The sequence below is a fragment of the Abramis brama genome (genome assembly GCF_963993115.1).
Source record: "Abramis brama genome assembly, chromosome: 4".
In the NCBI taxonomy this organism is placed as follows: Eukaryota; Metazoa; Chordata; class Actinopteri; order Cypriniformes; family Leuciscidae; genus Abramis; species Abramis brama.
In genome coordinates this window covers 6,929,796-7,001,884 of record NC_139966.1, presented here as the reverse complement: position 1 = coordinate 7,001,884, position 72,089 = coordinate 6,929,796, and the positions used below count along the sequence as shown (strand labels likewise).

Below are 72,089 nucleotides of genomic sequence, written 5' to 3'. Positions count from 1 at the left end.
GGAAAGGTTATCTCCCCTTTCTCTTCTTTGCCCGCAAAAAAAATGTGGCCGCCCATGAGAATATGAGCAGAGCGAGCGCGATATTGTTTTTTCCCTTCTTATACTGTCTATGGTTTTTCCTCGAGAGACATCATGGCTTGCAAACGAGCGAAGCATGGCAGTTGCTCAGTGATTGGATGTACAAATGAACACAAAAGTATTTTTTTAGTTCCTTCATCCGAGCCTCTGAAGAACCAGTGGGTTATGTGAATTTCACAACAAGAACAAAGAACAATCCCTTTCCAATCGCCCAAGCTGTCAATCACACAGTGCGAGTTTATCTGGACACTTGCCAAAATTTGTTATGAAATCAATGCCGCTGTTACGCTGCACAACGAAGCTCTTACTGTACTTACCTCCTGTTTGCATTGGTGAAATCATTAGTGAGAGTGCAGAAACTGCGTTGCAATGATAAGATCTTCATTCACGCGATCAACAGGCTGTCATCTGCTCAATGCTCATCACTGCAACCTTTAATGTGATGGGAATAGATCTAAATACCTTAAAAACTTCTCACGATTCGTTAATCCCGATAGCTGTAATAGTAAAAACGTGTAATAGCTGTAATAGTAAAAGTATTCGAGAGAGTTCCACATGTAATGCTAAATATTTCATATGCAAGCATGTCAGCCAATCACAGCAGTGGGCGTTTACACTGAAGTCTCACAGCAGCCAATCACAGCAGTGGGCGTTCACACTGAAGTCTCACTGCAGCCAATCACAGCAGTGGGCGTTTACACTGAAGTCTCACAGCAGCCAATCACAGCAGAGGGCGTTTACACTGAAGTCTCACACAGACACGCCCCTTCAAACAGAGCGTTCAAATCAGAGGCTAAAATCAGGCTAGGAAAAATGCCTTTTATTTCTAAATTATAACAACTTTTGATCTAAAAAACATGCTAACATTATAAGGGCACCCCAGGAAACATTCTAAAATAATAAAATAATCCATGCAATGGGACCTTTAAACACATTTGACAAGCTAGTTGATAAAAATCAACAACCGGTCAAGCCTGATCGGCTAACGCTATTTTCCCACTTGTCTGTGCTCTTTTATTCTTTCATGTTAACTGAAGTGAATAATGCACTATTCTAACTTTAATCAACAAGTAGAATTGATCATGACATTCTCACCTTATTCCAAGAAAAAAATCGCTGATCCAATGCTGAGCTAGTGAATCTGAACTAGTTGATGCACAAAATCAATACCCTGATAAAGTGGTTGACTGGCAAAAAGTATTTTATGTATTTTGAAAATACAAAGATACTCATCTTAAATGTATTTAAATACAAATTACATTTGATTTTTTCCAAAGGCTTTAAAATACAAAATACGTATTTTAAATACATGTATCTGAAATACTGCCCATCCCTGTCTGTAGGCCTTTCTGTAGATGTGGAATCCTGCAACTTATATTGCAGCCATAAAGCATACAAGTCAGTGTTGTTGCCAGATTGGAAATATCCAAGTATCGTACCAGAAGCTCAAAATTATCGCATTTGGAAGAAAAGTATCATACATGAGTCAAACCAGTCTCCAACGTTCTCAAACCAGTCTCCAATTCATCATTACTCAAGATTTAACAGTTGAAATGACTGTAGGCCTACGGCCTTAATTTAATGCAGAAAAAATTATTTTACAGGCTACTAAGATCTTTTTTTTTTTTTTCTCAGCCTTTCTCTTGGTTGCTTTTATAAACAGATAACCATTTATTTAACAGTGCCTTTTATAAAAGAGACTATAATATAACTAAAAAATTACCATTATGTAGAATATTTTTGTACTTCACTTTTATTTGTTCCCATGTTCTAGTGTGGTGACTCTGACATTACAATGAACAAAGTAATTATTCTATTATTAAAATACAAAAATATAGGCTAATAAGTGATAAAAACACCTAACATGGCCACTTCTAACGGATTTAAATTGTCTGCTACTTTTTGCCAGCCGTCTCTCCTGGCTTTTGCAGACTTTGAGGTGTTCCCTGGCGTTTTGATTAAACATTAAAATTCCGAATAAACTTCGACTATTAGTTCTTGCTCTGCTGAGGAGAAAAACTGTGCGCGGTCTTTGGCCACGCTGAGCAGCCAATAGCAGCGTTGCTGATCAATGTTTCTACTATTGATACATATCCACTTTTAACCAGCGCATGAACGCGCAACTATCTCACTAACTCAATCCAGCGATACTAATCATATCTGGCAAGTGTGTTCGAAGAACCTAATTAGCCAGTTATTATTCATAACTGTCTAATTCAATTATTCATAGTGCTAGTGAATTTTAGATGTCAGAGAATTTCAACATCACTGATGAAGGTCTCTATAAAGTGTGTTTTTATTAAATATCAGGGAAAAGGAAATACGTACAAATGAGGTTGAATTTTCCACAATAGTCAGTGTCACAGTAGGAACGGTTTCACTAGCAATGTTTTCAGAGTGTTCTTCTATCTCTTCTGTCTGTATGGGAAGAAAATACATTTTTTAATTGCAGTTACAATATACTTTACATAACCAACTAAATAAAAAATAAAAAATATTAATAATTGGACAATACAGCTCCTGTAGATTACCAACCTAACATATGCCTTGCAATTGATTAGTGAACCACACCAAGAATTGGCCTTTTAAAATTATAATAACAAACCTTAAAATTCTAATATATACATATAACCTATGGTAAAGTGTGTTTGTCTAGATGTACAAGAAGCTTCTATTTATAACATGTATTTAATAAAGATGTACTGATAAGGGGGGGAAAGTAAAAGCTTGTACAACTAATTTCATGTAAAAAAAAAAAAAAAAAAAAAAATACTGCCTTAAAAAAGTCTGTAGCGCAAGGGAATGTAGTACAAGTCATCGTCTACATTATATGATTTCACTGCATGCAAGGGCTGGAAATCGTGCAGTGAGTTCACAGAGACAGCCTCGAGAGCTTCATCAGGTGACACCACGTATGCAAAGTAATGGCGGTCAAAACCCACAGTGTGCCATTTTTTTACAAGTTTCACATCAACATTGAGGCCGATAGTTACAATAGCTTTTATCAGCCCAAACTGTGGTACTCCATCCTCTGTGCATCCCCTTGTAATGGTCATGCCTGGTCTGTACTCTGTGCCATTAACTACTACCCAATCAGGAACATAAACCTCAGCAAATGGGGGTTCTTCAAGACCCTTCACAAATTCTCAAAAATTTGACGAACTGTTAATGCCATGAATGGCATTAAGATGTAAGAAATATTCTTTGTGGTTCAGAGTGGATTTTTTACATTTGAAGCATGTAAAAGGCATTGTATGTTTAGTTACTCACAGTGTGCAACTGTTTGAAATAACTGTTAAATTTTATTCTTTGGCCAATTCTTGGTATAAGTGCTGTTATGGTGGTGTCATCAAGAAGTAGAAAGCTTTGCTGGTCAATTTCTTCCTCTGGAAAAGGGAAAATAAGAAGACAAATAAATGACAGACACTGCTTTATTTGACAATATTGGTTAGGACATCTCATAGATCATTGTTTTCTTATAATATTTTCCATCTCCCTTAACCATCATACTCCGTTAACCATCATAATGTCCTCATCATATACTTAAAGGGATAGTCCACCAAATAATTAAATAGTTTCAGGTCCCATTGATTAACCTCATATTCTCCTCATATACACTTTACCCTCTTGGTGTTTGGGTTCCATTAAAGCCCACATATTTACAAAGCAATTGTATAAAAAAAATATACACTTTTAATATTACAAATGATATATCATTTTTATTATTCACTTCTCAATGCATTTATGCTGTGTTTTAGGTGACGTGATAATTTTTGTTAACCCATTTACAGCAAAGATACTCACCTATACCATTAGATTGCATATTATGAAATGTTACATTTTTATGAAAAAAATCACTGTAATGGTGATCTGAATTAAATGTAAATAAATGTCTGAATATTGGTCTAGGTGTTAGAGGCCGAATTTTGTTGTCTGCTGGTTAGAAAAAACCTGGGGAAATTACAGTGTGTGTGTGTGTGTGTGTGTGTGTGTGTGTGTGTGTGTGTGTGTGTCAAATTACTTGAGGTGTTTTAAAATTGTCTGTTTTTGCAATAACACCACAAATTTGCACAAATATAACTTAATAGCCACTAAAAGAAAAGATGTAGAGTTCGATTGTTAAATTATATTTATTTTAATGAACCAAATGTAGAAAAAATTAATTTTAAATAAAATAAATATAAAAAATGTGTATATAAAACCAACACCAATAAGCAGAAATGAAGTTGTGTATGCATTGTGTGTGCACCTGCATTTGTGTTTGTGTGGGTGTTAGACCTCACCCCTTTATATGCATTTGTGGCTGTTCTATACAAATGCACTCTTGCAGTCACACCTGTGTGTGTGTTTGTGTGTATGAGCAAGCATGTTTGTTCCAAAATGCATTTGTGACTCAAGGCTTTCCTTTCTGTGTGAAAATGTTCTGATTTATTCTGGATTTATTGATTTAAAAAAAACCTGCAAAACAAACAAACAAAAAAACTCTTGGGAATTGTGTTCCAAATAAGAAAGAAATTCATACAGGGACATGGTGAGAAAATTATGGCAAATTTAAAAAAAATTGGTGGACTATTCCTTTTAAAGAGAGGTGTCATTTGAATCATTTATTATCCTTTATTACTAGTAAGTTCTGCTTTTCATGAAGTCAAATTAAAAAGGTTTCACTATATTAGTGATGACATTTTTTAATTGTGAGGAGGGTAAGAAACTGAGACAGGGTTTCCTTTTTCAGACTTGCTACATTATCTCTCACCTGCAAATCTGTCGATTAATGTTTCAAGGTTCCACTTCTGAAGCGTTTCTCTTACATATGAATCCATAGCATCCTGTGTAAAAAATGTTTAGTTAATATAAAGTGAATTAACAAAAATAAAGCCTATTGTCACTAACCTACTATAAATTCACTGTAAAATCACAGGAGCTGTAATTTTACAGTGTCAGCTCCTGCAATGGCCATGTATTGTGGTAAATGACCTCCATTTAAAATGTCCTTTTATTGCTATGTGTCATTTAAAAACTAATAAATGTTATTATAAAGGAATACAGTCTCAACCAACCGTCATTTTATTTAATGGGCATGTGGCGATCTGAAAAGTGTTATGTAACTTAACTGGCTATTGTAATAACTTACTATCTTATTGAGTCATAGTTATCTTTTATAACTTTTAATCTTTATAGAGTTTTCTAGATAAAATGTTTAATTAGGGTGACCATATTTCGGGGGCAGGGGGAATGCATTAAAACACTACTTGACAAATGCATTCGCAACCATGCAACTATGTTACTGAACTTTAATACATGAAGTACATTCTTTCCATTCAACTTTTGGCCCGCAACAATAGAACAATAACAAACAAATAATAAAATGGTTTAGCTTTTACACGGGAACATGGGAATTTTTTCTGTAAATGTCCCGGCCGGAAACTTTTACCTCAATAAAGTTAGGCCTACTTATTGTATTGCAGAAAAGAAAAGTAAACTTCCAGTAAACTCCAGTTAACCAGTTCTTGTTTCTTCTTTAGGTGATTCAAGCAGTAACGACTAATTAGACTCAATACTGCTATTACAGGTGGAATTATGAAATAGAAACAGGCCTTAATGCAAGATTTTAATCATGTCAATACACAATAAATAGAACATTTAATTAATAAATTAATCAATAAGTCAGGACAGCCCATTCATGTAGGTAGTGAAATAGTTAAATCAAATACAAATACACAATAGTTCAAGGGCTTCTGTGATTGATCTGGTTGTTTCAGTCTCGCATATGAATTCCGCAACAGGTTTATAACCCACATTTGTTCTCACAACCAAAAAAAAAAGAGGTAAAGAGTATTTTGAAGTTTTATAGGTTGCATCAAGTAAAACCATGTCCCCGTATCGCTGAAGGAGCCTGGCTTGCTTTTGGTTTTGGTGGACAAAGAGGAACTGATTTGATTGTCCATCTTCTCCAGCGGTGCATTTCTGAAGAAAAAGTGATTACCCTGCCCTTCCTCCACACATTGAGCAATCTTTCTTTCTAGGTTTTCCTGGTCAAGTGCGGAGTACCGGCCTGCCACTAAGGCTATGTGTATGTGGCTCTGTATGGTAGTGTTTGAAGGAAAGTAGGCCTGGTCTTCCTCAAAAGGTCTCTGCTGGTCATAATACCCAATCCCACCATCTCATGTATTTTATCCCGCACTTTGGGATGAATTTGCCTCCCAAAACAACACCCTTTGTCGATAATGTGATTCAAATGAGCTTCTACCAGCGGAATCCGGACATGTATGAAGGAAGATGTTGGTGGACTCCCCTGAGCCAAATCCTCTTTTAGCCTTTTCATAGCCTCTTCTTTTGTAGTTCTGGAGGCATCGCCTTTTACACTGTATGTGTCATATCTAAAATATAAAAAACTATGTTAATAACTCTCATCCCTTTGACCATTCTTGTGAAAACACACTTCAAATCATCCTCTGACTCACTACCCTCACAGCTTCTTGCTCCCAAGGATAACATGAGGAAGGGTAAGCACTTATTTCCATCATGGATAGTTAGTTAACTGTGTTTCATAGTAACTTAATACCATTTGTTGAAAGACGTGAGCGTTGCTCTTTTATGGTTTTCCAACAGAGTTGTCAGATCCTCCTCCGACTTTACAATTACGGAAATGTATCCCCCATCTCTCTTGACAACTTCGGAATGTGGAGGCATCCAAGGCAGATCTATAAAACATTAATATTTAGTTAACACAAACCAGGGGTGCAAACCAGATGAGGCTTCTGTAAGACTACAGGTGAAGCAGTGCTAAAAAAAAGTTAAAAAAAAAAGTTTTACAAAAGTCTTAGAATAACTATTTTCACCAAAAGAGGACAGGTTTGCACCACGTAATTTGAAGTTGGTCAAGATTACTCTATCTAGCTAATCTATCTAACTCTATCTAACAGTCGAAATCTTAACTAAACAGGAAAACAATCTAACATGATTAAAAACTTACCCTCCATCGTGCAAAAAGATGTACACAGGGTAACGTTAACGTCCCACTCAACAGACGAGTCCAGAGACGGTTGGAAAAACTATAGAATCTTTGACGGGTCCCCGCTGGTGCGCGCTGACCCTGGTCGACGAGAACCCGCATGAGAGATGTGACGCAGGACGTAACCCCGCCCCCCGGGCGAGATGCCCCAAAATGTATGAATCCCTTTATAACACAGCATACCTTCTTCCTGTAAAAGTGACTGCGACACTGGATGGACCAGGCTTCCGCTGGGTCTTGAAGCCGAGCACGTCGGTTAATAAGCTATCTGAAAATATGAATAACTTCCCAAATAGTATTGGAAAGAACATAGAAAGTTAGGAAGAGTATCACAACCGAGTATTAAGAAATTGGCTGGCTATATTGCCATATTGGTGTTGTTAGTCGCAGATAGCGGACAAAAAGCAGTCAACAGGGGAGATAAACATGGAAATAATAGGCTGAACATTTAGAAAAAAGCGGCAATAATACTATGTAAGAGCTTAAAAAAATAGCATGTATACAATATGCATATACTGTAGTGTAATATTAACTCACCGTGTATCGTGTATCTCACCCGTGTATCTTCTGTCAGTTGCGGCGGTCAACCGTTGAAATTTGAATTTTAACCCAACGGGCTGCGTTGTTATAGAAACGACCCAATAAATGTTCCAAATAACCCAACAGAACGACCCAATATTTTTAACCCAGCTATTGGGTACACAAAATAACCCAACGTTTTTTAGAGTGTAGGGTTAGGGATTACATATTGTCCCAATAAACCGTCATCCAATAAATAAATTTAATAAATATAACTGTATTATTGTATCCTGTTCATGAACAACAATACTGAGGTGCAAATAGTGTCTGCCACTATTTATAAGCATAAAAATCATCAGCTATTTTTAGTGTAAATACAATATATCGCTAAGAAAATATGTTTAGTGCAAACAGCCACTGCCAGTTAAAAAATATAATATATATATATAAAAAAAAAAAAAATATATATATATATATATATATATATATATATATATATATATATATATATATATATATATATATATATATATAATAACCAAAACAGCCAACTCTATGCTGGCCAAACAGTGTAATGTGTGACTGTATTTCACTGTAGACTAGGGATGGAACGGTGTATTCGTATTGAACCGAAATGGTACGGGCATCACGGTTCGGTGTATAAATTTACACGGACAATACACGCTATAAAAATAAATAAAACTTGCATGCAAATTAATTAATGTAATGCGGAACTACTGTTAGATATGCAGGTTCTTTAGGGACACCTAATCTGTAGCTCCGCCTTAGCCCTAAAGCAGGCTGTGATGAAAAGTTTGCAATCATTCAAACTGCAAAGTGTTTAAGTTACTGTTAATTAAAATTTAAAGGAAAACAAATATATTAATCTGAAATGTAGCAAATTAATTTTCAATTCATTCAGGTACAATTACCAAACATATCTCAAGGTCTTTTTGTCTTTTGTACAAGTGCAGATTGGTCAAGTGTTAAATAAAAGTTTTTGTTGAGAAATTTTGTCTATCTTAAGTAATTATTTGTGTTACATTTTATCTTTCAAATAGAGGTTAAAAACAAGCACATAATCAGCCAAATTGTTACGATTGGGTGAGTGCAAAAAGGTGCGAGGACTCAAGTGCGGAAGAATGGTTATTTATTAACAAATAAAGAAAAACAAACACAAAACAAAACCCACGAGGGGGAAAAACATAACTAGAAAATACAACACAAAACCAGAACATGAAACTTACTGCAGGGTCACGACAAGAAACATTTGACAATGAACCGACAAAGACTGCAAACAAGAGGGAATTAATAAAGGGAAACTAATCAGGAGGGAACAGGTGGATGAACTCAAACAATAATCAGATAACAAGGGGGAGGGATCAGACAATAACACGAGCACATGGCCCAAAATAACAAAACACCCATGTGCAGCACAAGACAGGACAAGCATGTGACATTACCCCCTCCCTACGGAGCGGCTACCAGACGCTCCATAAGACCCGGACGGGACGGGAGGGACAGACCAGGGCGGGACGGGAGGGACAGACCAGGGCGGGACAGAGGAAATGGACAGTTCAGGAGGCCAGGGCGGCCCACAGAGTTCGGGAGGCCAGGGCGAAAATGTCAGTCCATCTGGCGGCCAGGGCGGAGAAGATCGTGCAGGCGGCCAGGGCGGAGACGACCCGTCGGGCGGCCATGGCGGAGACGACCCGTCGGGCGGCCATGGCGGAGACGACCCGTCGGGCGGCCAGGGCGGAGACGACCCGTCGGGCGGCCAGGGCGGAGACGACCCGTCGGGCGGCCAGGGCGGAGACGACCCCTCGGGCGGCCAGGGCGGAGACGACCCCTCGGGCGGCCAGGGCGGAGACGACCCCTCGGGCGGCCAGGGCGGAGACGACCCCTCGGGCGGCCAGGGCGTAGACGACCCGTCGGGCGGCCAGGGCGGAGACGACCCGTCGGGCGGCCAGGGCGGAGACGACCCCTCGGGCGGCCAGGGCGGAGACGACCCCTCGGGCGGCCAGGGCGGAGACGACCCCTCGGGCGGCCAGGGCGGAGACGACCCCTCGGGCGGCCAGGGCGGAGACGACCTTTCGGGTGGCCAGGGAACTGGAACTGGCACCACCGACTCGGGAACTGGAACTGGCACCACCGACTCGGGAACTGGAACTGGCACCACCGACTCGGGCACTGGAACTGGCACCACCGACTCGGGCACTGGAACTGGCACCACCGACTCGGGCACTGGAACTGGCACCACCGACTCGGGCACTGGAACTGGCACCACCGACTCGGGCACTGGAACTGGCACCACCGACTCGGGCACTGGAACTGGCACCACCGACTCAGGCACTGGAACTGGCACCACCGACTCAGGCACTGGAACCACCGGCCCAGAAACAGACACCACCGGCCCAGGAACAGGCACTGGAACTGGCACCACCGGCTCAGGCACTGGAACTGGCACCACCGGCTCAGGCACTGGAACCACCGGCTCAGGAACAGACACCACCGGCCCAGAAACAGACACCACCGGCTCAGGCTCAGGAACAGACACCACCGGCTCAGGCTCAGGAACAGACACCACTGGCACCACCGACTCAGGAACAGACACCACCGGCCCAGAAACAGACACCACCGGCTCAGGAACTGGCACTGGAACTGGAACTGGCACCACCGACTCGGGAACTGGAACTGGCACCACCGACTCGGGAACTGGAACTGGCACCACCGACTCGGGAACTGGAACTGGCACCACCGACTCGGGCACTGGAACTGGCACCACCGACTCGGGCACTGGAACTGGCACCACCGACTCGGGCACTGGAACTGGCACCACCGACTCAGGCACTGGAACCACCGGCCCAGAAACAGACACCACCGGCCCAGGAACAGGCACTGGAACTGGCACCACCGGCTCAGGCACTGGAACTGGCACCACCGGCTCAGGCACTGGAACCACCGGCTCAGGAACAGACACCACCGGCCCAGAAACAGACACCACCGGCTCAGGCTCAGGAACAGACACCACCGGCTCAGGCTCAGGAACAGACACCACTGGCACCACCGACTCAGGAACAGACACCACCGGCCCAGAAACAGACACCACCGGCTCAGGAACTGGCACTGGAACTGGAACTGGCACCACCGGCTCAGGCACTGGAACTGGCACCACCGGCTCAGGCACTGGAACAGACACCACCGGCTCAGGCACTGGAACAGACACCACCGGCTCAGGCACTGGAACAGACACCACCGGCTCAGGCTCAGGAACAGACACAGGCTCGACGGCGGCCATCTTGTCCGAAGACACAGGCTCGGCAGATGTGACGTGAACAGGCTCGGCGGCGGCCATCTTGTCTGAAGACACAGGCTCGGCAGACGTGACGTGAACAGTCTCGGTGGCGGCCATCTTGTCTGAAGACACAGGCTCGGCAGACGTGACGTGAACAGTCTCTGTGGCGGCCATCTTGTCCGAAGACACAGGCCGGGCAGGCGTGACGTGAACAGTCTCTGTGGCGGCCATCTTGTCCGAAGACACAGGCCGGGCAGGCGTGACATGAACAGTCTCTGGCTGGGCAGACGTGACGTGAACAGTCTCTGGCTGGGCAGACGTGACGTGTCGCTGGGGTGGTGCAGGCAGTGCGAGCAGCTCGGGCGGGGCCAGTAGAGCATGACGCCTGGGCGGCGCGGGCAGAGCAAGACGCCTGGGCGGCGCGGGCAGTGCAAGACGCCTGGGCAGCGCGGGCAGAGCAAGACGCCTGGGCGGTGCGTCAGGGACGGCAATCACCTCCGGGAGTGTCTCCGTGTTAGGAGCCACCGGACTCGGGACCACCGGACTCGGGACCACCGGAACAGTTACGGAGGGAGCCTTTCTTCTCCTCCTGTGTTTCGGGACCACCGGAACTGGGACCACCGGAACCATCGGACTCGGGACCACCGGAACTGGGATCACTGGACTCGGGACCACCGGACTCGGGACCACCGGAACTGGGAACATCGGACTCGGGACCACCGGACTCGGGACCACCGGAACTGGGACCACCGAAGTCGGGTCTTTTCGGACCACCAGGCTAGGGGCCTCTGAATCAGGAGAAGCAACAGTAGCCCCCCTCCTCCTGCGCTTTCGAGGTTGAGGTGGTGTGAGAATAACCTCCCCTGGAGATGCTGCCACTTCTGGGGAAACTATAACCTCCTTAGCTGGAGAGTTGTCGTGACGATCAAGGAGTCTTACGAACCCCTCAAATGTCAAAAATGTCAGTCCTCTCATAACTTCGAATGATATAGGCTCATCAAGGGCATAACTAAATAAATCCTTCAGAGCCGCATCACCAAGTCTCAGTCCCTCTGCCGCAGCACTGAATCTCTGGGCAAACTCCCTCACGTTGGTCCCCTGTTGGCGAAGAGAAGTCAAGTCTCTGAACTTCAATATGCGTTCATATTGAGGGCATGACACAGGAGAGGCCGGTGGTTTGGGCAAATCCTTCCTCCGCTGAGTCCTCATAATGGTTCGGTTCATTCTGTTACGATTGGGTGAGTGCAAAAAGGTGCGAGGACTCAAGTGCGGAAGAATGGTTATTTATTAACAAATAAAGAAAAACAAACACAAAACAAAACCCACGAGGGGGAAAAACATAACTAGAAAATACAACACAAAACCAGAACATGAAACTTACTGCAGGGTCACGACAAGAAACATTTGACAATGAACCGACAAAGACTGCAAACAAGAGGGAACTAATAAAGGGAAACTAATCAGGAGGGAACAGGTGGATGAACTCAAACAATAATCAGATAACAAGGGGGAGGGATCAGACAATAACACGAGCACATGGCCCAAAATAACAAAACACCCATGTGCAGCACAAGACAGGACAAGCATGTGACATTACCCCCTCCCTACGGAGCGGCTACCAGACGCTCCATAAGACCCGGACGGGACGGGAGGGACAGACCAGGGCGGGACGGGAGGGACAGACCAGGGCGGGACGGGAGGGACAGACCAGGGCGGGACAGAGGAAATGGACAGTTCAGGAGGCCAGGGCGGCCCACAGAGTTCGGGAGGCCAGGGCGAAAATGTCAGTCCATCTGGCGGCCAGGGCGGAGAAGATCGTGCAGGCAGCCAGGGCTGAGACGACCCGTCGGGCTGCCATGGCGGAGACGACCCGTCGGGCTGCCATGGCGGAGACGACCCGTCGGGCTGCCATGGCGGAGACGACCCGTCGGGCGGCCAGGGCGGAGACGACCCGTCGGGCGGAGACGACCCCTCGGGCGGCCAGGGCGGAGACGACCCCTCGGGAGGCCAGGGCGGAGACGACCCCTCGGGCGGCCAGGGCGGAGACGACCCCTCGGGCGGCCAGGGCGGAGACGACCCCTCGGGCGGCCAGGGCGGAGACGACCCCTCGGGCGGCCAGGGCGGAGACGACCCCTCGGGCGGCCAGGGCGGAGACGACCCCTCGGGCGGCCAGGGAACTGGAACTGGCACCACCGACTCGGGAACTGGAACTGGCACCACCGACTCGGGAACTGGAACTGGCACCACCGACTCGGGAACTGGAACTGGCACCACCGACTCGGGCACTGGAACTGGCACCACCGACTCGGGCACTGGAACTGGCACCACCGACTCGGGCACTGGAACTGGCACCACCGACTCGGGCACTGGAACTGGCACCACCGACTCGGGCACTGGAACTGGCACCACCGACTCAGGCACTGGAACTGGCACCACCGACTCAGGCACTGGAACTGGCACCACCGACTCAGGCACTGGAACCACCGGCCCAGAAACAGACACCACCGGCCCAGGAACAGGCACTGGAACTGGCACCACCGGCTCAGGCACTGGAACTGGCACCACCGGCTCAGGCACTGGAACCACCGGCTCAGGAACAGACACCACCGGCCCAGAAACAGACACCACCGGCTCAGGCTCAGGAACAGACACCACCGGCTCAGGCTCAGGAACAGACACCACTGGCACCACCGACTCAGGAACAGACACCACCGGCCCAGAAACAGACACCACCGGCTCAGGAACTGGCACTGGAACTGGAACTGGCACCACCGGCTCAGGCACTGGAACTGGCACCACCGGCTCAGGCACTGGAACAGACACCACCGGCTCAGGCACTGGAACAGACACCACCGGCTCAGGCTCAGGAACAGACACCACCGGCTCAGGCTCAGGAACAGACACAGGCTCGACGGCGGCCATCTTGTCCGAAGACACAGGCTCGGCAGATGTGACGTGAACAGGCTCGGCGGCGGCCATCTTGTCTGAAGACACAGGCTCGGCAGACGTGACGTGAACAGTCTCGGTGGCGGCCATCTTGTCTGAAGACACAGGCTCGGCAGACGTGACGTGAACAGTCTCTGTGGCGGCCATCTTGTCCGAAGACACAGGCCGGGCAGGCGTGACGTGAACAGTCTCTGTGGCGGCCATCTTGTCCGAAGACACAGGCCGGGCAGGCGTGACGTGAACGGTCTCTGGCTGGGCAGACGTGACGTGAACAGTCTCTGGCTGGGCAGACGTGACGTGTCGCTGGGGTGGTGCAGGCAGTGCGAGCAGCTCGGGCGGGGCCAGTAGAGCATGACGCCTGGGCGGCGCGGGCAGAGCAAGACGCCTGGGCGGCGCGGGCAGAGCAAGACGCCTGGGCGGCGCGGGCAGTGCAAGACGCCTGGGCGGCGCGGGCAGAGCAAGACGCCTGGGCGGTGCGTCAGGGACGGCAATCACCTCCGGGATGGTCTCCGTGTTAGGAGCCACCGGACTCGGGACCACCGGAACAGTTACGGAGGGAGCCTTTCTCCTCCTCCTGTGTTTCGGGACTTATCGGCAGCATTTATCGGCCATCGGCCAACCCGGATTTCAAAAGATCGGCATCGGCCTGAAAAAACCCATATCGGTCGACCTCTAATTTAAAGAATTCTTTTATTGAAACACTTAAAACGTCATAACATGACAAAGCCAACAACAATAACAAACTTTCCAATAAAAAAAAAATTACACTATAAGTTACATTTTCAATTATGTCTATATAAAACTTTAACAAGAACATCAGTTGTCTTGCATAAACAAAATTAGCATCTTTCTACACATTTTCAGAACAAATGTAAACAGAAAATGTAAATTAAATACAAGTACAAACAATTTTAAATGAAAAAATAAAAATCAGGCATTACAATTATCACTTAAAATAAAATACAATTATAAACCACAACATAAAAACTTTAACTGTTACAAAATATTTTTCCAAGAAAAAAAATGCTTTTTGAGAAAATAAAACATTTCAGTCACTTCACCTTCGCCGAGCAGATCTTCCTCTTCAGCCACAGGCTTTACAGCGTTCTCCACCTCCCTCAGTGCAAACACAGTGTTGTCCAGCATGTCAAACTGCACAATCCCATCTCAAACAAATGCTCCTCAATGTCCGGTCTATCCGACAGCAGCTCAAGAACTCCCTCTTTCTCCACATGATTTGTCAGGACTGAATTGGGCACTTTTAAATCTTCTTCGCCAAAATCTCCTGGACAAGCAGACTCTGGCTGTTACATTGGCCTGAAAACTGCCAATCCTCTGCAGCATCACACACTTTTCGCAGCGGTTTCCATCAAACTCTCAGTCGACCCCCACCCCACCATCATGCCCTACCGGTGGAGGATGCCGCCGGTGCGTTGGTGGTTTCTCGCGCCAGGGGCGGGATGCTCTGGCGAGCGCTGGCCCGCTGTCGGCGGTCGCTTGGCGGGGCCTGGCCCCGCTGGCTTTGCTGGGCCCCGGTTTTGGGGGTGGGGGGTCCTTGGATCTCCGGGCCCTGGGGCCGGTCATGGCACCCTGGGGCGTCTATATTGTGGCTGACGGAGGTGCCGCCTTCGGGCTCTCCTCTGCCCTTTTCTGGTTGGGGGCCGCGGTTGTCCTTGCGGTGGTTCTCCTGGGGGTCCCGTGCCCTGGGGGGCCTCCGGACGTTTGGGCCCGGGTCTTTTTCATGCCTGCTTCATGCCTCGCGAGATGGAGCAGTTGTTCCCCACACACATTATTAAATATTTACATGGAGGAACCTTATGAACACAAGCACGCTCACACATACAGTTGTACACTCAAGCATTAACATTGGTGTAAAAACAGGTGCTTATAGACATTGCATTGATTTGCTGTTGCTTCAAATCTTATTTTGTAATATTAGTTATGTGTGCTGCTCAAAAACATTTAACAATTAGAATTTATTGTGATTCATACAGATGTCGGTTGTTGCTGCAGTTTCTCTGATGTTGTGTCTTCTGTTGTTTTCTCTTTTTGTCAGCAGGTATCGGAGCAAATTGTCTGTTTTTTGCTTTTTTTTTTTTTTTTTTCTCTCTCTTGTTTTCTCTGTCTCCTGGTCTTGTCTGTCACAGTATGATTAAATAAAAGGGTATATAAAACTACATTAAATTAATTAACTAATTTAAAAATAAAAATAAAAAGAAAGAAAAATAGGCAGTGAATGATGATAGCATAGCTACACATACGTACTGTCATGTGTTATCTGTGCTACTGACAGGCCAAAAAAAAAAAAAAAAAAGAGTGTTCGGCTCTAGAGCCAGGCTCTCTTCTGGAAATATACTCACCCCCCTACAGCAGAGCCTCAGCGTGGGCTTTCCGCCAGCACTGATCTCGCCAGGAGGTCTGGACCTTCTCAAAAACACACAGCCTGCCTGCCCCACAGCAAGTTCAATGCACCCTTATATCTCTGGTTCTCCTGAAGAGGCTGGGCTTGTGCATCATAGTCTTAACTCCAAATTCTCAAAAAAAAAACATTGTTTTTGATCACCGTTCCTGTCAAAAAAGCTGGCAGCCGGTGTGGAGTAACATGAAAGAGCTAATGAGCTTTCTCACTTGCTAGTGGAAAACATTCATGTTCATTGCTACAATCACAAACAGGTGCTTCAGAACTTCTAGGTGTTTGCTGTATTTTTGTTTGCTGCATTTGCAGTGGATGAATACACTTTTCAAAATTCCTCCACAAGAATCATGTGCATGAGAAGGTTTTGTTCACCTGCGCTTTACCAAACAAGCCGGACACCAGTAAACACTGATAAGTGTTCTGGGAAATGCAGTCACTGGTTAGAGAAATGAACTGCTACATGTCTATGATGGTAATTCATCCCCTTTGAACAGTAGTGAGGTACAACAGTGATGCAGCAGAGCAAAGTGCAAAAGTTCTGTCAAGTTTCTCATCTCACGTCTCACCCTATTTCGCTTGATAGGTGGGACTATTTGATCCATCGGCAGCTTTGAAGATTAGAGATGTTGATTTATAAAAGTCATGTGGCAGCTAAAACATTAACTAGAGCCTTTTACTTTTACTGGCATAGACAAAAACACAAAGACAAAGATTACTGATGGCAGATTGTCTAAGAAATCTGACAAACACCCTGCTGTATTACTGAACTAAATACAAGCTTTCATTTTAGCTTTTTGTTAAAAGAAAGTTTTACCCCAAAAATGAAAATTGTGTCATAATTTACATTACATTTGTCATTACAAACTTACAGTTTTGTCCATACAATGAAAGTCAATGGGGTCCAAAACTTTCAAGCGCCTTACAGCTTCAGCGATTTAAACCAAGTCTGAGTCCAAACGAAATATGTTGATGTGTCATTGACAATAAACATCAATATAACTTGCATGTCACCTGACTTATCATAATAGTACAACAACCAATGAGGTTTGATGCCATTGACATGTTACCATATTTGATAAAATAAAAATAAAAAAAAAAGTCCAAAAGTGAAGAATTTATTTATTACATGATTGTTCAAGCTACCTCACAGAAGTGCTCTGTTTGTTAACAGAGTTGTTGAATGTTAAAATAAGGTGAATTAAATAAAAAATAAGGAACATCCTGGATCTGTTTTTTCGCTCTTCTTTATTCTTTTTTATGTATTAAGTATCGGATCGGGACTCGGTATCGGCAGGTACTCAAAATCAAATGACTCAGACTCGGACTCGAGGGCAAAAAAACCTGATCGGGACATCCCTAATGCGCGCGAATCCGGTATTGTTTGTATACAAGAAACCCGTGTATTAAAATGTTAAAATTATAAATCATTTCATATTTAAATATTGAATAGCTTTATTTATGCAATTGTAAATGAAGTGTAAATATAGTAGGCTAATGCCAGTTTTGATGCCGCTTCTGTGTCACCTCTGCACTGCAAGGATGGATTTTAATTTAAAGGGATAGTTCAAAGGGATATTTTTTACCTCTTGTAACACAGCCACGTCCAAGTGATCTGAGGGCGCGGGCGCTTCCTGCTGTGTGACGTGTGCGCAGACTGGTGCATAGATATATATATACACTAGTTGTTGCATTAAAGACATTCGTTCCAATGAACTGCCGTAGCCAAGGCAACATCTAGTGTATATATATCTATGCACCAGTCTGCGCACACGTCACACATCAGGAAGCGCCCGCGCGCTCAGATCACTTGGACGTGGCTGTGTTACAAGAGGTTAAAATTATATAAATACAAACCGCTCGTTTCGTGTCTTAGGCCATCAATGTGTACTTACGATGGGGAATTGTTTAATTTGGACGATGGGGAATTGTTTTAATTTGGACTCTGTGCATGCTCTTTGAGGGGGTGACCATAGACCTGCATTATATGACTGTCAGACAAGAACAGTTTGACCTAAAAATATCAAAATTGAAACTACTGCGGAAAAAAAGACACCTACATCTTGGATGCCCTTGAGGTAAGCTAAAACATACCAAAATTGAATTTCAAAGTGAACTATCTCTTTAATGATTTATTTTGACATTGGTACTGTGTTATTCTAATATAATTTAATTTGAATGTTAGAATTTGACATAAAAGGTGATGCATACCTCTAAATACGTTTAGAAACAATATCCATATATAGGTGAAAATGCCCCTGGAAATCAATTTAAGGTGGAAAATATTGCCCCTTAATAAAAATGTTAATTTCGGTCACTACTGTGAACTGACCACTATAGAATATAACAAATATGAATATCTTCGTGAGTCTGCTGTCAACAACAGGCCTAAACCAGCCGGGATACCAGTACAAAAACACAATCAGTAAAATATCATCTAATTATTATCAACAAAACTTTGAAAATATATAGACATATTTTTGTCAATATTGCGCACACCTAATGTACGGTATTAATTTAGATTTCTTGAGGTCTTAAAAAGCCTTAAATTTGACTTTAAAAATTGTGCAGATACCCTGCATTCATATCCACAGAACTAACACGAGTCACCTTCACTTTTACAGCAGGAACCTGAAACAAACAGAACATATTTGTATTAACCTAACAAAATTGACTTATTTACTTACATGAGACTTAATGTCTAGCCTTGATTTTTATGGATAAATGCATGCAAGTATCTGTATACACACACACACGCGCACAGACACACACTGTGTTGTAACACACCTACATTTCTGCTGATAAATTACTGCTAAAAGTAAAAACACTGCCCCGAAATTATACAGGACACCATAACAAAAGTCGTTTTACCATTTGCTCCAATGGTTAAATAAACCCCCCATATTTCCTTTCTGGGACTTTACGATTAGGGCTGCAACTAACGATTACTTTAATAATCCATTAATCTGTTGATTATTTTTTCCAATAATTGATGAATTGGATAAACAAAACAAAAACATTAATTTCCAATACTTTATTAAAAACAGAACTCACAGTGCAAATTCACAGTCCGAAGTGCACACACAGGTTTTGCTCCTTGAACATCTCTGAGCTGTTAAAGTAATAATAAAAACATGCTTTACATCTGCCAAATATATAGGCTTTATTAAATACAGTGCACAGAAAGATGTATATTTTGTTTAAAGGGACCTGAGCTGTCAGAACAATAAATCATTTATAAAAAATATAGAAAATTACAAATCAGAAAACTTAATAGGATTTATTTGAACATCTAAACTTGTTCTCTACACACATTACATTTACATTTAGTCATTTAGCAGACGCTTTTATCCAAAGCGACTTACAAATTAGGACTAAATTAAGCGAGTCATCATGAAGAGGCAAAAACAACGCAAGAAGTGCTCAAAATACGAAGTTCAGGCATTATTCAGAGTAGCATAAGCCCGATAAGTGAGGTTTTAAAGGGAAAGGGAAGGTTTTTTTTTTTTTTTATGCGGTTAAGTGCTCACGGAAGAGATGGGTTTTCAGCTGTCGTTTGAATGTTGTCAGGGATTCTGCATTCCGGATGAGGGTGGGGAGAGCGTTCCACCAGCATGGAACTGTGAATGAGAATGTTCTGGAAAGTGATTTTGTGGCTCTCTGTGATGGAACCACAAGACGTCGCTCTTTGACCGATCGTAGGCTTCTGGTAGGGATGTAGACTCGTAGGAGTGACTGAAAGTAGGAGGGAGCTGAGCCTGTGATAGATCTGTAAGCAAGCATCAATGCCTTGAGAGGTAGCCAGTGCAGAGAGATGAACAGAGGAGTGACGTGGGCCCTTTTGGGCTCGTTGAAGACAAGACAAGCTGCGGCATTCTGGATAATTTGTAGAGGTTTGGTTGCACATGATGGAAGTCCAGCCAGAAGAGCATTGCAGTAGTCAAGCCTAGAAATGACCAGGGCCTGGACAAGAAGTTGTGTTGCATGCTCAGTAAGGAAAGGCCTGATCTTCCTGATGTTGTGCAGTGCAAACCTGCATGATCGATCTGTCTTTGAAATGTGATCTATAAAGGTCAGCTGGTCATCCAATATTACTACAAGATTTCTGACCGACCTTGATGGGGTGATTGATGATGATTCTAGCTGGATAGTGAAGTCGTGTTGTAGAGATGGATTGGCAGGGAGGACGAGAAGCTCAGTCTTTGCCAGGTTGAGCTGCAGGTGATGTTCCTTCATCCATGTCGAGATGTCTGCCAGACAGCTTGAGACCCGTGGAGCTACTGTGGGATCATCTGGTTGAAATGAGAGGAAGAGCTGTTTGTCATCAGCATAGCAGTGGTGGGAGAAACCATGTGCCTGTATGATGTGTCCCAGTGATGGAGAAGAGGAGGTGTCCAAGAACTGAACCCTGAGGAACCCCTGTGGTCAGTTGATGTGCTTTGGATACCTCGCCTCTCCATGCGACCCTGAAGGACCTACCTGTGAGATAGGACTCAAACCAGTGGAGTAAAGTTCCTGTGATGCCCAGTGATGCGAGGCTGGACATAAGGATCTGATGATTCACAGTGTCGAAGGCAGCAGACAGATCCAGGAGAATGAGGACTGAAGATTTGGAAGCAGCTTTTGCGATCCGCAGGGCTTCTGTGACCGACAGTAATGCAGTCTCAGTTGAATGCCCTTTCTTGAAGCCAGATTGGTTGACATCCAGCTGGTTGTTTAGAGACAAGAAGGATGTTACTTGGTTGAAAACAGCTCTTTCAAGTGTCTTCGCAATGAATGGTAGGAGAGAGATAGGTCTGTAATTCTCTACAAATGATGTGTTTAGTGTTGGTTTTTTAAGCAGTGGAGTTACCCGTGCCTGCTTGAATGCTGTAGGGAAAGTGCCAGTATGGAGGGATGAGTTGATGATGTGTGTAAGTGCTGGAGAGATGGCTTGTAGAAGGTGTGAGGGGATGGGGTCTAGAGGACAGGTGGTAGGATGACTGGAGAGGAGGAGTTTAGATACTTCTTCCTCGGTTAGTGGAGAGAAGGAGGGGAGAGGGTGATTGGCTGTGGAAGGGGTCGGTCTGGGTTCCTGTGTGTGTGGAGCTGAGAACTGACTGCTGATAGATGTTGTTTTGTTGGTGAAGAAGAAGTGTCTTGAAGAGTGATTGTGTGTTGGAGGAGCTGTTGATCTTGTTGTGGAAGTATGAAGATTTTGCAGCATGAACATCAACAGAAAAGGAAGAGAGGAGAGATTTATACATACTCAGGTCAGATGTGTCTTTTGATTTGCGCCATTTCCTCTCCACTGCCCTGAGTCCGGTCCGGTGTTCACGAAGAACCTCAGACAACCAGGGGTTAGAGGGAGTAGCGCGTGCTGGCCTGGAGGAGAGAGGGCAGATATTGTCTAGAGAAGAGGTTAGAGTGGAGCATAAGGTATCCGTTGCGGTATTCACATCCAGAGATGAGAATTGTGAGGGTGGGGGAAGAGAAGATGACACAGCAGAGGAAAGATGGGAGGGAGAAAGTGAGTGCAGGTTTCGCCTGAAAGTGACTGGTGGTGGGGTTGGTGGTGCAGGGGTTGAGAGTTGTAGACTGAAAGTAATGAGGAAATGATCTGAAACATGGAGAGGTCTCACCAAAATGTTGTCTGTGGTGCAGCTGCGTGTGTAAACCAGGTCCAGTTGGTTGCCTGATTTGTGAATACTTGTGGTGATGAGTCATTTGAGATTGAAAGAGGCTAGGAGGGAGATGAAGTCTGTTGCATGCGGCTTTTCGAGGTGAATGTTGAAGTCACCGAAGACTAGAAGTGGGGTGCCGTCCTCAGGGAAAGAGGACAGCAACACATCCAGCTCCTCTACGAAGTTTCCCAGCTGACCTGGGGGGCGATAAATGACTACAATATGGATCTTAATGGGAGTTGTAAGTGTAATAGCATGATATTCAAATGAGTTGTTGTTGCATAGAGAAGAGAGCGCTGAGTATTTCCAGTTGTTAGAAATGAGAAGCCCTGTACCCCCACCTCTCCCAGACTGGCGAGGGGAGTGAGAGAAGGAGAAATTGCTAGAGAGAGCAGCGAGGGTTGCTGAGTCTTCTGGACGAATCCAGGTCTCAGTCAAGCCCAGGATACTAAGAGTAGAATGAGATGCAAAGGCTGGAATAAAGTCAGCTTTATTGACAGCTGACTGACAATTCCATAGACCCACGGAAAGAGAGAGAGGTGTGTGTGAGGATGAGAGAATGGGACGCAGATTAGCAGTATTGCGCTGCCTTTTGCGCGTGATGAAAGGGCGTTGCCGAGAGATAACAGGAATGTATTGAAAGCACATTTTGAGTAAGGTGTAAAATACGATAAAAAGTGGGAAGGGAAATGGAAACGGAGATACTTAAGTGCCTTTCTGGTGTCCTTGCTCAGTGGAGTCGCGCAGGTAGAGTCGCTGGTCTTTACCCGAGTCGACTTCAAACGAGAGCTGAACGCTTCCGCTGACGCTTCCGCGACAGCGCGCAAATTACATAGATATAGATATAATGCTATCACCGCTTGAGTGAGGACAGCTGTCTCGGTCCGGCAATTAAGTCAATAAAGCGAAAATGGTCCAAATCGAAACTGCTAGGAGCCAATACTTAAGTGCAATTAAATAAGTGCAATAATACTTTTCACACGCGGCTGTTTATTAATGTAGCAACGCGTCTAAATAAAATACAGAATTATGTGAAGTTAAAAATTAAAAATAAGCAGAGAATCGAAGATAGGCTTACCTTGAGTCAAATACAACACTGAAATAACAGGAGAACTGAGTATTCTGAAAAACCACTTGCGCGCTCTTGCCGTGCGCCTCTAAGCTGACCGCTGGTCTAGGAAGTGGAATTAAATTCATGGCAATTCAAAGAAATTCCAACACAGTCACACAACAGAAAGAATGTGTTGAATCTCGCATACATTCAGTGTTAGGAAGGTTACTTGGAAATGTAATTGCTTACTGTTATAAGTTACCCATTATAAATGTGGTTTGGATTACTTTATTTGGATTACTTTATCAATGCAAAGCAATTTCCTTTTAATTTTATTAGTAACTGATTGAATTACACATTTTACCTCAGTAATACAACTAAATACAATTACATTCATTTTGTAATATAATAACATAATTTCATTACATGTAAGTCACTCCTCAACCCTGCATACATTTTGCTCTAAAATATACATAATGATCAATCATATCTTACATATACTGTAAAGCTTCATTGTTAAAAACTTCACTTAAAATATGTATATTCATTTCTTTAAATTTTTTATTGAATTGCAGTTCTGATTCCTTTAATTCAAATTCAAGAATGGAATTGTGTGCAAGCCTGCTTAAAGGTAGGGTAGGTAGCATTTTTATAAAAAACTTTTTTTCAAATTTGTTTAAACTGTCTTTATATACCAATACATAATTAAAATGTAAGTGCTCTGAAAAAGAGAGTATAAAAATCGAGTGACTGTAGACCTTTTAATCTGCAATAAACACAGCTCATTATTTCCATTCGGGACGAAACAATTGATTGGTTTGGGCGACTGTAGACCTTTTAATCTGCAATAAACACAGCTCATTATTTCCATTCGGGACGAAACAATTGATTGGTTTGGGCGACTGTCACTCACTCTCGCAACCATGGCTACCACCACTGTTGCTACAAGATCTGCCCATATGCGCGCGCACCCATTTGATTTGAGGAGTGCAAGAGAGGCGCGGAACCTACGAAGAGTAAAATTATGGCAGAGAAAGAACATTCAAAATTCAAAACGACCTCCTCTGCTTCACCCTCGACCCCGGACCTGTCCTCGAACCGACGATGCGGTAGGCTACTTTGTCTCCGGAGTGTAACGTTAGTCCTCATCAGAGTCAACAATGTTTTCATCATGGAAACTCTTACATGCAAAACACCGTATATGTTATTAATCTTACACGAAATTCACCTTCATCACAGTGTAACTGATGGTAATGGAAAAACGTGTATCAATGCAACCTGTTTTTAGCTTTGCCTTATAAATATAGCTCGTTACCGAATCAAACAAAATATATTTTAAACTTCTCCAGTATCGATATGCTAGCTTGATAGTGAGTACTAAAAGAAATCTTATTTGTTTATATCTATAGTGATAAAGTTAGGTATTTTATTACATGTGATTCTGACATGATGTCACTGCATGCACTGCTCCTTCCTCTCCACTCATCTCAGGTAAATAAATGCGTCTTCCAGCTGAGCCTGAGCGTTTGGGCGTCGCGTGTTCATGTGTTTTGGGGGCGTGGCTTTGGAAGGAGCCCAGAAGGGAGGGGGTGGGAATCAATGGAAATAATTAGCTGTGTTTACAACAGTCGTGAGAGGTCTACAGACACTCGATTTTTATACTCTCTTTTTCAGATTACTTACATTTTAATTATGTATTGGTATATAAAGACAGTTTAAACTGGAATGTTTTTTTTTTTTTTTTGAAAATTCCTACCTACCCTGCCTTTAACACGGTATTTTATATTTTTCAACATGTAACAGAGTTAGTTTTATGAGTTAATACGATTTAAAAACATCTAAAAAATAATAATATTTTAGATGTATATGTTGTTTATATTTCAAAAAACAAACAAACTAATTGGTAATATTAAAAATATATTAAATAATGTTTTTACAGATAGGCTATAAGACACACCTGTGAAAAAAGTAGAAATAAAGCTGTATACGGTACACTGCTGAAATATTTAACATATACATCAAGTTTGTATTCCTCTGAATAAATCATGAGACTCTTGAACCTCAGAGTGAGAAACTTTATTGATAAAGGCAAGAAAATACATATGACAAATATACAGCAGTAGTAAAGTGAGATCTGTGTGTCTCTTTATTCATTTTTTTTAATCTGAGAGAAATATAAAAAATAAAGTGACACTGTTAAAGGGGTGATGAACTGAGAAATCAAAATTTCCTTGAGCTTTTGACATATAAGAGATCATCATACTATAATATCCTGTAAGTTTCAGAACTGAAAACTACCTTGTTAGTCCAATAAAAGCTTTTATAGACATCAGGCTCAGCAAACGACTCGTTTTTCAAAGTGGGGAACTATGACGTCAAAGAGGATAAAACACCGCCTCCACAAAAGAAGATAAACGCCTACTTCAACACGGCCTGTTTAGCCCCGCCCACCGATTCGCCCAAACATGCTAAATAACATAGGACGACATGATAATTGCTAAACCGGATCGAGCTACTTCCAAGCAATAAACATGCTGTTTACTAAATATTGTGCAGCACCTGTTTGTGGAAGAAGACAGTCTGCATAAGCTTCCTTCGGATTCCAGCATGGTTAAACTTTATTAAATCAGTCAATCACAATTTCCCGACACGGATCTGCCAGCAACATGCAAGTAACCATGTGTATTCTAATGCCTGATCTGCGATCAGTGATTTCTGTGTAATTATTCAAGTTCAGATATTTGTCTTAAAATCGTTCAATACTGTTTTTGCATCAGTGACTAAACGATCAACTTCACATAATTTCTCGTAGTATTATGAAAATAATCTTTTTTAAACTGTTATTAAATTATATACAGAAAGAGATCAAAGAACTATCCCTTTCCAATCGCCCAAGCTGTCAATCAAACAGCACAGCGCGAGCCGCGAGAGCTTATCTGGACACTTACCAAACTCGTGATGAAATAATGACACTGTTACACTACACAACGAATCTCTTACTGTGTATTCACATCGTGTTTGCATTGTGATTTGGAGTAAGCATTTGTGAGAGTGCAAAAATTGGGTTGCAATGATAAGATCTTTATTCACGCGATCAACAGACTGTCTGTCATCTGCTCAGTCAGTGCTCATCATGCTGCAACCTTTCATGTGATGGAATAGATTTAAATATAATGCTTTAAACGATACTTTTCACGATTTGTTAATCTCGATAGCTGTAATAGTAAAAACGTAGTAAAAGTTTTCGAGAGAGTTCATGTAATACTAGCTATTTCATATGCAAGCATGTCAGCCAATCACAGCAGTGGGCGTTTGCACTGCAGTCTCACAGCAGACACGCCCCTTAAAACAGAGCGTTCAAATCTGAGGCTGAAATCAGGCTTGGAAAAATGGCTTTTATTTATAAATTATGACAATTTTTGATGTAAAAATCATACTAACATTATAAGGGCACCCCAGGCAACATTATAAAATAATAAAACAATCCAGTTCATGACCCCTTTAAAATCTGACACTCAAAGAGAGCACAAACTCAAATAATCATCAGTATTTATTATGAAAAAAAAAAAAAAACACACTTGCAGAACCTTTAAAGTTCAGCGTTCTGCTTTAGATTTCGATACTTCCTGAAAAAGATAAACATAAAAAGCCATAAATTAATAAATCTCACAGATAATTATACATGCAGTTAGGGCTGTCGCGATAACCGCAATATCGCAGTACCGCGCTACTGACAAGCCAACCGCAGAGGAATTCAGGTAACCGCAGCAACCGCGATATTCGCGTGTTTTCTTTTTCATAAGGCTATTCCCTCCTGGTTTTGAACTTCGTGCATGTGTATTGAATGTTAAATAAGTTAATAATGATAATAAGACGCGGCGATCATGGTTTTATCATGGTGATTTGTACAGAGGCTTCGTGGATTTGCTCTTAAGCCTAAACAGACAGTGAATGAGAGAGATCGACTGAGCGCGTGCAATTACCTGCGTCTGTCTTTGAGGTAAAGATATTCGTGAAAAGGTTGCCGTGGCCAAGGAAAGTTAAATATTTGTCCTGTCATCCTTTTAACGTTTAAAATAAAGTGTATTTACCATGAATGGCATCAGTGACAGGACAGCGCTGGTCAGCATCCACAGCGCGAGGAACTCGCGGTCGCGGGAAACAAAACTCAGTGAGTCACGCATTGAATCAATGCCATTTGTCTCTATGAAGCTTCAGCGTTTCCCATGCGACGCATTGCTGGTCAGCTGAGCCTTGAAAAGTGGAGCTCAAAGTTAAAAATAATTAACCTTGTTTCATTACTATACTTTAATGAATCAATCAGCGTTTTTGAACGTGTTGTTGAATGAATGGTTTATGACTCACTCAAAGACAGTCCGTTGCCGTAACAACTGCGCGCTGAGTGACAGGCTTTCAATGCGGAGAGACGCTGTTTAGGTTCGGTTTATTGGTTACTGAAAATGTACTCGTTTTTGTGCATGCTGACCACATCGTGACACTTATTTATATAGCAACAAATAAATATAAATAATTCAAAATAAATGAACAAATGCGGTAAAACCGCATATCGCGCTATTGAGCCACTCAAAATTACCACAAGGGAAAATCCTTCACCGCGACAGCCCTACATGCAGTATCAGTTTGTGAGAAATGACATCATCAATCATGTACCTGATGTGTGAATATGTGCTTGATCTCGTTCAGCTCTTCTGGATCTGATCTCATAAACCACAATAATGACAGTAGCCACGCCCACCAGAGCAGAGAGGACCAATCGGATCACAGCTTCAGTAGGACCACAACAGTGGACAGAGTCTGAGGAATAAACACATCAAACTGAGATCAGATCAGTCAATAAACACTAATATCAGCGCTGACATCAACTAATATTTCTGAATACACAGAAATATGATCAAATCTAATCAACAATCTTATATTCGGTTCCAAGTGAGTTTTTATACGGTCTGTCATCTCAAACTGTAAACAATTCAACAATTCAACATGTAAATAGTAAATAAAATAAGAATATTTGAAGGAAAAGACAAATGATCTTTACTCACCATAGACAGAAACTCTGAATGATTTTGATGAGAATGTTCCTGGAATCATCAGTAGTTTATAATCTCCATCATGTTCAGTTCTGGTGTTTGTGATGGTCAGAGATCCAGTTTGATTGTCCAGCTTCAGTCTGTCTCTGAATCTCCCATCAAGAACATCATCATATACAGTGATTCTGTCGGGCCATTTATTGATTTCAGCTATTAAAGTGTTTTCAAAACTCCACTGAACCCGATAATAACCCTTCATTTCAGTAAGACCAGAGTTTAGAGAGACTGAATCTCCCTCCTTCACTGACACTGACTTCACTTCATCTGTCAAACACACAGAGAACAAACAGAAACAGGGTTTGCAAAGATTAATACTGTTTAACTTTATAATGCTTTACTAAATTTGAATAGTTTAAAATTTACATTAAAAATAAAAAATATAAAATAACAAAAAAATGGTGTATGAATTAATTTTAAAAAATGTCATTAAAAACTTTATGAAAAAAAAAACTTTTTTTAACTCACCAAAGACAGTGAGATAGAATCTCTTGGTCTCACTGTTGATCAGTAGTTCATAAACTCCATCATGTTCAGTTGTGGTGTTTGTGATGGTCAGAGATCCAGTTTGATTGTCCAGCTTCAGTCTGTCTCTGAATCTCCCATCAAGATCATCATCATATACAGCGATTCTGTCGGCCGTTACATTGATTTCAGCTATTAAAGTGTTTTTATTTCCAAAACTCCACTGAATCACATCATTATCCTTCATTTCAGTAAGATTAGAGTTTAGAGAGACTGAATCTCCCTCCATCACTGACACCAGGACTGAATCACCACACACACACACACACACACACACACACACAGAGTTTGTCACAGATTAAGACGATCAGAAGATCAGTTAATGATTTCTAAAAGTAAATAGATTCAAATTTAAATGAATATCATCATTAAACACCAAAAGCAAAATGGATATTGAATTATTAATTGTATCTTTGTGCTGATTAAAATATAAAACAAGTGAAACTGATATTTAACTCACCAAAGACAAAGAGACTGAACCTCTTGATCACACTGTTGATCTGTAGTTTATAATCTCCTTCATGTTCAGTTCTGGTGTTTGTGATGGTCAGAGATCCAGTTTGTTTGTCCAGCTTCAGTCTGTCTCTGAATCTCCCATCAAGAACATCATCATATACAGTGATTCTGTCGGCCGTTACGTTGATTTCAGCTATTAAAGTGTTTTTAAACCTCCACTGAATCACATCATCATCCTTTATTTCAGTAAGATCAGAGTTTAGAGAGAGTGAATCTCCCTCCATCACTAACACCAGGACTGAATCACCACACACACACACACACACACACACACACACACACACACACACACACACAGAAACAGGGTTCGTTACAGATTAAGACGGTCACTTGATGGTTTATACGTAAATAGTTTGAAATTTAAATTTGAAATGAATATCATTATTAAACAACAGAAGCAAAATGGAGTTTGGATTAATAATTGTATCTTTGTGCTGATTAAAATATAAAACAAGTATAAAATAAATACATGTATAAAATACAAATATTTAACTCACAAGGGAGACTTTCAGAGACTGAAATTCCCTCCATCACTGACACTGACCAACCAATTACTCCTGAAGAATAGAGTTTTTCACAGATTAAAGTTTTAAAATCACTTTATGTTTGTTTGATGAAGCTTCACTATGATACTTTTAATCATGTAAATGTGAAGTGATTAATATTCTGCAGCAGTTCAAAGACAAAAGATGAGGAATGAAAATGAGAAATAGTTAAACAGTTTTATATAATCAAGTGACTTTAATCTCAAATAAGAGTGTTTTCTCTCAGCAAAATCACACATTAATTGTTTCTATACGAGAATAACAGTGAATGTTAATCCTTTCTGACTAATTTAACCAGTAATTTATCACATCAGAACAGAAACAACAAACCAGAAAAACACATTTAAAACTCACCATCCAGACGCCACAAACACAAACAGATCAAAACTAATTTGAGAAACATTTTCTTCATCGGTTCACTGAAAAGCCCACAATAGTAACTCTTAATGTCTGAAACACTCAGATTGATCTGAAAGACTGAACTGAGATATTTATCTGGTTGTGTGTGAATCCTCCCCCAACCTCAGTCAGTTTCCGCTCACACATCCGTCTCCTTTAACATCACGAAAATCAACAAGCTTTTGCTGATCTTACATTTTCAAATGAATTCTGGCCCTGAATGAAAACTAATAGCAGAAGAGTGAAATATTGGATTAGATATCTGTATCTACTGGTGTGTTATTTAGTGCTGTGAGCTGTCAATTATATTTGACCTCTGACTCTTATTTGACTGTTGATGGATTCACTTTATATCAGTGTAAAGATGTTTTGTGTGGAGTGGAATGACTCAAAAGCTCTAAATCACATGTATAATGTTTGCTTGTGTTGTTACTACAAAATTCATGAGTGAACATTAATGCAAACATCAGTAACCTGTAAATGTAATCGTTCATTTAGAGAAATATCATTTGGTTACCAGAAAGTTTTGGTCTTTGGAAAATTTTATGATAAAAGCTCGAGTTCATAATCAGATATTTTGCTTTTTATTGCAGACTTTGGTATTTTGGTGAATCTGAGCAAAATAACTCTTTTAAAACTCTAGTTGAAACATGTGCTTAGCTAAGTGCTAAAGCATGCTATTATCGGCATAAAACAGGAAGTTGTTGTAACTCAAGCATGCAATGTGCAATCTCACTCACACTTCACACGTTTAATAAATGCCCTGGCCTGAAGACACATACATGCCTAAATGTAGTTATAGACATAGCGCCACCAGCTGGCCAGTGCTAACTGAAGCGTCACATTGAAATTCTCGCCTAACAGCTTCTGTCAACATAAAGTCCGCCTTCTGGCCCCTATCTTCACACATATCTTCAACAGATCACTAGAGCTGTATGAAGTTTCTTCCTGCTTCAAACACTCCACCATCATCCCCGTCCCAAAGAAACCCAAAATCACTGGACTGAAAGACTACTGGCCTGTTGCGTTAACATCTGTGGTCATGAAGTCATTTGAAAGACTGGTGCTGGCCCACCTGGAAGACCTCACTGGACCCTTGCTGGACAGTTTGCTTATCGAGCAAACAGGTCTGTGGATGATGCAGTCAACTTGGGACTGCATTATATCCTACAACATCTGGACAAACCAGGGACTTATGTGAGGATCCTGTATGTGGACTTCATCTCGGCCTTCAACACCATCATACCAAACATCCTCCTGTTCAAATGAACCCAGCTCCCTGTGCCCGCCTCCATCTGTCAGTGGATCACCAGCTTCCTGACCGACAGGCAAAATCCTCATCCAGCACCTGCATAATCAGCACTGGCGCCCCCCAGGGGTGCGTTCTCTCCACTGCTCTTCTCCCTGTACACCAACGACTGCACCGCAAAAGACCCCTCTGTCAAACTCCTGAAGTTTGCAGACGACACCACACTTATCGGCCTCATCCAGGACGTTGACGAGTCTGCCTACACACTGGAAGTTGAACAGCTGGCGTCTGGTGCAGTTTTGACAACCTTGAGCTTGATGGAGCTCCACGTCCAGGACGAGGGGCAGCTCTGTCCTCAGGCGGGGGGTAGCTCTCCGTCTGCGGGGGACTCACACTATTTCTCCGCGGTCGATGGTGGTGATTCGGGCTCTGGGTCTGGCTGTGTTCTGGATCGGGGAAGGGCGCTCTCCAGACACCGGATGATGGCTTCTTTCCAGTTCTGACCGGTGGTGTCTGGGAGGTTGACGGGATGATGGTAATTTACCCTGATCCAGAACAGTGACTCCAGGGTCTCATCGTCGTAGGGGCTGGTGATGGGTGAGATAAAAAAAAACTTTTTAAAGAAAAAGACAAAAATCTGTGCTCTCAAGAGCCACAGCAGCAAATCGAGCTGCATAATCCATATCTTGATTCGGTCTTCTGTCACGGGTGTGTGCAGGCAGTCGAAGACAATGTCTTTGTTCCAGACAAAATTTAGTAGTAAATCCTAAAAGGCAGACAGACAGATAGTGCAGACTGACAGATTGTAAAGGGAGAACTTAAATAGTGACTGATGATTAACCCCCTGGGGTCGGCGGTATCGCCGGCGATACCAGCTCGCTTTTTTTCTTATCAGTTCAAAAGAGACTCAAAATACTCTGTTGACTTTGATTTTACAAACAAATTTCATACAACAATTGATCCTGTTAAGTGTGTATTATTTTTGTGTATACTCACAATAAAAACAAAGTGTTGTGCTTTTTGAAAAAATTAAGAAAAATAAACATGATGCGAGTTCTGCCTCCTCTCTGTCAGTGTAGTCAATTCTGAAACGCGTCCGAAAATGAACCATAACTCAATGCAATATGTATGAAAAGAGAGAGATGTCAGTCGTTCACATCTCATCCCATTATGTTTTAATGTGACCCCACCCACGGAGAGTGCACGCTATTCAAACGCAAATTATCTGAGGTGATCCATGCAAACCTGTGAAACGCCCACATCAGCTGGATAACACACACCGCAAGTTCACTTTCAGACTCTTTTTACGACGCTCACTTTACGACGCTGTGAGGAATAATACTATCTTAATAATAATCCTGGAAATTTTACCTCAGAAGTGCTGGAAGTTTCATTTCGAGGAGCAACAGATCCAGCTGAGGAATAGGTCAGTTATATATTTGCTTTGTTCTAATCGCAATAGTGTCTGTACACGCAAAAAGACTGTTTAAATATGAATCGCGGTTCTGTGCGTGAATGAATGAACGCACAGATGCGCGCTGTTGTGGAGCTACTACAGCTGGCACAAATACTGTTTCAAAATGAATCGCGTTTCTGTGTGTGAATGAATGAACAGCTTTTACTGAACTCTATTGCTATACTAAGATGAGTAAAAATCGACTAGAAAAATCGGAGAGATTATAAAGTTTTTACTGTAAAATGCTGCCACATCAAATAAGCTTATAATGTTGCCAATTTCTGCTCATATATGTTATATATATATATATATATATATATATACAGTATATATATTATGTTTTGTTAAAAATAAAGTCATCAACTAAGATGTTCTAGTGTTTGTTAATATGATAAAATGTATACTTTAGTTTAGATTACACTGGAAATATTGTTAATTTTAATTGTTGTTGAAATTGTATAACCTTTTTAATAAAATAGCAAAAATATATATATATACAAGGATATATGTAAACAAACTCTTAAAAGGTCAATATAAGCCTTCTCTTTAAATAATTTTTATTGTGTTTTATTAGTGACACATTTGGGTAGAGAATATATTCCAAAACTTTCTGAAAATACAGTATGAGAACAATTAAGTGCACAACTACTAGAAATGTTTACCTAAAAAAACAACAACTGTGTTTCCAACTGTGAACCAATTATATATATATATGTATATATATTTTTTTCCTTGCATTCTTTCTTGTGGCTCAGTGACACACCTGAATGAATGGCTCATTAAGTATGCGGGCCCCATTGTCTTCTCAGGTGTGAACTACTCAATATGCATTATGGTGTTGGATCGTTGACGCCCCTGCACATATTGCCTTTCCAAACAAAAAGTGTCTTACAAAATTTAAATCATTGTATTGTTTTATGTGAATGGTTAGGTAGGATGATTTTCACATCATTTTGAAGAAAAAACTCTAGGCGACAAAATGCATTATTCAGAAGTCTTGTGGACACATATTTAGTATGTGTTTTGTGGCCTTATTTCAGAAATTTACATTTTTAGTTTTTTCAATAACCATGTATAAACATTATTCTCTCAAAAATACAAACATGTACATACATGTTGCTCACATATTATGGTAGCCCTGTTTGTGCTAAATAGAGTGTAATTACACCTTTGCCATTAATATGTGTATAAGCAACTGAAAAAAGCACAAATGTCAGGGCATAACAGAACATCTCAAGGACCCCAAAAACACCTCAGACCCCAGAGGGTTAAAGACACACAGCAGATGCAAACGATCAAGGAACACAGAAGATGAATGAAAACAAACTAAAAGTCCATGAAAACTAAAAACACTGAACATACTGTGACAATAATGTTGATATTGTTTTGAATACAACTTGAAAAATATTAAAACAATAAAAAATAATAAAATTGAATGAATTAATTAATGAATAAGTCACTGAACAATTAAATCAGCCGATTCGTTCAAAACAACCGACTGATTCAGGAACGAAGCAAGTGACTGCATTTAATAATGGGTCTTTGAATCATCTTTGACTCACCCAATTCGTTAAAAAATACAGATTCAAACAAAACACTGCTGTGTGTGAGTTTCTCAGAGACACGTGACTGCTCTTCTGTGGATTTGTTTGTAGCCTATATGATATAACTATATTCTTTGTGAAACAGAGCAAAAACAGACAATATTGTGTCCAAGATGTAATATTGTGTCTAAGACTGTTAACTTTTTGTTTGTTGAACTTTTACATAAAATCAGTATCACATTTACAATCATGCTGATGTTCAAGAAAAACAGCACTCTTTCTCATGTGATATTGCTTAACATGGTCTTACGACATAAGCGTAAAAAGATATGAAAAGTCATCCAGATTTTATCCTCATATCTTGATGTTTGGGGGAATTTACACTGCATTATAAGAGGCTACATCACGCAGTGAAAGCGTGCACTCTTAAAGTGCACATGCAGAAGTTTACTATACTTGGAGAAAAAAAACGTTCCACAAACATCCAGCAGAAGCTGTTTATCCACCCAACAGATCTAACCACATTTCTGTAAATATAAAATTAAGACGAATTGCAGCATCCATTTTGATCCTGAAACCAGTGAATAACATTTATAATGTTTGCCTGCATTGTTACAACAAAATTAATCAGCGAATAATAATGAGAAAACACAATAACCTATATAATTGTTCATTTAGAGAAATTGGCAGAGATTTGGTGCTTGGAAAATTTTATCTAGAAATACTTGAGTTTATAACGAGATCTCTCTTTTTTGCAGACTTTATCACACTTTGGTATTTTAGCAAATCTGAGTAAAATAATTATTTTGAAACTCAAGTTGAAACACATGTTCCCTATCAATACGGTTCAATCGTACTGCGTCGTACATACTGCCATAGGAACTCAGATTCCTATCCCGCTATCAAGCTGACTTATCGGCGCTCTGCAAGGAAGCGGATTGACAGCACTCTGCACTCTGCACTCGAGCTGATTCAGCGATCTCCCCTGTAGCCATCCGGCGTTTCTAAAAGAGCAAATTTCATGTGGCGTTGTTGCAAATGCTGCACCACGAGTGTGGCACGTTCAGGGCACCCCTACACCCATTTGATGAGCACAGTGAGTGTGTAGTAGGTTGAAAAAATGTATGTATATGTAGGTATATAATAAAAAGAGGAAAAAAGGATACCCCTTTTAAAATTTTGTTTTGTTCATAAACATTCACCTATTGATGTGTAAATTCATCAGTATATTCTTTGTTGTGGGTAAATAAAATCTTGATGTTATTATTGTCTCCTGTAGAGGGCGTTTAGCGCTGTTGAATTAAGGTACTGCATCGGGGGCTTTAGAGTTAATTAAACTTTGCCAGAGCTTGCAGCCAGTACTCCTGTCTCACAGCGGTTCTTTTATCATTCTACAGGTGAGCAAAAACGATTCTAAAACTGGTCGAAACTAATGTTAAGAACTGTGTTTCAAACATGTGTATGTTAATTTTTGATAATTTACTGAAACAGACTGTTAGTTTTGTTAATATGCATGCAGTAGTGATGAGTCAAATATCAGATTACACACGAGTGACAAATAATGTGAATTTAAAGCGAAATGAGAGAAAATACTCATGTGAAAAGAGTTTAGGAATGTTTCTGAAGTGTTTTACATGTTGATTGTAATTGGATGATAAAGTTTAAGTGAGTTAAATGTATATTTGCTACTGGAGTTATCTTGAGCCAAAATGGCAGTGCATGTATGTGTGAACTAGAGCCAAAATGGCGTCTTGCATGTAAAACATGAGGTTACTGTGTATGGAAGGCATTTTCTGCCAAATTTAAATAAATAAATTAAATGATTAAAATTAAAACCAGATTAACGATTTCATTACAGAAAACTGTACGCAAAATATGTGACAAAATTGAGAATGAAATTAAATGATTTCATTTTCACGGTGACAGTGCATCATCTCTGAAAAATAAAATGCAATTGGTGATTTCACATTTCATTTTCACTACAGTCTCGAGGCAAGACTGCCAATATTAAAATGAAAAGCAAAACGTGAAAAAGAAACTACAAATACAGTTTTTACAAAGCTCTTTATTTATGCTCACGCAATAATAGTGACACAATTCAAATTCAAATGTAAATTTTCGTTTTCATTTTAATTCCTCTTTTATTTCACAGTTTTCATTTTCGTTTTCATTTTCAAAGCCAACCTGCATGCAAATTCGATGTTAATGAGTGGGTGTGGCTTGTAATGGCGCTAGAGGCACGCCTTCTGTAAAGCGAAGTCACCGACGTCCCTGTTGCATGAGTTGAATGTGTGAAACGAAATTATTTAAATGTGATTATTGTAATCGAGACGACGAGATATGGCGAAATCTGTTAGGGAGCTTTTGCGAGAATCTGCCGCAGCATTAGAACGTGGAAACAACCAGCCTGACCAGCATGCGTCAAACCCTCGGTCCACTGCAGTTCCTCGACCTGAGTCGTGGGCATCTTCAGTTGCCAGAGAAACTGTTCAAAGTATCCGGTAGTAAGGCCATGTAAGTTATGATGTTAGACTAGACCATAATCGATGAGGTTCATTCATGTATTAGGCTGTTTTGGAAATTCAACTATTTGGGTGTACAAAAGTCTTAGTAACACAATTTCTACAACAATTAGCCAGACATTAATACCCACTAGCTTTAACTGAGGACATCGGCCAACAATGTTTCATATTCGCGTCGTGCCTAACAACGCCCTTCAGCCGTGACTTATTCAGATACAGCACTAGCCTGTATCTGTCCGCTGTTTACGTGTATTTTGGTTATTTTACGTTTGTGTACAAAAAGAATCACAATGCTGATTTTCATTTTCAGTAACAACTTCTGGATGAGATGGAGAAAGCGAGTGTACCTGCATTTACAGTAGGCTAGATATATATTAGGCTATAGCATTTTCCTTCAGGTCAATCCTATATTCATAATAAAAAATCCGTTTGAATGTCCAGTGTGATATTTTGTACTTTTAACAGTTAAGGGGTTGTCCGTGCCTATATACATGTTAGTTGCGTCTTTCTTCTCAGTGATCACAAGTTTGAGTCATTTCAAAAGTCTTCTCTACTGACTGACTCACTCATTAAGACAGTCTTTGTCTCCATCTAATGGAGAAATAATGTAACTTCTTCTGTTGCTTTATGGTCAGGGACTATTTTTTTTCTCCAGCGGAAGGAATTGGCTTTTAGTGATTTTACTTCATGAAAGTTGCATAGATACATATTTTTCGGGTTTAATATTTGTATTGTGTGGTAACCGTTTTATATATGCAATAAGGTACTCTAGGCTAGTGCTGTATCTGAATAAGTCACGGCTGAAGGGCGTTGTTAGGCACGACGCGAATATGAAACATTGGCCGAGGTCCTTGTTTAAAGCTAGCGATCAAGACTTGACTTGACTTGACTAACAGTTTCTCTGGCAACTGAAGATGCCCACGACTCAGGTCGAGGAACTGCAGTGGACCGAGGGTTTGACGCATGCTGGTCAGGCTGGTTGTTTCCACGTTCTAATGCTGCGGCAGCTTCTCGCAAAAGCTCCCTAACAGATTTCGCCATATCTCGTCGTCTCGATTACAATAATCACATTTAAATAATTTCGTTTCACACATTCAACTCATGCAACAGGGACGTCGGTGACTTCGCTTTACAGAAGGCGTGCCTCTAGCGCCATTACAAGCCACACCCACTCATTAACATCGAATTTGCATGCAGGTTGGCTTTGAAAATGAAAACTGTGAAATAAAAGAGGAATTAAAATGAAAACGAAAATTTACATTTGAATTTGAATTGTTTCACTATTATTGCGTGAGCATAAATAAAGAGCTTTGTAAAAACTGTATTTGTAGTTTCTTTTTCACGTTTTGCTTTTCATTTTAATATTGGCAGTCTTGCCTCGAGACTGTAGTGAAAATGAAATGTGAAATCACCAATTGCATTTTATTTTTCAGAGATGATGCACTGTCACCGTGAAAATGAAATCATTTAACCCCCTGAGGTCGGCTAAATAAACATGATGTGAGTTCTGCCTACTCTCCGTCAGTGAAGTCAATTCTGAAACGCGTCCGAAAATGAACTGTAACTCAGCGAATACTCAAACAAATATTCACAGTTTATGTAATATGTATGTAAAGAGAGAGATGTCAGTCGTTCTCATCTCAGCTAATTAAGTTTTAATGTGACTCCGCCCACGGAGACCGCGCTATACAAACGCAAATGTGAGGCGATGCATACAAACCTGTGAAACGCCCACATCCGCTGGATAAGGCCGGTGAAACAATGGGCTTCACTTGTCTCAATTGAGTTCCAATGGGGTCGCTGTGTCCATTTCTTTTACTGTCTATGGGTGAAACACTGGATGCGTGGCGTAAGCGTCTCAGCTGCGTGGCGTGTCCGTTTTTATTTCGGCTCCCATGTTAACAGTTTAGAGTTTGCACACTGCCTGCGTGAGACGCGCGTCTCAGGCGCGGCACGAGCCGCGTGGAAAATGCGTACATGCTAGAAATAGAACCGACGCCTATTTTTCACGCGACACGCAAGCGTCTTGGAAGCGTTTCCATGCAAAATTGAATAGGAAAATCTGTTTATATGTCATTTTGACAAGAATACATATTAATAAATGTCATTTTGATGTTTAAAAGTGTCTAGGTTTTGACATAAATGCAAATATAAATGTAATTTTACAAAATATTATCGATTTTCAAATACTGCTGTATTGAATAAACAGCTTTTAGCAAACTCTATTGCTATACTGAGATGAGGAATATATACTGTATGTGTTTTGTCAAAAATAAAGTCATCAACTAACTAATGAATCCTTTACTTTGAAATACGTATGATAAAAATGTATACTTTAGTTTTGAAAGACGTTGACTAGTTTTGAATAGATTATAAAGTTTTTACTGTACAATAGACTGCCACCTCAAATAAGCTTTTGTTTGGCAATTTTGCTCATATGTTAAATATAGTATGTTTTGTCAAAAATAAAGTCATCAAATAATACGTTTTGTATACTTTAGTTTTTACAAAGAAAGATTACACTTGAATTGATGTTGTAATTGTAACCTTTTTAATAAAAAAAATATATTTACAAGGTAGATGTAAACAAACTATTAAAAGGTAAATATAAGCCTTTTCTTTAAATAATTTTTATTGTGTTTTATTAGTGACAAATTTGGGGAGAGGATAAATATTCCAAAACTGAAAATACAATATGAGAATTAACTGCACAATTACTAGACATGTTTTCCTTGGATATTATACAATTTGCAAGCACAATTTGTGGAAAAATAAAAAAAATTGCGATGCTTCCAACTGTGAACCAATTTGGTAGTGTGTATATATATATATATATGTGTATATATGAAGAGTTCAGATGCAAAAGCCTCTAAATGCCATCTGAAATTTTCTTCTAGAATGATCATTTTTATGAAGCTTGTATATTTAAGTTAGCTATAGGTGACACACCTGAATGAATGGCTCATTAAGTATGCAGGGGCACTGTCTCATCAGGTGTGAACTACTAAATATGCATGATCGTTTACGCCCCATCCGCATATTGGCTTTCCAAACTAAAAGTGTTTCACAAAACTAAAATCAATGTATCGTTTTATGTGAATGATTAGGCAGGATGATTTTCACATCATTTTGAAGAAAAAACTCTAGGCGACGACATCCATTAGTCAAAAGTCTTATTGGCACATATTTAGTATGTGTTTTGTGGCCTTATTTCAGAAACTTTAGTTTTTTCAATAACCATGCATAAACATTATTCTCTCAAAAATGAAAACACGTACATACATGTGGCGCTCATATTATGGTAGTCCTGTTTGTGCTAAATAGAGTGTAATTTTTTTTTTGCCATTAATATGTTTATAAGCAACTGAAAAAAGCACAAATGTCAGGGCATGTCAGAACATCTCAAGGACCCCAAAAACACCTTAGACCCCAGAGGGTTAATACACAGATCTGTCTGAAACACTGAGGTGTGTGTCCCAGCTCACTACAGGTTTTACGTGAGAACGAGAGAAAGATTTAAAAAAAATATATAATTCTCCCATCCAAAGTTTTCCCAGCACCACGTCCCTCCATCTGAGCTGGTTTGGGCTGAAAACATGAAATGCGAGAGTTTAATGGGTATAAACCGAATGTCAAACATTAAACTAACTTTACTGCTGTGTCTTACGGCGGACAAGAGGTTCATAAACGCTTCTCATGTTTGGGAAGATGTTTAACGCGTGTTGCTTTTACAAATGCACGTTATAATCGACTCGTACTCAGTGCTTTCAGAGACAGAGCAGCGTTTACTACTGATCACAGAACAGCTCTTCACTGACACGCTGTGCATTAAAAATAACCGCAGACTTCCTGATTTCATAATCGCAATAAACCAAATCATTTAAACACGATTTCCATGTTAATTGCCCAGATATCGCAATATAAAAATGTGGCGGTATTGTTGATGTAAACGATATGATTAGCGATATAGAGTTAGTTTCAGCTTACTGTATAGGCACTGAGCAAAATGATGTCCAAAAGACGTCCACTGAGGAGCCAGAACGAAAGGTTTTATGATGTCTTTTTTTGACGTGTTCTGCACATCCAATATAGACGTTCATGGATCCTCCGTACAAGGTTAAAAACTAGTTCAAATGTGGTCATTGTGGACATATTTACAACATCATATAAGGTCTCATTTAGATATACTGTTTCTGGACCAAATGAACACTCTCGAGATGCATTCAATTAAAACTGTTGTTTATCTCAATGTAATTTCCATTTGTAATTGCAAAGCAACTCACAGACAGTTTGTGTTTGTCCAAAAATCATGAACATAAAAGAAACATCTGTAAATCACATCTTTGGATCATGAGAGAAACCAGATCTGAAGAAAAGACTTTCTTGCTATTCCAATGCAGCTTATAGCTTGTTTCAATAATATATTATAGTTCTAGTTCAATATTATAGTTGTTCAAATGTATTTTACAATTAGTAGTTATTTCATCTGTTAACTCTTACTCATTACTCACTCTTTACATTAGTGGCATTAGTGGATTTAAAGGGATACTCCACTTTAAAATGAAAATTCCGTCATCATATACTCACCCTCATGTTGTTTCAAACCTGTATGAATTTCTTTCTTCTGCTGAACAGAAAGGAAGATATTTAGAAGAATGTCAGTAACCAGACAGTTTCTGGTCTCATTGACTTCCATAGTATTTTTTTTTTTTTTTTTGAAAGAAATTCATACAGGTTTGAAACAACATGAGGGTGAGTATATGATGATGGAATTTTCATTTTAAAGTGGAGTATCCCTTTAAGGAACAGGAGATGGAATACATATTCAAGGGCGTGCAAAGATGGGTGGTGTTTATGATCATATGTAGTGGGCCGATTTTTTGTCCCAGTCCAGCCCTGACAATGACACATTTGAACTAGTGTTGTACGGAGGATCCATGAACGTCTATATTTAGGTATGTTGACATAGCAACCTCGCGCGGTGAACATTCTGTCTCAATAATTTGTGACAAACTGTGGTACTGTTAATATGTGTGTCATGCAATATCCACTCCTCGCCGCCTGGTGGGAGTATATTTTTCCTCAATACGACAGCAAGTACGTCATGTACAACCCCCGGAAGCGTTAGCAGGGTTTTTCCTGCATAGAGAATTATGAGGCGGCCGCCTCCGTCAAATTTCGTGCCGCCTCCAGCTCTCGACAAAACTCGGACAGACAGTTACATGGTCAGATACAGTTTTTCCACCGTGACGGTTCTGTTGCGGTTACCGCTTGTGTCTATTCTCTAACCGTATAGTGCGCGCGGATAATCCGCGGGTCGGGCGGCCCGAGTAATAAAAACATTCCATTCCAGTTAACCGAGGGTGGATGACAGATAAATCATTATAATGTGTTGAGTTTAATAAAGACACAGAACTCTCACGGTAAAACGCAATGAACGAGCGTCTCTTTTACTTTCGTTTTCAACAACGTAATTCTCTTCAAGGAAAACCAATCAAGGAAAACATATCTAGCTAGACAATAACGCTTGTCTGGGACACGTGTGGTTTTTTTACTACTTGCTCAACCGGACAAATGCCCTGATTAAAACAATTTTTTATTTACAAATAAAAAATAACTATCAGCTAACTATTAGATAACTAATCCCTAATCAGCGAAAACGTGAGGATGATTTCATAACAGTTCAATAAACAAACAGTTAAAATTAAGTCACTTACATTTTAGACGCAATGACTGTTTTTGTTCTGTTTCAGCAGCGAAAATAGTTCCAAAGATCACAGAACCATTAGCGCATCTCACAGCAACACTCAGCCGTGTTTCATTACTGAATGATTCAGCATTTTGAACGAATCGGTTGAGTCAAAGATTCAATTACCCATTCATAAACTGCCTCATTCTGAATAAATCAGCCGTTTGAACGAATCGTTTGAATGAATGACTCAATGACTCGCTCATTAAGACGGTCTTCTGCCGCCTCCTACTGGCGGTTTAGTTTCATAAAGTATCATTCTTTTCAACATTCCTTATTTCAAAAAATATTTAAAATAATCTCATTTAATACAGTTATAATTTTTCAATGTAAATTATTTAATTTGATTGGTAACAGCCTAGTGTTTTAATTAAATATATTGATCAAATTTAAGAATTTGAAATGAAAGATGGAGCATACATTTAATAAAATTAGGGAAAAAATGCCTTTTATAAAAGGTACAATTTTTTTTTTAAATGTAAAAAAAGAAATGTAATTTTTTCCAAAAGAAGAACTTTTATTTTAAATAAATGTTCATTTTAAATCAGCCTACTTATGTTACCATATTATCATGCTTAACACTGAGAATTTGAATAATTGTAATGTGATGATCAGATGCAGATTTCTAAATCAAAGAATATGGGCGGTTTGCGGGTGGATTATTTTTAACAGTGGATTCGGGTGACTCAAAGTGCACCAGATTAAAGAATTTCTCTTTAAAATGTACAAAATTTTCTTACGGGGAGACATGCCCCCGGACCCCCCTAGACATACCAAGCTCCACCCACAAAAATAATGTGGGAAACATAGGCTATATGATGATCTACGAAAAATACTAATTTAATTATCTTATTATTAAAATACATTATTAGGATTTTACCACCTCCGCCTCATTTTGAGCCAGGACAAACCCTGCGTTAGACATTTAGAGCTTTCAGCCCTGAGGTGTTTTCAGTTCACCACAACTCTCGGAAAATTTGAGTGGCTTTCAACCACTCAAATTACCTTTTATCTTGGTACTGATGAAATTTAATCGAAATCCATGGAGGAGAATGTAACTAAATCGCAGAAATCTGGTAGTCACATTTGTGGTGGGTAGATTAGCGAACGTCCTGTCAGTGTCAGATGCAGAAGTAAATATTCTCAGTACTTCCAAGTTGGAAATAAATTATTAAATGTTTCCACATACCCCCTGCAATGTGCATTCCCCTGGTTGGGAATCACTGCTCTAGCTGAACACAGCAAATCCTCACAATTCATAACTGTGTGCATAATTTAAAAGTGGCATTTCTTTGAATCTATGAATTTGATCAAAAAGTTATGCTTGCTTTTTGTCTGTATTAATTTAATTTACTATTTTATTCAAAAAATCCTGCAACACATAAGTCATGTTGGTTAGTCCATTTATGTCCAATTTCCAATGTCCAATGTAATATTTGATGTTATGTCTTTACAGCTAATTATGAAAAGAAGAAAGGGGCCCAATACACAGCCAGGTCTAGCCAGACAGCACCTCCTGGACAAGTACAGTGATCCACCATCTCCTCATTTGATCCAGAATGGACACATCTATTTCTTTATGTCACAGCAGAATCCAGCAGAGCTGCAACTGCAAGAGAAATAATAAGATACATACCAGAAATGACTGAAGAGCAGGCAAAAAGTAAAGTGAAGCTACTTGTTGAAAAAACTTTGACAAAATACAGAAAGCTAACTAATGACCGAGAATCCAGTCAGTCTGAAGGGGTGTGTAGCCAAAGATTTAGTGGAATCTCCACTACCACCACAGTTCCCCACGCAAAGTCTCCTTCTGATGAACACCAAGCTCCGAAACTTAGTCCTTTGAAGACAAGACAGGTTGCTAGAGCCAATTGTCCTTCTTGTGCCAGATATAAAGAGGCTCTGAAAAACATGAGGCAGAAGCAGATGCAGAGAAGCAAGTACCTGGCAATCAAGACACTCATAGCACAGCAGAAAAAGAAGGGAGCAATAAGGATACTTAATCAGAAACTGAAAAGGAAAGAAAAGCAAATATCCGACTTGAAAAATCTGTTGAAATCGCATGAGGCTGAAACCATCGCTAAATTAAAAAAACAATACAAAGTGAAAGCAAGAAGTCTCATACGCCTGAATAAATCCCTTGCACACATGAGGCGAGATGATATGGAACAAAGATGCTGCGAGTTCAAAGAAATAATTAATTCAATGAACAGTGAGATTCATGATCTTCAGGTCGAAAACCTTCTTTTGGGAGAAAAATCCAGGATTTGGAAAGTGAAAAAAAGCTTACAAAACAGACGCGAAGTCATACTCAAATGAAATGCGATTGATGGTGTTTGACACGATATCCAATCAGGTGCATCCACAATTTGACTAAAAAGTTTGGGCTGCGCTTCACCATTAGTTAAAGTGATGTGCCAAAAAGGGCTACTGTGGAAGCCATGACCAGAGAATTGGGGTAATAAGTGACCTCCAGACTGCTGAAGCACACACTCTACCCTGGGCTTTGATGCAACCACACAAGAGGGAATCCACTTGAACAGCAGACATTTCACCACCGAAGAGAACTGTTATGTTGTTGCTGTAGATGAACTTCCAGGAGGCTCTGCTGAGGATTACCAGATCCATATTTGTGACTCCATCAGTAACCTTGCAAATGTCTACTGTCATTTTTTTGAGGCAGACTACGAAAACTATGAAAAATGATAGGGAATATATCAAACACACTCACTGACCGCTGTGCTGCCAATCATGCGGCCATTCACTTAGTCTGTGCGTCTTGGACCAAGGCCCCGAATGAGCTGAATTGCAGCCTTCATCCTCTGGAAACAAATCGCTTCAAAGACAAAGAGTGCTCTGAAGGAGATCGAGAAATCCATGGGGATTACTGGGAAAATCAAGGGGAAAGACTGCATTGGGGCCAATATTGTGGTTCAGATGAATAAGATGAGGTACATGGATGGCAAGGGTGGATATTCTCAAGTCATCACGCTGCACTACAGTCATATCTCTGTGGAGGAACAGCCTGTGGAGGCCTAGCATACTGGAAGACTTCGACTCTATAGCTGGACAGGTTGAAATGCAAGATCTGGGTTTGCTTGGGAAATTACTGACTGGACCCTGGATGACCAAATTCTACACTGGTGCAGATGACCAAACTGATTACATTAAATGTATTGAAATTATCAAAGAGACTGTGCAGAACCTGAAAGATCAACTACACACACCTGCTGAACTCCTGACTCGCACAACAGACCTCTTTGGAAATCAGCTGAATGCTTCAGACTAAATCCTTGAGAAATCGCAACAACCACCAAAAGACACAGCCATGTTCACTCAAATGATGGAAAGCTGTCTGAGAGCGGTCATTTCAGCACTTGAAAGGCAGTTTCAACAATACTTTGTTGATACATGGACAGTGACGGAGAAATTAAAACGAGACAACCTCAGCAAGAGCACATAACATGGATGCTGAAGAGCTGATGGGGATGTTTAGTGCGTTGAAGAAGAAGAAAGCTCCAAATGCCACCATCTGCTACTTGTCCTGTAAAATGCGAGCACGGAAAAACAACACTGGACTATTTGGACAGTTTAGACAAGGAGAAACAAGAGCTGGTCATCATGAAAGCAGTGAGGCTGGGGGTAATGCAAAGAAGAAAGAGGAGGAAGAAGCAAGGAGAGCTACAGGAGGAATCACACAAACGTCAAGCCACAAAAGAAAGGAAGAGAAGTGAACAAGACTGTTAGAGAAAAAGATTGAAGAATTAGCTGCAGACAATCAACCAGCACAATCACACAGATAGCCTGTATATTTGTTGTACCAATCATTCATTGTTAGTATGAAAAAAAAAAAAAAACGAATGACTATGAATATTAATGTATATTTGCAATTTCAGCATGTATAAATATGAATTCACAATTAATAGTGGTGTGTAAAGTTGTCTTCGCTTGTATTCTGAAAATAAATGTTTATGAATATGAATGAACGCTTATTAATTAGACTTGTTTTCGGTGCGGTACCATGGGTCTGATGCAGTGTTAATTTCGTTACGACAACGACATTTTTTCACAGACGAAAACGAGACTATAACTAAATAAAAACTAGTTTTGAATGACAAAAACTATGACGAAAATCTATTGACATTTTCGTCAACGAATAAAAACTAGACGAAAATCTTAGATAGTGACGATTTGGGAAGCGATACAGTCTGATGTCCTGCATTTGTGGTAGATGCGCACAATTGTACTGTGATGTTCTGATCTACCCAGCGGCACACGAGTTGGCATGCGCTGCATGTCTCATAAAACGTTAAAACGTAAACGTCTGGGAGAATGAGTAGAGCAGACATGAAGATCTGAATAAGAGTGACGACGCAAAAAAAAAAAGAAAGAGCTATATTCGGTACGGTTTTCTGTGCGCACACACCCGACCCGAGCGTGCAGCCATTCACATAGAAACCTAGCCTATACAGCGCGCGAGTACAGAATTGAGCTCTCTTTCGTGTCTGAATGGACAAATACACACAAATATTATGTCTAAATGTCCGTTTTGGAGGGTATTCACGTAAATTATGTTGGTTATGTCTTAAACAGTTGTGAGTGTATCTATGTGCATCAGTGCATTGGATCCGCATGTCATTGGACATGATCCGATGTCTTAAAGTGACAGTGGCCTTAATATTGATCAAGCAACAAAAGAAAAAGAAAAAAGCATTCACTGCTCGTTAATAGCTTTAATAAAGATTAATTATATTTAATTCATACAAATAAATTTGTCTGCTTGAAAGAATAGAGAATGATGTAGGCCTATGCAAGTAGTTATAAAGAATGCATATATCATTCATTGAAAAGAAGACTGTCTTCTACTTTAGGAAAAGTGGTTTTATTTCATTTTAAGATATTTTTTAAGTTCAGTAGTTAAATCTGTATCTGTATTGCATGTTCAAACTTTAAAGTCATTCATATTAGCAGGTTAATATATGTTTTCTCCGGGAGTATATGGGTTTGGAAATTTAAGAGAAATTCTAAATAAATGCATTTAAATTGAAACCCATTATATTTTAGTCGACTAAATCTACTGTAGATTTAGTCAACTAAAATCTTATTGTATTTCGTCGACTAAAACTAGACTAAAATTAAAACAATTCAGATGACTAAAATATGACTAAAACTAAATCAAAATTTGCTGTCAAAATTAACACTGGTCTGATGCCCATTCCAACTAAAACAGTAAATGTTCATGATTTCATTTGAAAGAGCTAACAAATTTCATTCAAATATCTGATAAAATGAAGAAGTTACAAGCAAAAACATGTGAATAATAAGCATTTTCGGTCACATGCCTTCTATTGTAATTAATGTATAATATTTTAATCTAATCCCCAATATTATAAATATCATAACTTTCTCAATCCTCAACTGATTCTCACAATCCAGGTATCATTGTAAAGGGAATTTTCAGTCAGATCCATTTTGAGCTTAGGGGTGTTTGAAAATTCTGTCATCATACCTACTATATTGGAGGGGCAGAACACGCCATAAAAACTTTCATTCTGGTTCTCCTCAGTCACTGACGTCTTTTCAGAATTATAGGGGGAATTATACAGATCATTCAGTCGAACTGACGGATTATTTGTAGCGCAAACTCATGATTTGTTTCAGTCTTTGTGACTGAGTGGAACTTCCCCAAACCGGAAGTCGACTCGTTAGGAAGAAGCGTGGATATAATCTCATCTAATGACGACACAACATCACGAAAATACATTACAACGTCATGGAAGTTATTAAGATAAGGACATCACTAAACTTACCATTTATGATGGAACTGTTTTGGTTAAAATGACGTCTTATCTGAAGATGAACGCAAGCTTTCAGTTTCGATTTCTTCTTCTTCTTGCTGTTTTACGGCGGATCGCAGACAAATATGTGCATTACCGCCTCGATTTCTTCTTCTTCTCTTGTTTATTGACGGCTGGGAAACCAGCTTTAGGCGCATTAGCGCCACCACAACTCGAGTGGACGAGAGCGGAACTGCGAGTATCTCTCACAACTCAGACTTTATAACTCTTCATAACTCATAATTCTCAGAACCAAAGGTACGAATTGTCAGATAAATGTCGCAATTAAATTGTTTAATAGCTAGTTAGTTTCAGTCACGCTTCTGTGGATGAACTGCAGGTCTTCTAAATGGTTTAAGTGAGGATTTAAGCCTCCTTTAAACTCTTAACAAGCTGTTTTATCTAGTGTCCAACAAAACTCACCTATTAAGACTGCTGATGCTTGTTTTCCTCCTGCATCTGTTCTTCTTTTATTGAAGAAATATCAAAACAAACAATATATATCAAATGCTAGGGGAGGTATAACAGTATTATAGGAATACATTAAAGAGTGTACATGCCTGTAAAATTCTGATAGCTTTTGTTTCTTCGAGGGCAATATTTACTCAATATAATGCTTCACTCATTTTTAAATGCAATAAAACATGTTTGTGAGACATGAAAACAAAAATGATTGTGAAAAAGGTATGACCCTCCCCGATAATATTGATTACTTCTGGTTTGCGCTTGGCAAAGATGTTCAGATAGCCATTGTTTTTTTACATCCATAAACTCCTGCTTTCTCATCTTACTAGGGCTGTAACGATAGACCAAACCCACGATTCGGTTCGTATCACAATTTTTGATTTTAGATTTGAAAAAAATCTTGTTTTCGGTGCTGATGCGTTGCTGGCATTTTAACGTAGAGTCAGCGTTGAATCAACGTCAGGTGTCAGTGTTGGATAACCGTTGGATTTTGTTTAGATTTTGCAAATCTAATCAACGTTGAAATAGCAACGTCATTCCAACGTCACTATAAAGTCCTGCTTTTCAACATAGTTTATTTTGTTAAACTGTTTTCACTAAAGTATTGATGTGTTCAACAGTAACACCAAACACCTTGAAATGGATACATGAACACTACGTTTGCGGACACGCACAGTCAGCTAGGAAGAAGCCAATTGATCAAAGCAAGACCAGGAAGAAGATTAATAAAGACATTTCACTGACGTAAGAAACATGCTTTATTGCATGGCTGCAAGTGTGCCAACATTTCACACAACATCATTTTACACGTGTCGAACTTTAACCTTTAGAAAAAGGCCCAAACATTGGGCAACATTGAACACGGCTGGTTAAATCTTCTCTTCTAGTTACTTCTTTCTGCCACCGCCACCTATCCTCTCTGGTGCATATTTCAAGTATTTGGCCATGTATTCGTTTACTTTTGTTGTAGTTGTATCAAATGAGCTCAAGACAGCGTCTGATGAGGGGGGGGGGGAAACAGATCAGTATTAGCAAACGCTAACCTCCCAAATTAATATCATTGATAATCATGTGCTTGGGCGAGCAACAAAAGGCGGTTGGTAGTAACCAGTGCTGCCGGTAGAGAAGTTAGTCTAGAGCCCAGAATGGAGTATTATATATAATATTAGAGCATGCTCTGTAGAGTCCTCCAACTAAAATGATTTCTTCATTTCTTATGAATTATTATTCTGCTTACTATATTAAATTATTTAAAACATTGTTACAAAACTACTATGTTAAAGCACACTCACCACAGATTATCTTGTAGAGACGGGTCTTCATGAACCCGCAACCTTCCCACTTCTTCCTCTGAGGCTCATTATGGCCATCATTTTATTTGTCATAGTTCTGCCATGGTAAAACAGATTTATATTAGAATATTATATTGCAATCAAGTTCATTATGAAAATGTAGCAGAGAGTGAGTAAGTGGGTGTGTGGGGGGAGTGCATGACAGTATATGACAGGGAACACCACTGTAAACTAATGCAAAAAAGGAACATAAAGTTACTTACATTGACTTCTTCACATGGTCTGCAGCATCAACGCCTCCCAACGTCTTCAGATGTTTACTCTGAAAAGAACAAGAAACAAGAAATTAAAAATAACCAGAAAAAGTGGTCAGTAGAGTGCAGACCTCCACAAAGCAGGCACATGATGAGGACGAGGAGTTTGTAGTGGTCACCAAAGTGAACAAGCCAATTGTCATAATGAAACTTTGCCAGCACTTTACAAGATTAATTATTTAAAACTTACCAGTTCTGCTCCCTCATTCTTGTCCTCCAAGCGATTCTCTAAAGCTTCAAGCTCTTCTTCAGTGTTTGCCAGCTTCACTTCATAACTTGTTCCAGCAGATGAGGTGGCAACGTGAACTCTCTTCTGGAATTCTAGCCAAAAAAGAAGCGATTGATTATTATTTTTATAATGTATTGAGTACGCTCTACACCACAAAATCATAGTTTTTTCATTTGCCCAATAAAAATGCACTGCAAAAACTCAATTTTACCAAGAATATTTATGATATTTCTAGTCAAATGTCTAATTTCTATTCAAAATAAATCTCATACACTTAAAATAAGACACCTAAAAAGTAACTTGTATTTAGACAATTTTCACTTGTTTCATGCAAATTTTCACAAAATAAATAGAAAAATCTGCCAGAGGAGCAATTTTTTATTTATTTTGCTTGTAATAATAATAATAATAATAAAAAAACTTACATGTGTTACATGTGCTCATGTGAAAAATCAGGTTAGTTTGAAGAATCAGCAAAGTGTCATATTGAACTGCTGAGTTCTGGATTCTCATCTGAGTCACTAAACTCCACCAATGCGTGTAATTGTGCATTCTGTCGTCTCCATTTTTTGTGATACATCTGGGAGTGTAAAATATAAAAACTAAATATTTTTAAGCCTAAATTTTTTATAAAGAAAATCATTCAATTTGAAAATAAGTCATAAAAACATTCAATCAAATGAGGGCTGTGCTCATCATTTTTTAAATATTATCTTCCACATCAACTTGTATTTAAATTTTACAAAAATGTAAATGATTTTTGTTTTAAGGGTTAAATTACTTTCAGATTCAAATAGATGGTTGGGTTAGGTATGGGGACAACTCACCGTTGAAGGAGACATCAAGTCGTGTTCTTCCAAATCTCTGGAAAAGAGAAGGAAGAAGAATGTGAAATCTCAACCTTATTTTTAAAGTTTGTGGATGGAAAGTATGTCAATGTGCCGCGTTCGACCAACAGAGACATCCCTAACACTAGCGCACACACTCCCTAGCACACAACGGCGGTTCGCAGTTAAACTAGTCTCTGCCCATACACACAATATTAATTAACACAATACAGTGCTATGCATAAGTTTATACACCCATGCTAAAGTTGACTAAAAAGAGGAATAAAAACTCATCTTTTGGAAATTGAACTTAATGCCTTAATTTAAAAAATTAGGAAAAATCCAACCTTTTAGGACACCAATTTTCTTTGTGAATGAATAATGTATCGTAAATAAATAAATGTTCTTCCTTAAAATACAGGGTGCATAAGTTTGGACACCCCTATGTTAAATTCCCATAGAGGCAGGCAGATTTTTATTTTTAAGTATTTTATTTTTTTATTTTTTAGGATACTATGCATCCTGATAAAGTTCCCTTGGCCTTTGGAATTAAAATAGCCCCACATCATCACATAGCCTTCACCATACCTAGAGATTGGCATGGGGTACTTTCCATAAGATCATCTCTCAATGCAAATCAAACCAGCTATTAGGCTAACTGAAATAAAACCATGCATTTTAAGGAAGAACATTTATTTATTTACGATACATTATTCATTCACAAAGAAAATTGGTGTCCTTAAAGGTTGGATTTTTCCTAATTTTTTAAATTAAGGCATTAAGTTCAGTTTCCAAAAGATGATTTTTTATTCCTCTTTTTAGTCAACTTTAGTATGGGTGTCTAAACTTATGCATAGCACTGTACGTATTAATATATGGGCCAGAGTCAGGCACACTCAACATTTATTTAGGAATTTTCTAGTTATAAAATGTGACTTCAAAAACTTTGCTTACCGTTTGAGCTGTTACCCCTAAATTCATTCCGAATCATAGACATTATATAAACTGGACACAGCGACCCCATTGGATTCAACGGAGACAAGTGAAGTCAATTAGAAGCACTCACTTCCTGATGGTCGAGCGACTGCACAGACTCAAACTGAGCTTGACGACGTAGATGTGACGTGAGCAACCCGTCTGTCTTCTAGTAGCTGTGCCGAGAGAAATCTAAATCATTCCCTTCCGAATCTCGCAGAGAGGGAGAGTGTGAGTAGGAGCTGTCCATGAGCTTGGAGCAGGAGCAACTTTTGCTAAGTATTCAGATTAATTACTTTGTCATTTTGCCTCCACGTCCCCCCGATTGCCCGCGAGCTTCTCCTCCTGTCCATACGGTAATCTCTCTACTGTGCGACAGAGAGTCGCGTGGTTATGACGCTATCGTTAGCCTACTTTTACAAAAGCTGCTTCTACGGGGCCATAATGTAAGATACAAGGTAATGGAGCCTTTTATACATTTTCGTGTTTCTTTAGAAATAAACAATGGACAAATGGAGTCTTCAAACGCCTCAGTTGTAAAGTTATTCGCTGTCAAAGTGACACCAAAATGAATGGGAGTCAATGGGATGCTAACAGCAGGTGATGGTCTGCTAGCCAATGGCGGCGCCCGGGGAAACTTCAAAATAATATGAAACCCTGCCCCCCTGTTCCGAACCGGTGTGGTATAGTATTCTGTAACACTATAGTGATGGGTCCGGGCTGAGGACCCAAGCAATCCGATTGGTTCAAAGCACGTTTTATGGGTAATCGCTTTAGTGCCTGGTTACAAATCACACAAAATCACTTTATTATAGAAGACGTTTGTACTACGTTATAACGAGTCATTAATGTATTTTAAATTATACGTTTCATATACTAGTATTTAACCGAAGCTATAGATTGTGAAATTAAACATTAAAACAGCTCACGTTAGCTACAAGTTATCGCGAGAACAGATTTAGATCAGGCATACTACTGGCATACTAATTGGGTCCTCAGCCCGGACCCATCACTATAGGGTTACAGAATACTATATCACACCGGTCCAGGTCAGAATCTGCCTAACGATGACAACACAGACCCACTTCGCGCATGCGCAATCGGGTGTTGTCTGGAACCGTCAGAGCCAATAGAATCACAGTTGTGTGATGGACAACCGCCGTCCTCCAATCAAGCTCTTGTATTGAACGATATTCCAAAATGATCAATCAGACTGGAGTTGCTCTCAAAGTACGCCAGGAGGTGTAGAAAGCGTCTCAATTCTCTATTGGCTGATGTGTATTTATTTTAATTTTTTATTCCTTATGAAAACGTGAATTGTATCTAAATGATTTTTGTATTACAAGATCAATTTATTTTTTCGGCAAATTGTAACAAATGTGTTATGCAATAAAAAAAAAAAAAAGATGTAACGTTAGAAAGCGCTTTTATCACGACTCAACAAACGTTTAATTCAGAGTTGATCTTTCAACGTTGTATCATTATTCATGCATCAACACTTTTTCAACAGTTAATTGATCAGCATTGTTTGGATGTTGGAACAACGTTATTTTTCTACTGATATATTTCAACAAAATGTTTAAAAGTCATGATTGTAAAAATAATGTTGATTTGACTTACAAATCAAAAATTTATTTTTATTTCTATGTTGAATCCGTATGTGTGTTAACACCACTTCAACCATTTGGTGTTCAATGTTGTTTTGACGTTGAATTAATGTTTTTTCATAAACTGACATTATTTCAACCACATTTAAATGTTTAAGGTCAGTCGAATGCCAGCTGTCCTTTTACAACTTTCCTATAAGAAGCCTTGCGTTTCCTTGTCTTCCTCTTGCGAGCTCGGATTCTCAGTCCTCTTCTCCTCTTGGTCTAGAACACAACAACCAGGTAATACTTGCATTTCTACTTCACTGAATATATGCTTTCTAATACATAGTATTATTTCTATCTATACTATTTCTTCATTTAATAAATGCTTAAAACACAGGATACATTTCAGTCATTTCAGTATTGTATTACCTTAATAAATGATTTTTCCACAAATGGCTTTTTATCATTTTCTTAATACTTTTATAACAACAGGTCTCAGTGTCTTTTTTTAATAAACCAAATTCATTATGATGTTTCTTATAAAAACCTCTTTACAGTGTTTTCCATACATACAGCTTTCTTATAAACCATATACAACACTTTTCTCTTATAAGATAATACATGGTTAATGTAAAACACTTTTCCTTACACAAAGTTACGATTATAGTCAATATAAGCCTGTTTATATGAGGCATTAATCATAACAGAATCAATTGCATGTTTCACCCGACAATAGGTAGAAACAATGAGTTAATAGTAATGAATACTTGTTAAATGATTATTACAAAAAAATACAGTGGTAAATACATAAAACAAGTTTATGATCAAGTGAAAAATTAAATTGACAGTTAAGAAAACATTAAGTGTATTTTTAATAAAATCATACAATTATTTTAAAATGGAAGGTTACACTTCATTCTGTTGTCTATAGTGACAACCTGACGTTGTGTGTGCAATTTACAGTTTAAATAAACAAGTTAATCAACAGGGAAAAATAAATTGACAGTAAAGAAAACAACAGATTAAAAGTAAACAAGAAAACAATTGTGTATTTTTAATGAAATCATATAAATGTACAATTAAAATGAATCATTTTAAAATAAAAAAGGTTACAATTTGTCCGTCTGTTGTGTATAATGACGTTGTGTGTGTTTGGGTGCAGTCCCTCAGTTCTCAGTTCTCCATGTTCCCGTGTTTTCATCATTAAATCCACTCCTCCGTCTCCGTCTCCTCCTTTGCTCCACGTTTCACAGAATGACTGACTGAGGATAACATACACAAGAGCAACAGGCTAACAGCTGCGAACAATCAAGTCTAATCACGGGGAAACTTCAGAGAACTACAAACACACAACAGAAAAGGAAAAGGAATCATTAGTTAAGATGAACTGAGAATGACCAATACTTCTACAGCATTTATTAATCTTAGTTAATATTAATTTCAACATTTACTAATTCATTATCAAAATGAAAGGTTGTATTTGTTAACATTAGTTAATGCACTGTGAACTAACATAATCAAACAATAAACAGCTGTTTTTTAACTAACATTAACAAAGATTAATAATTACTGTAACAGATTTATTGCTCATTGTTAGATCATGCTAGTAAATACATTAACTAATGTTAACTAATGAACCTTATTGTAAAGGGTTACCATATATATATATATATATATATATATATATATATATATATATATATATATATATATATGGTAACCCTTTACAATAAGGTTTATTAGTTAAAGTATTAACTTACATGAACTAACAATGAGCATATATATGTGTGTGTGTGTGTGTGTGTGTGTGTGTGTGTGTGTGTGTGTGTGTGTGTTTTAAATGCATTCATTGATTTAATTAACTTTACATTTTTCTTGTTCATGCAGAATTAATAACTAGAATCAATGAAAGTAAAATAACAACATCCCAAAACAGCAGTTTGATACTTTCTGATCATTTGTGATACATGACATATTCATATTCAGCTCGTTCAATATAACATAAGTCAATTTTAGATGTATGATTTTCTCACAAGCCGTTCAGCAAAATAATACAGGTTTACATATACTGTACATCAGGTTTAGAAGATGAAGACCCTTTAAACTACTGTATTTTTCAAAGTATTGTAAGTATAATAAAAATGCATGCAGAGCATCTTAAGACAGAGTCAAATGTTTTAGTTTATAGTCGTAGTAATTGTAGATAAAGGGTCAAAGTTTCACTTGAACACATAATTCTTTACTTTACTGAACAGGGCTCTTGGATCAAATTCTTTGTCTCTTGTTGCAGGTTTGTATGTTTTCCAGTCCTCTGGAAGCACTCTTCCTCTGGACACCTTACTGATGATCTCTGCCTTCTTCCTGACGTCCATTAAAGACTGAACGCAATCTCGAAATCCAGGCTTGGCTTCTAGTTTCTCAGACTCGATCATCAGATCAATGTAGTCAGGAGTGGACAGAGGATTGGGCTTGAGGGCGATTTCCTCCAGACGCTCCAAAGACTTTTGAGATCTTTCAATCAGTCCAGTCACAATATCCTGGACAACCTCAAACTCCTTTACAAGCTCTTCAAAGATCTTTTCCTTTGACATGACCTGTCCATGTGCATCCTCATATCGCCTTTTTAAATCCTGACAGGTTCCCTTTCTCTTCTCTAGGACATATTCCCATTTGTATTTCTGATTAAAATGCACATTCCAGGCACACTTTCCTGGACACACCGTACACCTTCCATCTTTCATGACACTGCACTTATGTCTTTCACTGTCATTTGCATGAGTGCATGTGCCATGACATGTGAAGTGACACGTCTGGCAGTTGGATAAGTAGTAGCCAGTGTTGTTTACGATCTGTGTTGGGACATTTACTTCAAATTCATATTCAAAATCCTTGTTAGCCTCCATTTCCGCCTGGTGTTGCTCCAGAGCTGCTCTTGTCTTCTTGATTTCATCCAGTTTCGTCAGACCAGCATTGATTTGGGGCCGGAGGTCTTCCACAAGCACTTCTAGCTGCTGTCGCTCTTTCAGGACTTCCCGTGTCAGAGACAAGCTCTGGGTTTGCATCTTCTTAAGGGATGTGAAGAACTTTATCATGCTAGAAAATCCCAGCGTCCAGAACATCTGATCAAAGTTGTCACAGTCAGACTCCTCATCGTCTGTCGATGTGTTACTGGTAGCAAACAGAGCAGAGTTGTTGAACTTGAAGTGAAGCGGCTCTCCAGACTCATTGGTAGAACAGGGAACCTCAGAGACTTTGATGGCCTCGAGAACAGGAGGTGTTTTTCCATCTGCAAAGGTGACCATCATAAGGATGTTTTCAGCAATATCCTTCCCAAATATGGAAAGAATGAAGTCAAAGACGTATTTCTGTTTGTGTGTCAGACGGGCAAGTGAAGCCTGTACTACAAAACACACGGCATCAATGCGGTCGATTCCTCCTGGATTAGAAAAGAACTCCTGAATGTGCTTTGTGATTTTCTGGTCATGTGAAATTCCTCTGGTATCACCGAAGCCTGGTGTGTCCACAATGGTCAGAGAATATGGGACCCGAAAACCATCCATGTGATTGATTTGATATGCCGTGATCTCTGAAGTCTGAGTTTCAGCCTGGGATTTCTGCTTCCCTTCATCTACCAGCACAAACCGGAAGTCATCTTCCCATTGCACTCCCAGGATGTAGTTGATCATGCTGTTAATCAGAGTGGTTTTTCCTGAACCTCTGGCTCCGATCATCATGATGGTCTTGTTCTCTTTAGTGACGCTTTTCCCAAACGTGCTTCTTCTGCAGAATCCATCACGGTTCTGCCACGCTTCAGACAGATTGAGTTTAAACATGGGCAGGTTTTCATTGCTTTTACAAGATATTTTTCTGCTCCAGTTGTTCTTGATATCATGTGCAACCCTTAAACTCTTTCCATCGCTGTGGTCTTTTCCCATGGTGCTGCTGCTTGTGTTTTCTCTTGATGTCTTCAGTGTGTCATTAACAGCAGACTGGCTCAGTCTATTTGTCTTCTCCTGATCTGTTTCCACACGAGCTGCTTAAAGAAAAACAATACAATAGTGTGAACATCCGGTCATCAATACAGTATAATTACTCAGTGTTCACACTGTGTACGGCTGTACTGTATCTAGACTGAATCTGATGTCTTGTGTGAACAGCCTAATCTTTACACATGCTGTCATGACACATTATACAGTTTGGATATTTAGTTGTTTTCCAAGATAATCTAAATCTTGAAGAGAAAATAAACAGATAATGAAAAACAATAATAAAGCTAGTAGGTGATTTTCTGGCTCCTTGCAGACCTTGATAAACCTACAATACAACTACAAATGAAGGAAATCCTACAGGAACTCCTGAGTTTTATGGAGATGGCTGAAGGGTACACACACACTGCCCCAATACTGTTCACAGGGTTCGTACAGATTCTGCAAAATGAAATTACAGGACTTTAAGCACTACTTTTTAGGATTTCAAGGACTTCAATCAGCACTTATAAAACAATGTCTTTATTTTATTTTATTGTTTTACTCAAATTACACATGTATATGGTATCTAATGTTTCACATCATAGAGATCAATCCACTGACCAGCGCTGTCAGGCATGGGAAATCACCGTAACCACTGAAAGGACATTGAAACAGATTTTTTTTCCTATGAATATATGATTGACCTGAAGAATGAAAGTTGTATTATATACTTATCATATACTTAATATCATGCTCATAGACATGTGAAATAGCTCTATATCTCAGACGGGCTGCAGCGTTAATTTATTGTGAAACGATTGTAATTTTTCAACAACAACATTTTTAATTAGGGATGCGCCGATACCACTTTTTGCAGAACGAGTCCGATACCCATACTTTCATTTTTGGTACTCGCCGATACCGTAACCGATCCCTGAATTATCACTGCATTTGTAATTTTTAAATGTATTACTAGATAAACCAAAAGAATATAAATCATATTAGTTGGCTTAATTTGTTCATCAAATATATATTTCCTTCAGTTATTCTCCTGCTTAATTAAGCCTGCTAAAATGCATTGTATGAGCTTCTGTTACTGTCACTGTTCATTCTATTGCTCTATCATATTTTATCTGTCATTTAATAGCACAGCACATATTTAGAGCAGCTCCAGCAGGGCTCAGTGCTCAGGATCGGGTCAGCAGTTCAGATGTTGAGATACCAGTGAAATATCAATTATTTAATCAAATTTTGATACAACAAAAACTACCAGCCTAATTAATGTGAATTTAAAACATTATTAAAGGTAAGTAAGCAGTCAGTAACAAAATAAGAACAAATAATCAAATTACAAATAGGACAAATAAATACAATAGAACAAAGAAAGGCTACAAATAAACAGTATTTAGAGTTTTTCGGGTAGATCTAACAGGTACAGCAATATGAATAGTCATCAAATGTGAAAACATTGCATATTCATTACTGTATAAATTAAATATAGATGGATATTTTTGTAAAGTTGAAAAGGGTAGCCTATTGAGTCAAGAGCAGTTAGTCATTTATTTGTCCTTTGTTTGATTAACATTAAAACACAGCAGCAGGTTTATTAGACTGCTGTCCCTTTAAGACCGAACGCACGGACCCCATCTGAACATGACTACGGTCACTTGAGATATAACCGACTTTATTTACTGGGATACTCGCTAAAACAGACTTTTTTACATAATTTAGTGTGAATTTGTCCGTACAAGCACAAGATGTGAAAGAGAATTCAATTCAGTATTTGCGCGCTGTCTATCAAGACGTTGGTTTTTCGGGGTGCGCGCTTCGGATGTTTGCGTTCATTAAACTTCTTGACCTTACTGACTTACACTGTAGGAAGTCGTTCCTGGTCTTGGGAACAATGTTGGTGGGAGTTACTGTGGAAATCAACAGACATGAAGAATGTGATTATCATCTTAAGAAAAAAATGATCCTTGAATCAATTCCTAACACATTTCTAATATGATGTTCTAGATGATATTAGATGGAGAAAATGAGAGGAATTGCAAAAATCCTCACTTGAAAAGACAACATTTAGTTCAAATGATTACTTGCATAACTAATTTCAGACAGTATAAAAATAACACATTAAAAAAATTGTGATTAATATTTACCCTCCGTTGAACTGGCTCCAACAGGAGCAGGATCCTCAAAACTGCCCTCAGCCTGAGCTGTGTGAGAGAGAAAGAGATCAAGTGAAAATACAGTGACATTAAACCACACAAACACATCAGCAAAGACAGTAGTTATTCATTTATATTGAAAACATTTACTCTGAGAGATTAATAATAGAAAAATAGTATTACAAATATATTTGGATTTTTTTCCAATAATAAATTTTTTTTTTTTTTTTTAAACGGCACATTTCATTTTAACTTTTATAAGTTATACATTTTAACAATTTATGCTTTTCTTACACAGTATTTTAGTCTTGTTTCCAGTCCAAATATCTAAAAATAATTACATCAAGAAGCATTTACTAGATGTGTAAAATGACATAAGAAATTATATCTTGTTTTCTGTCAATCAAAGTTAAGTTTTTTGCTTAAATCGAGCTATTCATTCATTCATTCAATCTTTATTAAGGACACAGAATCCCAGTCAATTAAAAGTTAAAAGTAAAACAAAAAGGAAAATAATAATAATAATTGAAAGCAAAAAAAAATAACATAATACATTATTTACACATATAAGCAAGAGCGCCAGTGCTTCCAGATTCTTGAAGTAAACCTGACCGAGCTTTTCCTCGGACAGACCAAAGCTTGTACAATACAGTTTGACTGATTCAGGACTCTACACATAAATGTATAGATACAGTGCCTAATGCCAGCTGCACAAGATCTTATTCCATTATTAGTAAACATCTCACTTGCACTACTGTGCCGTGGTACTTTCAATAGCATTCTCAGAGAGTCATTGTATGCCACCATCAGAGCCTGCATGCTCTTCTTTTTGTAGTTGCGCCAGAGGTGCGCAGCATACAAAGGCGAGCAGAAACTTTTAAACAATACAATTTTGACATTGGTGGAACACATGTGAAACTTACGAGCCAATACATTAGCCTGCCCATATAGTTTACACCTCTGCCTAAACAAGTCTCTATCGTCAGAAAGGTCATTTGTAGGTCATCCTAGTGTCCAAGATATTTAACCTCATCTGTGACCTGTAGAACATTTCCACAAAGATAAAAGTCTGGGAACATCAACTTCTGATCCTCTTTTGTTTTAACAATCAGTATGTGGCTTTTTAGAGCATTATACTAATATCAAATGCATCGCCATAGGAGGAGCAGATATTCAGAAGCTTCTGCAGGCCTGCACTATAAGGGCTTATCAATACTAAGTCATCTGCGTACATCAAATGGTTACACAAGACATCACCAACAAGACACCCAGTATTACATTCATTAAGTTTCACAGACAGGTCATCAATATATAAATTGAACAAAGAAGGAGACAAAATTCCACCCTGACGTACTCCCTTACTCACTTTGAAACAGTCAGATATAGAGTCGCCCCATTTCACCCTCATAGACTGACAAGAATACCAAAAAATAAGAATCCTAGTATGGTATCCTGGAACACCTCTTTCTGTTAGTTTATCAAACAACTTACCATGATTAAAGGGTAACTTCACCTCTGGAAAGATGAATGTGTATTTAAATTGGGTCATTTATGTAGAAGAAATGTGAAATTATTTTTGAATTTGGAGCTTTCTAGACTGAGAAAAGCCAGAAAATTTATTTTTGGCTCATGTGGATGAAAGACAACAACTCCCAGAATGCACTTGCTTCGCTGCTCTACGAGGCCACTCTCAAGCCACGCCTACCGGTTAGAGAGCAGTTGTAAACAATAAAGCTAAGCTAAGCTAGTCTCTGTGAGTCTGCCCGGGGTTTTTGAGATTGCATATCGCACAAAATGTCCTGGATTCGGCTTTTGCGTTCTACAGTCGCCATTCATTGTGTTTATAGGACGAGACTAGGGCCGCGGGGGAATGACGCGAGGCCGGTGGCGTGATTACTGATGAGCGACACCTGTGAGACGCACTGGTCTTGTATCTCTCACGGAGGAGCGGGTATTTTCTTAGCAATGGTAAAACGCACATCAACCGATCACGCCACCGGCCTCGCGTCTTTCTCCCGCGGCCCTAGCCTCGTCCTGCTCGCCACAGTAAACATGATGAATGGCGACTGTAGAACGCAAAAGCCGGTGGCGTGATTACTGATGAGCGGCGCCTGTGAGACGCGCCGGTCTTGTGGGCTCTCTCTCACGGAGGAGCGGGTATTTTCTTATCAATGGTAAAACGCACATCAACCGATCACTTGTTTAGCGTTCATGTAAACACTACATTCAGATTCACCAATCGGAAAATGGGTGGAGTGTCCCTTTAATACGGTCAAAGGCTTTAGAAGCATCTAGAAAACACATGAATATTGTAGACCGCTGGTTGTTGTATTTATCCAATAGTTCTTTAAGTGCAAAAATGCACATGTCTGTGCAATGCCCATGCTTGAAGCCAAATTGGTTAGCTGTGGTGTACAAATATGGCTCAAGTCTCGACAATAGAATCCTTTCAAGCACCTTTGACACAGAGCTTGCCAAGGCTATAGGCCTATAAATAGGAGCTAAATTATCTGCCAATGGGGAAGGGAAAAAACTTAATTCAAATGGAAAATAAAAAATAAACTTAAACTCTTTCAATCGCTGTGGTCTTTTCCCATGGATATTTTGTTGTTTTCCAAAAAATGCCAGACATTTTTAATTTCGAGATAATCTAAATCTTGAAGAGAAAATAAACAGATAATGATAAATAATAATAAAGGTAGTAGGTGATTTTCTGGCTCTTGCAGGCTTTGATAATCCTATTACAATACAACTACAAACGTCCCAAGGGAATCCTACAGGAACACCTGAGTTTTATGGAGATGGCCGTGGCTGAAGGGTACGCGTTGACATTGCCTGAACCCTGTGTTTGCTGCTTAAGCAGGTGAAGAAGTGCTCTACGTCACCCATCTGCCTCATCACATCCTCAGATTCTTAATATCACAGCCTATTGTAGTTCTTGTGTTTCTGCTCGCCTCTTCTGTTTTTCTGTTCTTCCCATCAGTGATTCTGCTTGTTAACAGCAGGTGTTCATCACTAATGCTCAATCATCAATCGATTCATATACTTTAACACTCTGTGGAGTGGGACCATATGAACACTGAGCCGTGGTGATTTAACACTGAGGATTTCGATCCGTCCATCCACAACATCCTAGCAACACCGTAGTAACCATCTTACAAAGTTCATTTATCTGTCTGTTTGTCTGAGAGACAAGATTAAACCTTCAGATTTTAATATATGAAGTAGTACTTCAGGCTTTCATAAAAGCCAAAAGCCAACTTTTTTTATCAAGTTTATCACAGCCAACAGGAGTGTCTACATACACAACAATAAGCTGAAATGTTAATGCAACATGATGTGATTGCAGCATAGTGTTTTTTTTTTACAAATAAAGATAACATTTACTCAGATATTTTGTTGACTCACCTCTTTCTGTGGCTTCTGTAGAGAAATATAAATCTTCATATTTGTTACAAATCAAGTAACGTCCATCATTGCCTTGAACAGTTTTCTGAAATGTCGCTATAAGGTCGGCAGGAGTGCTGTTTGTCCCCAGTCTGTAGTGTCTGTTAAAACACTTATTGATGATTTCCTTTATGACGTCATTGACTTCGGTCGGCTCTGCCCCGTCAGGCTCTTGTGTCGTGAGCACCAGAGTGTGTTCAAACACACTGTCAGAGAAACAGTTGAGCACTTTCTCTATGCACCCTTTCTCTTCTCTCGAATACTCATCGGGTTTGAGGACCAGAACGATCACATGAGGTCCCGGCGCAGACAGAGACACACACTCCTTCACTCTCTGTGTGATGTTATGTTGTGAGAGATCTGAGCTGAGCAGTAGAGGAGTGTTGATGACCGTCACGTGTCTTCCTCTGACTCTCTCACTGTACGGCTCTACATCAGCTGGAGGAGATTCACTGTCAAACGCTGCTCTTCCTAAGATGAAGTTTCCCACTCGGCTGTTTTCTGATACACTCCTGCCCAGAAGAACAATCCTCAGAACACTCACTGAAACACACAACACACATGATGTTACAGTGTGAAAATGAGGCACCATTTAGTCTGGAACCTGAAGCGACCTTCTTGAGAACCTCTAGGAACCCTTTACTCAGTTCAATTCAATTCACGTTTATTTGTATAACGCTTTTCACAATACACATCATTTCACAGCAGCTTTACAGAAAATGCATGAGTCCACATTACAGTTTACAGTGATCTGTTATCAGAGGAAACTGTCTAAGTTATGCATTTCAGAAATGTAGATATATAAAAATCACAGTTAGCTAAACATGTATTAATTTAAACAATGTAATAATTGAATGCAGAAACAATGAGCTCATTGAAGTAATGAATACTAGTTTGTTAACAAATGATTGATATTTATAAAATATAGCTAAATAAAATATAATATATATGTAAAATATAGCCTTTAGGTTCCTCAGATACCCTGTATGGTGTCTCTGTGTATCTATAAAGACTAGACTTACTCTCAGGAGGAATCGTTTCTTTGCTGTTTCTTCTCCTGGTAGGACGAACACAGACCACACCTGCAGAAAAAAAACATTTCAATTATATTTGATACTTACAGCACAGTAATTCTACACCTCAGTTTTACTGAATAAATAAATACTGGCAAACAAACAACAAAGCTTTCTTTCTAGACGCTAGAGCCCGACCGATATATCGGCGGGCCGATATTATCGGCTGATATTAGGCATTTTCCTAACTATAGGTATCGGCATTTATAACGGCCGATAAATTAATATATTAAAAAAATGCAGCGTGCAATGATTTATGTAAGGATGGCGCTGCCAATAAAGCACCTAAAAGCTGTTACAAAGAACTGGCAAAAGTGGCAAAAAAATAACAGCGCATCTGGTGTAGACACAGTGTTAAAGCTCATTCTGCTACGTTACAACATCAAGCAATATTCCAATAATTTATGTAATTATAACACTTTATATAGGGCCATTTTGCATTAAAAGTAGCCAGATGGAGACGCAACACGTTCAGAATTAATACACTTTTAGTAAACTACAGAACAGCGCGAGCGGGAAGCGGCGCACCTCACGCGGGCAGAGAACGCGTCCGAGAACGGACACTGTTAGTGATATAAAAGGCACACACACAGGTCTGTTAAATTAAGCAATACTTTTAAGGTAGTCTAATATTTTTCTGACTAACAAAATTACTGACACAGTAAAGGGTAGATTTAAATAAAGAAAAACGAAATTTAAATAAAGAAAAACGAAATATAAATAAAGAAATTAAACGAAATTTAAATAAAGAAATTAAACGAAATTTAAATAAAGAAAAACGGAATTTAAATAAAGAAAAATGAAATTTAAATAAAGAAATTAAACGAAATTTAAATAAAGAAAAACGAAATTTAAATAAAGAAAAAACGAAATTTAAATAAAGAAAAACGGAATTTAAATAAAGAAAAATGAAATTTAAATAAAGAAATTAAACGAAATTTAAATAAAGAAAAACGAAATTTAAATAAAGAAAAAACGAAATTTAAATAAAGAAAAACTAAATTTAAATAAAGAAAAACGAAATTAAGTTTAATTAAAAAACGAGATTAATTTAGATTGATAATAACGGGTAAAAAGGCTAATACATTTTGTTTCTATTATTCCATTTTCCACAATGTCAAAGCAACACAGCTTAATCCAAAACACAAGCTCAGACATGCACTTCCTCCATACAAACTCCGCTGTTCTGCGCTCTTGCCAGAGAAGACTCCCGTTGCTGTAACACTTGCGCGTCGGTTCTGTTTCTAGCATGCATGCGTTTTCCGCGTGGCTCGAGCCGCGCCTGAGAGACGCGTGTCTCACGCAGGCAGTGTGCAAACTCCAACCTGTTAACATGGGAGCCGAAATAAAATAAAAATAAAATAAAAAACGGCCATGCCACGCAGTGTGTCGCTGGCCTTATTCAAGCGCGAATGAGAACCGTTTCGCGGGGGATCCCAGATGTAAAAAAAAAACAAAAAAACAACAACAAATATTCGAATGTCAAATTTTCAAATCGAATACCAACCCACTGAATGAATACTCGAATATTCGGGTCCAGCCCTAGTTTCACGTTTAGTACATTTTGCTTACTACTTATTTAAAATAGTATAAAACTACTGTACATATGTAATTATAAACGTTTTCATTATGATATTATTAATTTTACTTTACTAAAAAGATCTGAGCTCTTCCTCCACTGGTAGATATTAGAGAAATTAAGATTAAAAATAGAAGAGTATTTAGAATATAATATAATATAAAATGCAATGCAAACTAGTTTGGTTACAGCTCAAATTCTCATTCTATCATTCACCCTGCCTCCATTACATATCTTTGTCACACAAGTGTTTAATCACCACATTTGAGTTATCATTGCAAAACGTTTATATACTGTATTTATTCTGTTTATACTGTGTATTCTATATACAGTACCCATCAAAAGTTTGTACACACCAATTGGAAAGTGTGTCCAAACTTACTGTACTATAATACACATAAATAATATTGCTACTGTATTATAATATACACATAAATAATATCGGCCGATATATCGGTATCTTTTTTTTTTATCGGTATCGGCATCGGCGCCCAAAAATCCATATCGGTCGGGCTCTACTAGACGCTTTATTAAATTCTCAACATGATCAAAATTATTGAACACAACAACAGAATTGTAATTTCAATTATTAGTGAATTTAAGTGTTTGATTTAGGTGATATTCTCTGTTGATTTATTCTGAAGATTAATCATGACATGATTTATTTATGAAGTGTTTCATACAATATTCACTCAAAGGCCACTTTATTAGGTACATCTGTTCAACTGCTCGTTCACACAAACATCGGCTGCGTCTGAAAACTTAAGGCGGGCATTAAATGTGTGATTTCTGTGTGATTTCCAACTCACATTGAGCGAGTAGATCTTGTGCGATGTAAAGCCAAAGCTCATGTTTTATGTGCTCACACTGTACGGTCTGAACGTCGAGCTGCGACTTCACTGCTCACTCTATACGTGTGAAATATGTGCAATAAACCCCCTAGCCAATATAATAGACCATGATATTGTGTATCAAGAGATATCGACAATTAGCTATTGATATAAAGAGGATTTAGCATTTCTAATTTATGCATTAAATTATTATTATTATTATTATTATTAGTGTAGGCCTACTTTTATTATTAAATTGATATTACAATTGCCTCACAATAATTTCATAGAGCATCACAGCATAACCTAAAAGTGAGGATAATAAAAAATTAGATAGATCATCTTACTCCTTATTAAAAATGATTTAAAAACATTTAGGTCTATTACACAAATTATAGGCCTATAATTAAAATTATTAACGGTCTATAATATTTATGAACACTGCAATAATCAGTAATCAATGAAAATTAAGAGCAGTTTTATTTAGAAAATAAATTGCTTGACATATTTTATCAAGCCTCGGACCAGACCGGGAATTATGCGTTCCTATAGCACCACTATCAACCCCTAAATGAATCTGCAGCAGTCTGCAAATAGACAGGATATGACAGCATTTATAGGATGCATTGAGGAGGAGGCCGAACTACACTCAATGGCCATTGACGCTGACAGTATTATGGTCAGTGACACTGACTCAGATTCTGTGTAAAGGACAATTCTTTGTGACTGTGTGTATTTCTCAAGTTGAATAAGATATTCAGTTCCCACTTTAAGAACCTTAGTTCCCAGGACATCCACAAGATGGATGTAAATGCTGATGCTGTTAAAGGAGGGCAGGCGTAAACGCATGATAGGATGACTGAAATTAAAGGTTTAATAATAAATTTGCTTTTAGATTTAATTGCTTTTTTTGGTCTGGAGCAGTGCAGGAAACCAAAGATTGCCCATTAGAAAGACTAAATTGAATTACATCTCATGTTTCACCACTCTGGACATTAGAGCCAGTGGATTAGCTGGATTAGCTCCGCCCCTGGATTAGCACTAATTTGAAAGCGAAACTAAAATGCGCACGAGTGTTTGAGTAGCCTACTCGTTAGACGTCAGACAGCGCGCCTTCCAGACGGCTAAATAAAGTGAAGCTGGATTTGAAAGTGCGCACTGCAGTGATGCCTCCAATCACTTTGATCAGAAATGCAGTTAAGTGTGAGATGTGCAGCGCCAATCTATCATATTCATAACATTATAATGAGAACACGATTGTAATATAATTTAGTAAATTCTCTTTGCTTTAGTTTTTCAGCGCGCTTTTAAAGGAAGTGCACGTTCACGTGTTACACATCAGACTAGCACGGTCAAGTTCATGTGCGCATTCGCGTCCTTTTGTGCAGATGTAAGTAGCAAGATTACTTTTATGTTGTCTATATCTCAGGGTTTCTCAAACTCGGTCCTGGAGGGCCACTGTCCTGCACAGTTTAGCTCCAACCCTGATCAAACACCCCTAGCTGTGAGTTTCTAGTGATCCTGAAGACATTGATTAGCTTGCTCAGGTGTGTTTGATCAGGGTTGGAGCTAAACTGTGCAGGACAGTGGCCCTCCAGGACCGAGTTTGAGAAATCCTGCTATATCTGATTAATCTTAAATATAAGACGCGTTTGGTTTAGTTTAATAACCAGCGAGCAAAATGCTGCAGTTAACCGACTGTTCATTCACTTTTAAGTTTAAGCTCAAATGCAATGTCCGACATTACGGACGGTTTGAAAGTGAAACTGAAATGCGCACGTCTGCACAGGCATTCATAACGGGGAGCGTCCACAGAGAGAGAGTGTTTTCAGATCACTCCTATGGTAGGAATTAATTGAAAACACTCGCTCTGCACCATAATGAATGCCCCTGCAGACGTGCGCATTTTAGTTTCGCTTTCAAATTAGCGATTTAAAAGCCCCCGCTGGTGATAACGGTATTACTGGTGTTGTCACACTTTCATTAAAAAATATTCTCACCGTCACATCCTTAGTATATGTAGTATATGTAGCTATGTGTCTTGCTGTGTGTATATCTCACCTTTGCTCTCTCTGCTGGACATGATGATATTCAGTTTCTTATCCGTCTCATTCTTTAATCTTCAGTTGATCATCTTCTCTGACTCCTGAGATCGGTTCCTTTTCCTTTGGGAGATTAAATAGATTTTTCACCTTTTTTTTTCACGCCATTTTCAAATGCATAAATACATTGGCGTTATTTTGACGCCAAAACTCTCTTTCTTTCTTTTTTAAATAAATAAAAAATATAAATCACACTACAGAGAGTAAAAGGTAACAATGTTGATAATTAAGTGTTAAGATTCACTGAAGGAAAGAGGAACAACAAGAACAGAAAAAGAGAAAATACGAGCAGAAACATAAGAACTACAAATGACTTAAGGCTGGAATACATTTCACAAGGTTAGCCCTGATTTATGTTACTATAAATGTTAGATTTATGTTAGTCAGTCGACTGTTTGGCGTGTCACAAATGTTACATTCAGCTGTTGCAAATTCCTTGAATCAAGTTAATTTTTTACCAGGAAAGGAGTGGTTCTGTGAGGACTGATTTTCCTTCTAAGACCAAACTCACCCTGCAATAAAGCCATACAACGCACCCTGGACAGAAGATAGCAAAGACAGAGCACAGGACAGACCTGCATTATTGAGTGTGACTTAGCCTGTCCAAACTTTTCTCCTTCCTTATCTCTGCATCTCTGTGGGTTACATCGGGTCCCTTAATGAATGAATAACTGAAAGTATGGGATACTCAGAATAATCAAAGATCTAAATTAATTCATAATCAATATTTATGTAAGAATTGAGAAATTAGGAGATGCCGGACAGTCTGGTTGAAGAGCGACCAGACCCTGAGAGGACAAAGGACCTCTCTGGAAATTACCATTTGCACTATCAAGACAAAAGTCTCACCTCCGAGTCATCTAATCTACATCTCTTTCCCCCTTCCTTCACCCCCTATCTCTCATGCTCAGATCATCTGAATTCATCCAAGAAAATGTATAGTTTAATGTGAATGATTATCACAGTATTTTTCATGTTTGGTATCATTTAAAATGTCACAGTGCGACTGGTGCAAATGTCTCGTTTCCAAATAAGTAAAACAAAAGGTAATACGGTTTTTAAGAGTTTAAAGATAACTGGCAGACAAAGAAAGATGATCTCCTAACAAATGGTCACACACCCCCAAAAGGTGCAACCTCTGAATGCAAATTTCTTTTGTTAGTACATGTTTCCATGAGAAAGGTTTGTCTAATGGTTATAATGAAGTGCAGCAGGGAGTTCGGGGCCTTTTCTGTACCTCAGGTTCGCCCGTGAGAGTGAGATCTCTCAGTCGCATACATATCTTAATGTTGGGTATGCATCTCTTTTCTTTATTCCAGAGAATTTGATGTTTTGTATCGATTATCTTCGAATTGATTATGAAATTGGCATGATACATTTACCTGACATAATAAATTGTTACATTTGATTATTCTAACTGACTTTGGCATTATTTTTATTATTATTATTATTATTAAACTCTTTATTTATTCATTTTTTTAATAATAACAAACATAACAAAACAAAATAAAATAAAACAGAACAGCAGGGTGTTATGTTGCAAAGATTCCCTTTCACACTTGGGTCTTATAGATTATCAATTTCTTCCATCTCTGATCAAAATAAGCTGATTTCAGCCTTATAAAGTGAGTGATTTTTTCCATTGTATAGATTTCTTCCATTATCTCTTTCCACTGTGACAATGTTAAAGTGTGACTCTTCAGCCAGTTCCTTGTAATAGTTTTTTTGCTGGCCATCAACATAACTTTGTAGAGATACATATCCTCAGTTCGTATAACTGAATTGGAAAGTAAACCAAGGTACATAGATTGAAAATCAGTGGGAAACGCATAGCCCAAGACAACCCTTATTACAGTCGCTGTGATTTCCCAGAAGGGTCTGACTTTGGGACAAGTCCAAAATACGTGAGAATGACTGGCATTCATACTGCCACAAAATCTCCAGCAATGCGGGGGGGTCTTGAGTTGCTTACTTTTGATATGAGGTGTAATGAAAAATCTAATAATGTTTTTCCAACCAAATTCTCTCCATTGTCTTGAGCTGGTGGAAGTGTGTTGAAATAGAATGCCAATCATCCTCTGACACTTTGATTTGTAGTTCAGATTCCCACTTTTGTTTTATATACAAAGAATCAGTACCGTTACAGTTTTGCAGACATTTATACAGTCTAGATACAATTTTTAAGGGTAATTTTTGGTATGCTCCCGACACCAATTCTACCAGTTCACAGCCCTCCTGTGAGAGGTGAGACCTTATCTCAAAATCATAAAAGTGTCGTAACTGGAGGTACCTAAACAAGTCAGAGTTGTTCAGGCCAAATTCCCTCTTTACTTACTCAAATGATTTAAACACCGAACCTTTGGTTAGCATACACACTGCAGTGATTCCCTTATCAATCCACCTTCTAAAAGTACTGTCCAATTGACCTCTCGCCGGCCCCTCCCCCAAAACGGCCATTGTCCAATCACACATCATAGCAACCGTTACTATGTGAGCAGGTCCGACAAACATTTACTCCAAGCAAGATGGTGAAGCGGTGCGCCCACGGCGTTTGTAAATCGGACACTAGATACCCCGAGAGATTGTCTGGAGGAGTTGTGTTCTTTCCATTCCCAAAGCCGAAAACACAACGTGAGCGGTGACTACAATAACAGTGTGGACGGCCCCAATCCTAGTTAAATGTGTCGAACATTACGAAGCATAAATACGTCTGCTGGCTGTGGTATCGATGGCTACTTAAAGGTTTTTTTCTGATCTGAAAAACTATCCTATCTGTAACTCAAAAAACATAATTTTGTCTGAACCGC

General features: G+C 39.3%; 2 protein-coding genes across 2 annotated transcripts; both read right to left on the bottom strand.

The window, feature by feature from the left end:
• Positions 1-25,033: 25,033 nt before the first annotated feature.
• Positions 25,034-48,460, bottom strand: LOC311081613 (uncharacterized protein). The gene is made up of 7 exons (XM_084112182.1): positions 48,398-48,460; positions 29,621-29,680; positions 29,068-29,361; positions 28,551-28,850; positions 28,038-28,349; positions 27,649-27,792; positions 25,034-26,603 (listed from the first exon to the last, which is right to left on the bottom strand). Exons 2-7 carry the CDS (start codon positions 29,652-29,654, stop codon positions 26,587-26,589), a joined length of 1,101 nt encoding a protein of 366 aa, XP_083968308.1. The 5' UTR covers positions 29,655-29,680; positions 48,398-48,460; the 3' UTR covers positions 25,034-26,586.
• Positions 48,461-56,337: 7,877 nt separating this feature from the next.
• LOC311081378 (uncharacterized protein) lies at positions 56,338-69,343 on the bottom strand (the record flags this gene model as incomplete). Its single annotated transcript, XM_084111919.1, has 5 exons — positions 69,242-69,343; positions 63,660-64,241; positions 60,243-60,299; positions 59,958-60,005; positions 56,338-58,154 (listed from the first exon to the last, which is right to left on the bottom strand). Exons 1-5 carry the CDS (start codon positions 69,261-69,263, stop codon positions 56,338-56,340), a joined length of 2,526 nt encoding a protein of 841 aa, XP_083968045.1. The 5' UTR covers positions 69,264-69,343.
• Positions 69,344-72,089: the final 2,746 nt, after the last annotated feature.

Coding starts and splice junctions, on each gene's coding strand:
- LOC311081613 (XM_084112182.1), bottom strand. CDS start 29,654: ATGGAGGGAATTTCAGTCTCTGAAAGTCTCCCTT. Junction 28,851..29,067: donor GTTCAGTCTCTTTGTCTTTG/GTGAGTTAAATA, acceptor GTGGTGATTCAG/TCCTGGTGTCAGTGATGGAG. Junction 27,793..28,037: donor ATTCAGAGTTTCTGTCTATG/GTGAGTAAAGAT, acceptor TTTATTCCTCAG/ACTCTGTCCACTGTTGTGGT.